General features: G+C 40.0%; 2 protein-coding genes across 5 annotated transcripts; one reads left to right on the top strand and one right to left on the bottom strand.

The window, feature by feature from the left end:
• Positions 1 to 2,131: 2,131 nt before the first annotated feature.
• LOC101482931 (chymotrypsin-like elastase family member 3B) lies at positions 2,132 to 10,816 on the bottom strand. 4 transcript variants are annotated; one of them, XM_076880456.1, is made up of 9 exons: positions 10,677 to 10,816; positions 4,940 to 5,191; positions 4,744 to 4,832; positions 4,564 to 4,661; positions 4,283 to 4,411; positions 3,990 to 4,126; positions 2,757 to 2,899; positions 2,491 to 2,643; positions 2,132 to 2,342 (listed from the first exon to the last, which is right to left on the bottom strand). In XM_076880456.1, the coding sequence occupies exons 2-9, from the start codon at positions 4,980 to 4,982 to the stop codon at positions 2,325 to 2,327; spliced, it is 810 nt and encodes a 269-aa protein (XP_076736571.1). In that variant the 5' UTR covers positions 4,983 to 5,191; positions 10,677 to 10,816; the 3' UTR covers positions 2,132 to 2,324. The 4 variants fall into 4 exon arrangements, with proteins under 4 accessions (XP_076736571.1, XP_076736570.1, XP_076736572.1 ...); XM_076880455.1 differs by having other exon boundaries at positions 4,940 to 5,166; positions 10,677 to 10,811; XM_076880457.1 differs by having other exon boundaries at positions 4,940 to 5,163; positions 10,677 to 10,806.
• Positions 10,817 to 21,733: 10,917 nt separating this feature from the next.
• On the top strand, positions 21,734 to 55,733 carry LOC143414974 (uncharacterized). Its single transcript, XM_076880108.1, has 5 exons — positions 21,734 to 21,852; positions 32,444 to 32,537; positions 43,051 to 43,368; positions 43,547 to 43,696; positions 55,632 to 55,733. Exons 1-5 carry the CDS (start codon positions 21,734 to 21,736, stop codon positions 55,731 to 55,733), a joined length of 783 nt encoding a protein of 260 aa, XP_076736223.1.
• Positions 55,734 to 72,089: the final 16,356 nt, after the last annotated feature.

The raw sequence follows: 72,089 nt of genomic DNA, 5'->3' as shown, positions 1-72,089 counted from the left end.
TTCTGTCCCCAGGATGGAGCTTCTATGAAATGAAGTTCACACGTGTACCAGTAGATGGGGACATATAAATGCCAAAAGGTTGGCCTTGGTGTCATGGTTAAAAGCAAACCTGGAAGCCTTAATGTTTGGTCTCACACAGTTAACACAGTGTTTGTTTAAGGCTGAGCTCACTGTATGAATTTGAAGTGAGGGTTAATAAGTGTTTACTTGTTTTCTGCTCTGTGTGCACTCGATCAACAACAGTCCTGCGGTAGAAACACAAGTATGCGCTCTATAGAAGTGCACTTGTTTTGTGAAGAAGCTTATTTTTAGAGACACGTTTTATTCGTGTAACTTAAATACACACTATAAAAAATACAATCGGGAAATTAATTAAAACGTTTAATTTAATTAAAAGTTTATCATCTGCAGCATAACAGCTGAACTACACACGTTAGATGTACTTTTAAGTGTATTTAATATTAGTATTTAATATTTAGATGTGAATGCAGATGCTGAAACAGCTGAAGGTTGTTTTCGAGCTGTGAAGATAAACACTCTGTGGCATCTACTTCAGGTTTATCACAATTCATAAATGTCTGCGACAAGTTAAGAGTCACAAGAATCACAGAGGCTACATTACAAGATAATAGCTCCATAGAAGCCATGGAAACATGAGATCAAAGTGAGAAGGACAAGAAGTATCCTTTTCATGTGTTCTGTCAAACCTGGAGGAGGTGCTGTGAGGCCTGGGCAAAACTGGCTTAGTCTTAGCTGGATAATATTAAGAAATTTAGATAAAAAAGTTCTGTAACTGTTTTAACAGTTTGTTGTGTTTTGTAATTATGTTTTAATTATTCTTTTAACTATGTTGTCTTGCTGTTTTGTGATTTTGTTTTCCCCCAGTGTTTCCTAATTGTTTCACTGATTGTTGTGCTTAAATGTGCTCCATATAAATGAACTTGTGTATCTAGTTACCTGTGTGTTGCCCATATGCTTCCTTGCCTATTACTTTTAAGTTTTTGCCTTTTTTTTACTGCCTAAGTTTAAAAGATGTTTTTTCTCATGGTTGGTGTTACTCAGTGTGGTTTCGTGTCCCACTTTATGTTGCCTCCACCCTTTCTCGTTTCTCTGTCCCGTCTTAATTGTTTCCACCCGTGTCTCATTTCCTCTGTGTATATCTACTGGCCGTGTCTTTATAGATGTTTTTTTTATTCTCATGTGTGTTACTATGCTACCTGTCTTTGCCTTCCTGCATTAGCTTTTTTTTTTTTTTTTTTTTTAAATAATTAAGGATCAGTCTCTTTTCAATTAAGTCTTTTTTTTTTATCTGGGGCTGGCTCAATTTCTGGTTGAATCATTAGAAATCGCTTCACTCTCATTACTGGACCTTCATCCCACAACAAGGGTATGGCTCCAGTTGCACTGTGTGTGGGACCAAAGATTTTATCATTATCAAATAAGTTGGAAAACCTTATAAATAAGCCAGTTGCCAGATTTCAATCACACAGGGTACTTTAAATGCTGAAGACGATACTCTGAAGGCTTTACTTCTATAATATATATATTTTTTTATTTGTCAGTCTTGAAGCCATCAGCTCAACTAGATATTAAAAACATGCCCTTATCTTTAAAATGTATTTTTGCATACATGATAAAATACAAATGTGCACATAAATTCTTAAAGCCAGTGTCTACATTGTCTCAAAGTTGCATTTAGATGTCAAAGATGCCTAAACAAGTAGAAACACTAAATTTCACTCAAGCTATTATTGTTGTTGTGCTAAAAATAAGAAAGTCTGGTCTTATTAACTGGATGAATGTTTGTCAAAAGTGTCCCAAAACGCTCCTGTTATCTGATGCAGCAGACCACCAGCGCTGTGCATCAAAGTAACCGATTGCTGTTATTTATCTGATGTTAAGGCCTGCTTTCCAGCTCAGCTCCCATCAGCCAGTATATTCACTGGTGCCGAAACTTGGATGACCTTGGTAGTGATTGATAGGAAATGCTGATTCATAAGTCCTCCACACACACTGATGGGAATCCATTCCTCTTTCTTCTTATCACACAGCAGGAGAGGTGAAGTATTAAGTGTTGCTGCAGAGACAGTCGGTGATTTTGACAAGAATGCAGGAATGAAGAAAACAGCAATTTAAAGTATTTCATTTTTAAGAAAATTTTATTATGGAATGGTTTTTTTTATGTTTTGGATTTTTTTTTGGAGCTGTTACAAAATTCTGATTGTAATGTGTAACCTGTAAATGAGATCACCCCGTGTAGGGAGAAATATTGACTTGGGATCTCATTATTTTTTGGAGTTGATCAGCTGGTATCCAGCAGATCCTCAGTACTTCAGCATGACCTAAAGAAACAAGATCATTTATTGACAGATGAAATACTTTATTTATCAGTGGCACTGGCTGAAATGCATTTGTTTCTCAACAGACAGACTCATGCACGGAAGAGGAAACTCTATAGATTGAACAGAATGGAAAGCGGCATTAATTTACCTCGCTGAGCCACTCGGTGAAGGCAGAGGTACGGGTGAAGACTGTGGGCTTCTTCACTTCGTTGCAAACACGGGAGGAAACAAAGCTGGTTACACCCTGGACATACCACCTACCATCCTGACCCACACAGTTAAGAGGACCGCCAGAGTCTCCCTGAGAGACAAAGAGGCAGAGGAAGGATTGGTGCATGAAGTAGCTGACCTTGTTCACTGCAGGTAATTCAGTTCTGACAGGTACAAGCTGCTTTCTTTTGATGCTTCACACACATTGCATCCTGATACGATGTCTCCTCCTGCACAGATCATGGTGCTCTTGACGTTGATCCCCCACCAGTCGCTGCGGCTGCACACACTGTGCTCCACCACAGGCAGCAAGGCCTGCTGCAGTTTATCAGGCATGGGACCATGAGCTGACACACAGAGAGGATAGAGCTGCTCAGCAACGCGTAAATACAACACACTGTATACTGCATGCATCAGGCGGAATCAGACAAGTTGTTTGAAAGCCAGTGCTCATTACTGTTACTAGTACTACATGCAGTTAATTAGCTTTATTATTTATACTTGCACCAAAAGCAGTTACTTATTACCTTATTAGGCAGGTCCTTCAAATGTGTTATGAAACCTTTTCTAAACTAAAGTTACGTCTGCATGCAGGGCCATCCTTGGGCAATATTAGCAAGCTAGACATCATAAACACGTGGCTGCATGAGCCAAATGTGTTTTCTTGGTTTAACTGCATCCACTGCACATGTGCACTGCTGTTTTCTCCTACACTGTGTACAAAAGTTTGACATCACCCACTGGTTTGTGAATGCCTGATTCTGAGCTCTCAAGCTTTTTGCTGCCATCATCTTAGCTTTTTGAAATCAGACTTAAACTAGTAATTAAAACTCTAAACTCATGGGGATGGATCAGGTGAGAGGTTGCCTTCTCACTGACTTCTGTTGAGGTTTCTTACATGACATTGTGCACATTGCTCAGCAGTGGTCTGGCATCGATGTCATGAAAAATGTATATTCACCAACCATTTGGGAAACGGTTGCTCAAGGTTGCAAACTATTTATCTTAGGGATGGATACATTGATTGAAAAGAGTGTTCTGTACTAAAATCCTCCATGTGATTGTTTTCTTTACTGGCAGACTGCTGTAATCACCCACAGTGATTAAGGAAGAGGCTGTCTGCAAACACTTGCTAATTACTGTTGGCATTCCAGAGCCTACTGCCATCTATTGTATATAGTCTATGATTTGTAACTTCACTGAACACATTCTTCCCTGAAAACCTTTGCTAGCTAGCATGTCCCATTCCTTGCTAAACCATAATGTATGACCACTTGAAAGAGAGACTTCAGTTACATGGTTTTTACAAAAGGTATTACTACCCAAAATTAGCAGAAAATGCAGACTGCATATGCTAAAATTGAACCTTTTCACACAGATGGAACAAGACAATGACCTGCAGTTATTAACATGACATAAAAGAGACAGAGACAGTACTGTAAAGGTTTCCCCAGCCAGTGATGTAACACGGGGCTCCATGGGCGAGGATCTCTCCAGCCTGTGGAAGACAAGCAATGCCCACGCTGTCATTCATAATGGGGCTCTTATCCAGTTTCAGCAGGGCAAGATCATTCCTGGAAGAGAACCATCATAGATTTTTACTGATCGAGGAGGTGAAAGGAGGCATCTCTTAAACCAGCTAAAATGCTTCTTCGAGATTGTTTTATAGTCTTGTGTGAGAGCAGTTGCTTTTTGAAATGCATTTTCTTCAGCTTTCAGAATGTACTTACCCATCAGAGACATGGTTGATGTCCCAGTTAGGATGGACAACAATGCGCAGAATATCTATGATCTGTTCAGTTCCCTCCTGCTGGCTCATGTCATGTTCTCCCAATAACACACGGTACACATCTCCTGGCCTGTAAGACAGTTTTGACCATTTAGGATTTATCAGTTTTCTTCTCCTTATACTTTTGAATGCCAGAGTTCTTTTGGTGTGCTTTTTACACAGTCCCCGACTTCTGTCTTTATGCTCTAAACTCTCATCCCTTGATCAAGCTTAGCTAGTCACCAGATGCAGTGTCCAGCGGTCAGTACCCAGCGAGGTCCAACCAGAGTCCCTCCACAGGTGTGATGGTAACGACTGCCGTGCTTCACCTGCAGGGAAATCTGAGAAAAAGAAGCTGACAATTTAGTAATTCTAAACAAAACAATAGTTGAAGTACATTAAACATTAACAAACTGTAATTACCTGCCAAGGCCAGCTATGCGGATGGGCATCCTCTCCATTTACAACCCTACCAGTGTTGGGCTGGACAGCAGGTGTACCACAACTAAAAACTACAATTATATTCGATTATATAACTAAAATGTAATTTGTATCTGAATTTTGTCTTTTGTAAGAATTGAACTACTTTTCCCTTTTCTAACCAGACCAAACTACTTACCATATGCTGCTTGTAGCAGCATAAGGACCAGTGTCTGCAGCATGCTGTCGTTGTGAGAGGTAGTTCAGTTCGGGGAAGTTCTTTTATACCTGCTCAGTGTTTCTATCAACCCAAATGCAGATTACACTGAACTTGTGAAACTCTTTTATCAGTCTCACTGTTGATTGTAGCTGAGAAAAACCTTCCTGTTCCACAGATGCATTAGTTGGTCTTTGCTGACTTGCCTGCTGATGGGGACAAATGGGTGGTTTACTGTGAAAATAGTGCAACAGACTTTGAATTTGCTGGAACTCAAAACGCTTTTAGGCATTTTGAGATAATAATAATGATATTAAAGTGTAAAAAAATGAGTTCTATATTAAAAATAATGAAGTAATAATATGAAACATGTATCTAAAAAATATCATTTTAGGACCATAAGTATTCATTATGCAGATTGAGCGAACATTTTGAGTTAGTTTATGTAAAGCAAAGTCTTCACTATACTTTTTGACTGTTTAGTCAAATATAATGTATTATGATCCATCAAACCTACAGCCCACCCGACTGCCATCAGTCACTCATTTCCTCCTAGTATGACGACTAAACATATACAGTAATTCCAGCATAGCGCCGCAAAACCTGAAAAGCGGTTGACCCCAAAAGAAAAAAAATCTAAACAACTGTCTGGGTGGGTAAAGCATTTGATCCAAGTACAGCTGTCAAATAAAGGCAACAGAGGATAATTATAGCCTTGGACAGGGTCAACTACTAACCAGGCGCATGCACCAGTTTTGTTTTTTATTATTAAACACATTAAATATATTTGCAAAAACTTAAATACTCCTCTACTCTATTATAACTTTTCCAGTCCATATAATGACATATTGCACAGTAATTCTACAGTGCATAACTATATGACTTCTATTTTAATCCATACAATTTTTTGTGTTGAATTACTTCAACACTACACACACAGACACAAAAGAAACGGGAAGCACAATGGTAACATGCGTTTTCTTGAGCAATCTTAAAAGATTGCTCAAATTTGTCACTGTTGTGGAGCCTTTGAATGTAAAACATGACCACCTTCACCAGGTATTAAGGGGGTACACATTTTTCTTGACACCTCTAGATATTATTTAACATTTAAAATTACACATTGAAAGAGAAATAGTTTAACAGTTCCTTTACAACTGGGAGTCTGCTCGTATAATAACACTAAATGAACTTTTAGTCTAAAGTCTTAAAAGGTTTGCTGCAGGCAGACTGTTATGAAACCTGTTTTTCCCCTGTGCAGTTAGATAGCTAGTCTTAAGTGAAATCCATTAATATAAAAATAGAAAGACTTCACACATAGTTACGCATTTATATGGTGTTGCAATAATAGGAAAAGCAGTTTCTAACTGTTGGAAAAAATGTAGTTGCATAACTTGCCTAGGGTTAGGGTTGTCACTTCATACACAAAACCACAGTAAATATCTGGTTGATGTTAAATTTTTAATTAATTTTGTAAAGTTGAAAATTGTGTTTTCTTTTTTTTTTGCTGACATTAAAATCTGTAAATAATTTTAGGTTGTAACCAGCAGCTGATGTCCACATACAGGGAGTGCAGAATTATTAGGCAAATGAGTATTTTGTCCACATCATCCTCTTCATCCATGTTGTCTTACTCCAAGCTGTATAGGCTCGAAAGCCTACTACCAATTAAGCATATTAGGTGATGTGCATCTCTGTAATGAGAAGGGGTGTGGTCTAATGACATGAACACCCTATATCAGGTGTGCATAATTATTAGGCAACGTCCTTTCCTTTGGCAAAATGGGTCAAAAGAAGGACTTGACAGGCACAGAAAAGTCAAAAATAGTGAGATATCTTGCAGAGGGATGCCGCACTCTCAAAATTGCAAAGCTTCTGAAGCGTGATCATCGAACAATCAAGCGTTTCATTCAAAATAGTCAACAGGGTCGCAAGAAGCGTGTGGAAAAACCAAGGCGCAAAATAACTGCCCATGAACTGAGAAAAGTCAAGCGTGCAGCTGCCAAGATGCCACTTGCCACCAGTTTGGCCATATTTCAGAGCTGCAACATCACTGGAGTGCCCAAAAGCACAAGGTGTGCAATACTCAGAGACATGGCCAAGGTAAGAAAGGCTGAAAGACGACCACCACTGAACAAGACACACAAGCTGAAACGTCAAGACTGGGCCAAGAAATATCTCAAGACTGGTTTTTCTAAGGTTTTATGGACTGATGAAATGAGAGTGAGTCTTGATGGGCCAGATGGATGGGCCCGTGGCTGGATTGGTAAAGGGCAGAGAGTTCCAGTCCGACTCAGACGCCAGCAAGGTGGAGGTGGAGTACTGGTTTGGGCTGGTATCATCGAAGATGAGCTTGTGGGGCCTTTTCAGTTTGAGGATGGAGTCAAGCTCAACTCCCAGTCCTACTGCCAGTTTCTGGAAGACACCTTCTTCAAGCAGTGGTACAGGAAGAAGTCTGCATCCTTCAAGAAAAACATGATTTTCATGCAGGACAATGCTCCATCACACGCGTCCAAGTACTCCACAGCGTGGCTGGCAAGAAAGGGTATAAAAGAAGAAAAACTAATGACATGGCCACCTTGTTCACCTGATCTGAACCCCATTGAGAACCTGTGGTCCATCATCAAATGTGAGAGTTACAAGGAGGGAAAACAGTACACCTCTCTGAACAGTGTCTGGGAGGCTGTGGTTGCTGCTGCACGCAATGTTGATGGTGAACAGATCAAAACACTGACAGAATCCATGGATGGAAGGCTTTTGAGTGTCCTTGCAAAGAAAGGTGGCTATATTGGTCGCTGATTTGTTTTTGTTTTGTTTTTGAATGTCAGAAATGTATATTTGTGAATGTGGAGATGTTATATTGGTTTCACTGGTAAAAATAAATAATTGAAATCGGTATATATTTGTTTTTTGTTAAGTTGCCTAATAATTATGCACAGTAATAGTCACCTGCACACACAGATATCCCCCTAAAATAGCTAAAGCTAAAAACAAACTAAAAACTACTTCCAAAAACATTCAGCTTTGATATTAATGAGTGTTTTGGGTTCATTGAGAACATGGTTGTTGTTCAATAATAAAATTATTCCTCAAAAATACAACTTGCCTAATAATTCTGCACTCCCTGTACAGTCACAGTAATCATACTTTGTTCAACAGAGACACAACTTTTGTAATTTTGCAATTTTTGTAACTTTATAATTTTGAATTTTTATCAATTTTGAATCCGTTTTTAATTGTAAGTCCTTCCATTTTTAGAGGGTCAAACGCATCTGGACAGACCAACATCCTTTTAAACATAAGGAATGTTTTTAAAAGTCTAGAAACCGAGGCCATTATTAAATACTGCTTTTCCTGCCTTGCGATGTTACGCTAAGTCTTCACTGCAGCCACCTACTGGTGCTTCGTGTTTGCGGTTCTTTCTCCACTTTTGTCCACTTTGCAGTAATTGCAAAGCATGCTCTGTTGGGTTGAAATCAAGCCAGGTGACTTGACTTGGCCATTTGATAATATCCAATTTCTTTGCCTTGGAAACACTCTGATTACTTTTGCAATAGCATTGGATCATTATCTGTTTGCAGTGTGAAGCACCATCCAATAATTTTGCTGCATTTGACTGAATCTGAGCCGAGAGAATATCCTCATACACATCAGAATTCAGCCTGTTACTTCTATCAGCAGTCACATCATCAATAATCACTTGTTCCATTGGCAGCTATACAGACCCATGCCATAGCATTACTGCTATTGTATTTGACAGATAATGTGGTATGCTTTGGATCATCAGTAGTTTCTTTAGTTCTTCATCAATTTTTCTGGTACAAGTTAATCTTGTTTTGCTCTGTCCAGAGGTTTGGACAGGTTTGTATAGATGTTACCTGGTAAAGCATGCAGTGTTTTTCACTTTGTCATAAACCCTCTTATTTCCAAGCATTAGGTTGTCTTTTGATTATAGATCTTGACAATGGCATGCCTACCTCCTCAGAGGTGTTCTTAACTTGGTTCGATGGTGTGAAATTGTTTTCTTCTTTTTTGTTTCGGCTATCTCTCTGTTTGGCTTATTTTGTTTATTCAAATCCAAATCCAATTTATTTATATATCACATTTAAAAACAAAAAGTTGCCCAAAGTGCTGTACAGAAACAAAGGGGTAAAACACAAGATAAAAACCACTGACACCCACATAAACACATAATAATACACATAATAAGCATATCAACTCACACCAGTCTAAACGCTATCGAAAAAAGATGTGTTTTCAAAAGCGACTTAAAAACAGGAAACTAAGATGCCTGTCTAATATTTAAAGGCAGCGTATTCCAAAGTTTGGGAGCCATAATTGAAAAGGCTCGTTCTCCTCTATGTTTTAGCCGAGATTTTGGGACAACCAAAATCCTTAAGTTGTCCTCCCTGACTTGCATTCTCTTTTTGGGCTTCATAAAATATTTAAAATTGCAGTGAAAAGTTATAAAATAAAATAAAAAGGGTAATAGACAGGTATTTTTGTCTAGTTTCAGGAAACAAAAGATGTCACCTTTCAAATCAAGTCTGTTTAACATACCTTAACTTGTTCTGTTGTAAGATTTGGATATGCCAAATCAGTGGAAATTTGATATAAAGGGGTAGATGTGGACCAAAAGACTAAAAATTGTAGGTGACCTGAAAAGTCTTAAGAGAATAAAAAATGCTAAATATTTAAAATAGGTTTTAGAAAGATAAATTTCAACATTATAAAAGGTTTTTAAATAAAGTTTATAGATGCACCAAACAGTATTTAGCCATCTTTAAATATCTAATAAGAATCCAAATCCAAAGCCGTTTATTAGCTATGCATTTTTAAAATCTATTTTAACCATCCATCCATTTTCTTCCACTTATCCGGGGCCGGGTCGCGGGGGCAGCAGCCCAAGCAGAGAATCCCAGACCTCCCTCTCCCAAGCCACCTCCTCCAGCTTGTCTGGGGGAACACCAAGGCGTTCCCAGGCCAGCCGAGAGATATAATCTCTCCAGCATGTCCTGGGACATGCCGGGAAAACCTCACCCAGGAAGCACCCAGGAGGCATCGTTGTCAGATGGCCAAACCACCTAAACTGGCTCCTTTCGAAGTGGAAGAGCAGCGGTTCTACTCTGAGCCCCTCCCGAATGGCCGTATTTCTCACCCTATCTCTAAGGGGAAGGCCAGCCACTCTTCGGAGGAAGCCCATTTCTGCCGCTCGTATTTTAACCAATAAATAGTAAATATCATCACTCCACTGTTAACAGCAAATAACTGCTCCAAAAAGTTGAATTCTCAATGTTTCCCATTTACAGGGTTGGGAAGGTTACTTTTAAAATGTATTCCATTACAGAATACAGAATACATGCCCCAAAATGTATTCTGTAACGTATTCCGTTACGTTACTCAATGACAGTAACGTATTCTGAATACTTTGGATTACTTAATATATTATCATGCTTTTTACAACTACGTGAATGTACTATTGCTGTGTGATTTATTACTATTACTGAAGGTCCGCGACTCCAAACTGTAGTAAAGGGACCTCTGGCTAATACGGCGGGGTCCCTGTTGGCTCGTAGCCGAAAAAGATCTTTACTTTGTTGTGTGGGTCAACTTTTCTTGCGAGAGACAGAGAGAGGCGTTGAAAGGCTCCAACGGAACTTATTGTTTTCGGAGGAAAACACGAACACGGTGTACAGTCGAGTCTTAATAGCTTACTTACAACTGGGCTCGTCAGGCACTCTTCTCGGCTGCAGTGGTTATTATTATATTTACATGCTTCCAGCTCCCGTTTTTGCTCGATGACTGCTCGTACCTTTCCCACTCCCCTTTTTCTCCCTCCTCGCGCTCACAGACACATAACGTGTATGGCAGTCCATTCTCCCTGCAACACAGACTACACTACCCATGATGCTACATTCTTTAGAGCTATGCTTGTAGCATTCTGCCTGTTAGCTTAGCACAACAACAACAACAACAACGAAAAGGCCTCTCTCACCCAGGAAACACACAGTCGCAGAGAGAGAGAGAGAGAGAGAGAGAGCGTCGCCCTGTAACCATGGCAACCGTAACGCTGCCGCCTGGAACAACAGAACGTAGCTGTCAAACAAAACCCAAACAGTCCTGACCCGCGACAATATGAAACAGGAAAGTACCGCAGTGTAATCCATTTATTTCAACAAAGTAACTGTATTCTGAATACCACCTTTTTAACCGGTAACTGTAACGGAATACAGTTACTCATATTTTGTATTTTAAATACGTAACGGCGGTACATGTATTCCGTTACTCCCCAACGCTGCCCATTTATTAATGTTGTTTATTATAAAAGGCCTACTCAGCTTTGCAAATAACTGCATTGAAAAATTCAGCTAAACAGGAAAAAAAACCAAAACCCTTCTGCTCAGACAATCTGTTCCCAGAGTAAATTTGTGGGCTCTGTGAAAACGAGAATGGATGTAGCTGCGAAAGCAGCTCAGGGTGAGTGAAGAAGAAAAGCAGGCAGAAACTGAGACAAGGGTTTTAGTGTCGTCAGCTGTCCCGGAGCTTAGTGTACTGCGAGAAGTACATTTTCTTCCAGCAACCACAGAATTGGATAGCTTTGGGTTACCTTCAAGAGAAACAGTCCTGTAACAACTTTCTCTCCTTTAATAACATGTAATACATTCACGAAGGGGCCCACGCTGCTGAATCTGGACCCAATTCTTCACGCCTCACTCAGACAGTATCCTTTTCTCCTGAGGGAAACTAATATCACTCTCTGGAGAAGACTCCTCGCATCCATAAATTTCCCCCTTTTAGAGAGCAAATCAAATCGATATTGCCCCAAACAGCTAAATGGTTTCACTTATTTTCTTGCTCTGTTAAGATCATTCCTTATAGATACGGTATAACGATTTATGAATCAGGCATGTGCTGTATGTTTGCATAACACAGCAGTGACATAGGGAGCTGTGAATAATTCTGATTATGGACTGAGAAACTCACAGCTCTCACTGAATTTACCACTTATGCTGTTTACTGGAGGTGACTCAGGAGGGAGTTAGCATGTAATATGGATGAATGCGAGGGAACAATAAATTCTATGAAACTAAACTGTGAAAAGGAATCACTGACACTTTTAAATCATTTTTATGTTGGTGATGTACTGTTATTTAAGATGCAGCAAGACTTTCAATCACAAAGCAACAATGAGTCGTTTTATTAATAAACTTTGACTTTTAATATTTACAGATGTTTTTTGTTACAAGCACAGGTCAACATGCCAACATACCTTTGCAGTCTCTTTTTTATCACTGTGAAAAAGGAGATCTGAATATTATATTAAAATTACATTAAACACGCCGGCAAAATAATCGATCATAACTTCAAAGTAACACTGCTGGGAGAAAAAAATCAGCTGAAAAACGTGTTCACATCTTCATTTTAACAAGCGCCAACATACCACACAATCCTTTACATTTTCCTTTTCACCATTGTTATATAAAGGAGATCAATGTAGAATAAAAAAAATACTTAAAATTAAAAATATATCAGCAGAAGCACTCAGCATGATTTTAAAATTTCAAAGCTAGAAACATCAACTGATAAAAATCTTTAAATCTTAATTTTAAGGTGAGTATTGTAGTGGGCAGTGAAGTCTAACAGAAACCATCATTAAAAACAAACTGGAAAAACAAACTCCCATTTTACATGTCAAACAGCATTCTGTCCCATAAAATCCATCCTATGAATTAACATCATCTTACTGTAAGGGTGCATTAAATATGCATTATTTAGATATATTATAGAATATAATAGCCCTTTATTGTCATTCTACATGTACGATGAAATTATGAGTGCTCCACGCCAGCTGTGCAGGAGTAAAAAATATGAAATATAAATCGTAAAGACATCGGGAATAAATAGCAAACAGAACAAGAACAATACAAAACAAGAGTAGTGCATCTAACATGCACTGAAAGCCTACAAAAAGATGCAATATGACATGGCAATGGAACATTTTTCTGTAGAATGAGTATTTTCACTTTTGATGCTTAAAATCTGATTTGCTAACAACACACAGCAATGAGGTGTTCTTCTTGGCTTGGCTTTGTGTAAATGAGCGGGTCACATCATACCACTGGCCATAGCTTTGCTAATAACTTTGTCAGGCAGTCACAGCAATGCTATATTAGTTATAACTATCCCCAAACATGCAAAATAAATAACTTTCAAACCAGCTGCTGTCAGATTCCAAAGAAAATCTGGATAAATGGAAACAGTTTTATAGAACATTTGCAGGCATCTGGTCATGAACTTGTAAAAGAAATCATACCCTGGCCCTGGATGCTGGGGCATCAATATCTGCAATGAACTCCAGTTTCTGAAACATTTGTGATAGACCAACAATGACATCCATGGAGCCACACTGAAAAAACAAGTCCAGTCATTTCCAACATTAACAAAAAAAATATCGTGGTATCGTGTTACATAACATTTTATAGCATAATATATTTAGATTATAATAAAATCGATGGAAAAATATAGTTTGGTGTAAAATTATATGAGCTGTTTCGAAGTTGCCTACAGCTATAACCTTTTTATTGTTTTTTCTTCCTAAATGTAGAAAAAAAAATTCCATCGAGGCATTGTTCTGCTGAACTATGTAAATCGATATTTCCGAAGAGAAATACAGCCACAGAAGCAGGTCTGCTCTTTATTCAGTGGTAGCTCAAGACAGAGATAAATTATCTGAGAGCAGCCAGCACAGTTTAAGGCCAAGTATATATCTCCCAAGGTTTTTAGATATATCAAAAATGTGAGTGGAGCAGCCTGGAGACTGAGAAAATGCTGCCAATTAGAGCTCTGAAGCATAAATCACACTTTACTGCTCTGTCACATCAAGTGGCCAATATTCAGTTTCCAGCCACTGACAGTCATTAATAGAAGGCATAAAATAGGTTGAATGAATGCACAGTATACAATATCATCTTTCACCAGAAGAGAGGAAAAATGTGATGCATGAACATTTTTTTTCAAAGCCATTCAGTAGATCTTCCAATGAATACATTTTCCAAAAGAGCAGAATAGGCAGTATTCATTTTTACTTATCAATATTTTTTATTTTTTATTTTTTGTTTAAATAAAAGAAAAAGTACTAATTGGTACATTTTAGAGGTGCTGAAGGGCATTTTCTTATCTTTGGATGGAACCAGAGGCTTGTGCTGGGAAGCAAGTTTAACATCGCCAAGTTATCTTTTCCTTATCTGGCCGATAAGGCGGATGAAGAGGTCACACGAAACTTAAAAAGTCAAACAAGGGCATGAGATGGCATTAACAGCATATAACCAGCCACAACCACGGACAGGTCTACTGTCAGCAGACTGAGATATTTTATGAAGACGATCAATCTGTAACACTAGGAAAAATACAATGGCACTTCAGTCATATGAGCAGAGCATTCAGTGTGTGTTTGTGTGTGTGAAATTTAATCCCGGAAAAGCATTATATAAATAACTCATTTGAAGACAGAAAGGAAAACTGGCATGTTAATATGCTTATTAGCATCGCATCTTTAAGATGTGGGAAGATCCAACATGTAATTACAGTCATGCATTTTGTTAAATTAACAGGCAAAAATGTGCTAAACAGTCTTCCAGCAGCTTGTAATGTTAAACGATCTGAGAGCAATTAAAGGAGAAATATAAAAAGGACATAGGCTTAAGTGCTCCGTTTTAGGATTGTAATAGTATAATGAGTTTATAGGCCAATATATTGCTGTAGAATCGTCTGCAGTCAACACAAAAAAGATTAAGGAATGTAAGAAAAGTGCTCACAGGAAGCTACATCTCATGCTGATAAACATAAAGGGAAAGACAAAGATGGAAACCCTGTCCCCTCACAATAAAGTCTGAGGGATCTTCCAGGATTGTGTTCCTAATGTCCAGAAAACTGACTGGTCACTTGTTGATCTCTTATCAAGACTTTTGAACTGCTGAACTTTAGTGTCTTTTTGGCTTGTCACGTATGAGCGGGTCAATTTTCTTACCACTATGTCAGTGATGTATTACTGCAGGACCTTAGAGATGACAGAGAGAGAAATAAAATACTTGCGAGAGATGAGATCATCTCTAGGAAAAGTTGACTAAACTCTGATATTGCTATTATTGCTATTGCTAGTTATTTTTTCTATTGATTCTATTAATCGCTCAACAACGATAGCTTGCCAAGATTGCAAGGCACTGTTGAGCTTGCGTTTTCACCCATTGATAGGCTGTCCTTCACCATGACTGACAAGTGCTTGGGAGCACAAGAAAGAAAAGAAAATACTCTGTTGGATACACAGTCTTTCTCTTCTCACGTTCCCATCTCGAGGGGCAAAGTTCTATTACCAAATGGGACAGGCTCTGCTTGTATGTGTTATGTAGACGGTGGTTAAATAATGTCACAGCTTTTCATCTCAGTTTGTTTTGATTTAAACTGATTTATAAACTCATGATCGTATCCATTCAACCTCTGAACAAGCTACAGCAAGTAACCTGTTAGCTTGTGCAAAAATACTGACAACAGAGGACATCAATGACGGAGTAGACAGTTCCGACAGATCCATGATTCACAGGTTATTGCCTATAAAACAACAAACGTGACACTTAATTGACCATTATTTGAATTAAGACCTATTTATATGATCATTGTTTGTAAGTTGAATCAAATTCTGACCAATCCTGTTGGAGTAGTGACTCTTGTTAACTGTGAACAAACATAGGAATGGCGATCGTGGCTCAAGAGTTGGGCATTTGTCTTGTAATTGGAAGGTTGCCGGTTCGAGCCCCGGCTCTGACAGTCTTGGTCGTTGTGTCCTTGGGCAAGACACTTCACCCATTGCCTACTGGTGGTGGTCAGAGGGCCCGGTGGCGCCAGTGTCCAGCAGCCTCGCCTCTGTCAGTGCGCCCCAGGGTGGCTGTGGCTACAATGTAGCTTGCCATCACCAGTGTGTGAATGGGTGCATGATTGTGCATAGTGGAAAGTGCTTTGGGGTCCTTAGGACCAAGTAAAGCGCTATACAAATACAGACCATTTAATGTCGTGTGTGTGTGGAGTTTATTCGTCCTTTGGTTGTTTATGTAACTAAAAAACAAAACAAAGAAATAGTTTGTTTAGTAACATTACTGGAATACCTAAAATGAGGCAATAATCTTCTATTCTATTTTTAAAAAAAAAGTATTCCTCATAAAGGATATGGTTTATAGTCCATAGATTTGCATTTGAATTCAAAGATTTCAATTTTTAAATAATAAAATCTGTGTTTCCTCTGACTGCCCACGAGCTGTTTGGGTACCATCCCACTTCTCCTGCTTTTTCAGGTTCCTGAAGCTTGAGAAGCAGAATGAAATTTGCCTGAAGGCTGAAGTCAGAGATGATTGTGTCTGCTTGTAGCTCGGCATAAATTTTAGCCTTCGGGTTGCCGTTTCGACATGTAACCCTGTTCTTTAGCTGCTGAGCCTCTCTGCTCTGTTCCTGCTGCTGTTCCTTCTCTCAGTCAGGATGGATGGGATGGGCTTTATCTAATTATTGCAGCAGATGTTGGTTCTGAGTACTTTTTAAAACATTTACTCAGCCATGAAGAGTTGAGCGAGAGTCATTTTTTTTAAGCAATGCCTTATTTCACACTTTGCTGCACAGTCTTTCTCTGCAGGAGCTTTTTTGACTGGAGATTATGTGCTGTGTTTCATGGGACTTTACCGAACGAGGGGTTTCTGATTTCAGTTTCATTTCTTATACTTTACAAAAAGAATCTGAAGAATGTTAAATCACACTGCTGTTACCTCTCTGCTATATATTTTAGATGTCGCTTTACATTTGCTCCAATTTGGCCACAGTGCTCAGGTTGAGGTCATCTCTGGATCACCCCAGGATGTTAACAAAGCAAAGTCAGGGAAATACAATCAAAGCCAAATTTGTTTTACCCTCAAATGTCTTGTTCTGATTTTGAGGTCACTGTCAAGAGGAAGAACAACTACAAAGCAAAGCCTTTGTTGCCTGTCATGGACCCTCAAGCCGACACAACAAAGAAAAGGAGAGTTATTCACAACAAGGCAATTAGACTCCTTTCTAATAATTGGTAATGAAAGATGAAGGAAACTTAAACCAAATAAACAAAGACCTCCCCCTTTTGGGGCAGGCAAGAGAATCCTCGTCATGTCTGACAGTCCAACCTTAACATCTCGGACCCCCGCTGGCCAGGTCAGCAACAGTTACGTTTTGCTTATAATCAGCTCCATTTGAGAACGTCAAGGCACCTTTCATTTGGATTCATTGCTGCCCCATTTTACTTCCTCTCGCTCCCTCCTTCCCTTTAGTTCTGTCTAACTAAAACCTCACTGGTCAAATTAAAAACAGTTTAGCCCCCTGCACTGGTTTCCATCACAAGCACGTAAACACAAAGTGCTTTGGTCGTGTCAGACAGAGGCACCGTGATTATCTCTGCTCCTTTAACCGACTGATCAAATGCGGGTTCACCCACTGGTTCTGCAGTGATATAAGCATTTGAGTGAAAAGGAGACGCCTGCTGTTTTTGTGGAGCGCAGTTCTACCACACTGACGGAGCACGCCCGCACATCTGGCTGTGAGCGACTTTGACTCTGACGATGAAACACAATCTTGCACAACAGCGACCAAAACTGTAGCACTGGAGTAACACTTTTTGGCACTAACCTTTCAGAGGTGCCACCTGGTTATTGTGAAATTGAATTGAAGTGAACAGATCTGTAATTCAGGGCCCACGACATCAAAAGGAAAACAACATAATAAGGTTTAATCGTCAACTTTCTGATGGCTAATGACCCCAAAATTAACTGTCGGGTTTGATTAGAGAGCTCGGTGCTTAACACTAACCTACCCGAGCTGAAATGAAATATGCTACTGAATATTACTTTCAAAGGGAGATTTGAGTGAAACTCTAAGATGCCAGCAGGGGGATCATGACAGAGCAACACCAGACAGGGAAAGCTCCTTTTTAGTCTCGTCTCCGAGAAGCTTAAGTTTCTTGGCTGTGACTGACGGACAATAACAAAGAAGCCCTCCCTACATATTAGCCCTCCGTATTCCATAGTCAGTGTGTGCTTTTTCATCATGGTGTTTTTGTTATAAGATGTTGAATGCTGGTATTAAACTTCAAATGAAATGGAAAAACCACTTGCACTTAAGTTTCAAACACCCTCAGAGTCTCAACATGATCATTTTAACTTTCTTAACATTTCTATCTCTGTGATGATGACGCTCGGTCGTTTTACCACTTTGGTCCAGACTGAAATATCGTAACAACTGTTTGGACAGTCGCTGAAATGCCATTTGTGGTTCCAAGAGGATGAATTCCAATAATCCCCTGATACGTTTGTTTAGCATCACCGTGGGATTTATGGCAAATTGTGATTTTTATTTAAGATTTTCTGCTTGATGCTTTATAATTATGACTAACACACTGATTTGAAACCTGTTCTAAATTGCGGGGAAAGTCAATGATGTCAATCACATCCAAAACAAAACCCTTTTGTTTCATTTGTACACTTAGTAATGGAAGAAAACATGAAGTTCTTTCCTTTGTCAGGCACCCTCAATATCACCTAGACCCTATTTTTATGATAACTGTGAAACCAAAATATTTCTTAAGACAAAGATTTATTATTTGAGAAGTATGACCTTTTCGTCAAGAGTTAGAAAAGAGCTCTTAACGTGACTGCTAAATGGACTAGTATTTCTTTGGTACCTTAACTCTTACTGAGCACCCTAAGCACTTTTTAAAATCACATTAATACTTCTCTTTATTCTATGCACTTTAGGCACTTTATCCACTGCGCATATCCAAGTGAGGCTTCAGTATTTTGCCCAAGGAAACCTCCACATGTTCACTAGAGGAGCACAGGATTGCATTTTTGGTCTGGCCTGTAGTGGTATTTATACATCTAGATTATTTTGGTTAGAGCTGACCCAATTTGGAGACGTGGGCTACAGAGATATCAGCCTTCTTTTAAAAACAACGATAATGGAATAATGAAACCCAGTTACCTTGTGCTTGCTTAAGCAAGAAAACTCGACATTAGTGTCTCTTCCACGAGTCATTACCTGGCTACACACACAATAACCAAATCCACAAAGGTTTTTCATGTAGGAACTATTGTCTCCTTTGTTAAACTGCACCTAACTGAGATGAAAGGCTCATGCTAGTGACAGCGTGACAGGATGTAAACATTAATGGCTACAGAAAACAGACAGGCGTTGGCAGACGTCGATAGCACGCAGAAATAGTTTCTACATGACAAGGTTTTTCTTTTTTCATTTTGTTTTTATTTTCCTGTTTTGTTTTTAGTAAACTAGGTCATGATTTCTGGAAGAGACTTGTGCTCCAGCTTGCTCAGTAGGTATTATTAGGTTCCTTCTATAATAGTATAATGTTAAACATCTTACAATGTAAAAAGCCCTGAAGTGATTGTTGCTGTAATATAATAACAGTATCTTAAATACATTTTTAGGAAAAGAGCAGAACAAGTACTACCTGCACCATCTTCAGTCTCAGACAACAGATGTGAACAGGGCTATCTGGTTATGAGAGACTAACTTTCAAGTTAAAATACTAATAATACATATAATTAGCACATTTAAGTAACACAGAATGTTTTGCTGAATTCCCCTTAGGAACTTGCCAACCTTCCCATTTCTCGACTCTGCTGTGGGTTTGTTTGCAGAATTTAGCTCAAAGCTCTGCGATGCATTAGTAACAATCTCTAACAGCCGCTAATGATGCAGCATATTCTTTGCCTTTTTCTCTTCAAAGCTGGATATGTACAAAGACTTTTTCTGTTGTTATGTGTTGTTTTCTGGAGTTACATTTTCAAGAAAATGCAATAACTGCAACTTTGCAGGCATCTGCGGCTTTGTGAGTTTGTACCTGTAGGGTAATGCTGATGAAAACGTTGGTTGAAGTTGAGGCTAAATGTGTTTCTTTTCCCCAGAAGTGTACAAAAAGTGTGTGTTGAATGGCTGTATGCATAAACACAGACTAGGTAGTTTAATCAAATTAGAAGCTTAGGATTTTTTTTTACTTCTCTGAATGTGTCGGGTTCATAATGGGGCCATTGACCAGCTTTAGCGCACCTCACACATCCACTGACACCTGCAACACCTCTGTAAATTGGCAGGCAGCAGTGGTTTAATATACTGAACTGTGAAGAGTTCATAAATCTCTTGCAACGTGGCTAACGGTGCAGTTTTGAGACCGCTGAGGAGAGAAGGCCACTCCAGCTGCACACTCACAAAAATAATATATTTATTGTGGGCCCTGTATTTCAAAACAAATATGGTAATACAATGAAGAATACAAAATGATGAAAAAGAGGCAGATTTGCAGAATGATTCCAAGAAATAGTTAAGTGACAGAGGTGCAAATGAAAACTGCTCAAAAATAAAACACCAAAAAAACTGACATGATATACATGAGCAATTTAGAAAGCGTCAAGCTCTCAAATATACAGTTATCCAGTATATATTTTCTAGTGCATTAAAATCAAAGCGCTATGGTAACCACAAAGTGAAAGGGCGTGTAACTCTAGATGACCTTGCAGTCACATGGCCAGCGGCATCGATGTGTTAATGAAAATGACGCATAGTCAGCTCAACCTGAAACCCAAGGCTTAAACAAACACATACAAATCACAGCCCTAATGTGTCCAACACCACCTCCACAGTGCCTGGCCTCAAAGACGACGTGGCAAGAAGGGCCCCCCCCTTCCCTGTCCGTGCAGGTAAACACACCTGTATATTTATAATTTTATGCAAACATTATATAAATATTGTTGAAAAGTCGTTGACGTAAAGTTAGTGCTTTCTGGCTGCCGGTGCCTCCTGAAGTTTAGGTCCAAACACAAAGAGCTCTCTGTGTAATATGTATGCATTCACACATATGCACCCAGAACCCAGCAACACACAATATATTAGGATCTTGCAGACATATTCACAATATATACAAGACTTTTGATTTCTCCTGTAAATATTTAAATATGTCCTAAATCATCTCATGTTTCCCAGGTGGATTTATTTTTATTATTTTAAAAGTATAGTGGAGGTCAGGACTGTGGTGTTGAGCATACCATTTTTCCAAACGTAAGTGGAGTGTGTACGTGTGTGTGTGTGTGTGTGTGTTATGACCCATGTGCTAGTGATTTTACCACTCCTCTGTGTATGCTGAGATGACAGCGGCTGAGGTCTAGGTGGCTGGGTGCCGGCACCACCACTATCAACAGGGACCTGGAGCAGTTGATGATTGGCTGGTTAGTCATGCAAAGGTCCAACCATGAACTAGTGTCATTCCTTCCTAAGCTTCAGAAAAGGTTATGCAGAGGACAGCTATGCAACAGCAGCATGAATCAATATATGTCTTAAAGGAAATGTTTGTCCAGTTTGGGGAAAAGGATTTTATTTTTTGTCAGTAGGTTAGACAAAAATATTGATGCCGATCTCACTTTTTTCTGTTCAGTGTGGTTATCAGAGATGGGCAGTAACGCGTTACTTGTAGCACGTTACAAGTAATGTGCAACAGCTGTGTGCAACAATGGATAATATAACGAGTGCGGGAGAGAGTATGAGCGTGCAGCATTTAAAGCGTGGAAGTACTGACCTTACTTTGAGTTTGATTCCGTAAAAAGTGACAAAAACATTAGCGACCGCTGTTCACTGCGTGAGAAGAAAACTTTTTACAGCGAAAAAAAACCTCTAAACTTCCGCGCATGCACCGAGTATGTTGCCATGGGAATGTCACATGTCACACATGCCACAGAGAAACTCCCGGATTCTTCCACTGGCATGGCAGCTGCGACACACCTGCACCAGGGCAAACTTCCGCCTGCCCCACTCCTGCTATACAGGTGAAAATAGAGCAACAGGACCACTGAGTCTTTGATTTTATTTATTTTCTGCTGTATTTTACCTGCATCTTACTTGCAGTGAGTGTAAACACAAAAAACTATTTTATTTTATGTGCTGGAATGTGCAGAAAATAGGTTTAAATGTTCAACAAATTTCTTCCAGTCAGAATGTTGCATATAATTAAATTTTTTGCTTGATACTTAGAGTTTAAAGATAACAACTAATAAAACAACTTTTAAAAAGAGACTTTTTCATTTGATTACATTTTATATGATGGATTAGGCAGAAAAAGAATTGGGCTGAAAGATCTATCGCTTTATTACCTATTCAGGTTGTAAATCATATTTTTAAAAAGTAACTAAGTAACTAAGTAACCAGTAATCAGTAAAGTAATGGGATTACTTTGGGGGGGAAGTAATCAGTACTTAGTTACTGATTACTTTTTTCAAGTAACTTGACCAACACTGGTGGCTATACAGTGAAGAGTGGTTAGCTTAGCATAAAAGCTTAGCATAAAAGTGGGAAAAGGTCAAAACAAACAAACAAACAAAAACAACCTTTGTCACACAATAATAATACGGATCTACGTTTAAGAATATGAGCAATGTGTTTGCTGAGGTCTAATTTTGCATGTACTGGTCCAAGAAGACACATCAAGATCGTATTATTATGCAGTGTGACTGTGGGTTGAGAAGTTTTGGAAAAGTCTGAGGGTCTTTCAAACTTGCAGTAGATACAAACAAGCTACATGCCAGAGGTGAGAGAAAATGTAGAACGTGGCAATCTTGACACAGCTTTATGATTTTACTTTTAACAATTGAGATAAAGACAATGCTATCAATACTACTCTGATAGTTTCTCTTGGCTTTGTAGGTGTAGTTGGAGCTATCTGCATTAAAATAACTTCACTTTGGCATGCACAAGTGCAAAATCTGTTTTGTATGCATGCACTTCTGTGTGCTGTGCAGCGAGGTGAGCTGAGCGAAGGAAGACATTGCTATTGGCACAAACTGGAATTAAACAAATAAGAGATTTGTGTTATCTTTGGGCAGAGAGAGGCCGGCTGTTTGCCCTCATATTTACTGATAATATGGTGAATATGTATTAAATTATTGCCTCAAAGACAAATGACTTTAGCACTGGCTTAAAATTCAGCGCACGATTATGTTCTGAATCCAGGGTAAATCAGCTGTTTGTTTACATCTTAGGCCTTCATCTAATTTATATCATCGTAGCAGCCTCATTCATTGACAGTTCTCTCTCTCCCCCCTCGTTCTTTTAATAAACGGCTAATAAGAGCAGGTGCGGACTCTTTCTTGGATCTCTGGAGTCCGGGATGTTGCTGTCTGTCTAAAGGCGTCCGTGACGTTTGTGTGGTTCAACCAGACCAAATTCATATAATACCTTTTGTGGCCCATTTGTCTCCCCATGAATCCCTTCATGCAAATTCTTCTGGGCTTATGTAAGTCTTTGGGTGTGATGAAAGCAGACTGGGAATGTCTTCAAATCCCAATGGATGTGCTCGGAGTCATCTGATTAGGGAATGACATGCTGTTGGTTTGAGGAATGTTATGACAGGATCCACATCCTCTTTAGCGCATAGCAGATGTTTCAAATTAAAGTGTGAGCTGTATTAATCTTTTCTATAAGCAGAGAGGGAAAAGGTGTGAACAGCAACTTCCACTGAAACACTGGATTTATTATGATAGCTCCAGCTATTCATTTCCTAATAGCTGTTTTTATTCACAGCATTTGCCACCCACAGACGTGCACCTGTTTTACAGTAAGTGACACTACACGCTGTTCACATACATGTGCACATGAACATACAGTGTTTGTGTGGCCTATACTGACTTGAAGGCCTTGGATGAGCTCTCTGAGTTGATCCAGAGGGGGGCACTGTCTAAAAAGGCATGAGAATTTACAACATTGCCATCTGGCACCAAGAGCTGTTACCCTTTTTAAAGATGAAGCAGAATATTCCACTAAGGTCTTGTACATTAGTAGTGTCCGTATAACAATTGTTCCTATAATGCTGCTAATTTATTACATGGCAATTATCTCTAACATGTGAGGGCAGCTTAGTTATTCAGCTACACAGCAAGCATAGGCCTTAATTTGTGAATCCGTAGGGAAAACTTGAGCTGTGATTCAAATAGTCCTTTTTTATTAGACCTGAGAAATTACATTTTTTGTTTAGTTTTTCATTTTAAAGGCATTGGCAACAAGAGAATGTCCAGAGAAACCTGACCTCATCAGAGCAAGCAGCTCCTGTGTTCATGTGGCTCACACTTGCTGCTTTATTCTTGGTTTTTGGCTAATCCTGCTTCCCACTCACACAAGTGTTCTGAGATCATACTTGGACAACGGAGTAACAATCCTCCCGAGCAGCATGTTGAGAATTTAATTGGGAGTTTTTGCTGTCACGTCAGCTGGATTTCCTCAGTTTCTGCTGCGTTTTTAGGGCTATAATTTCTTGTTTAGTGCTGATTGTGGTTCCAACACTTGAAACCCAAGAAGGTCATCCTTCTTTAATGCAGTCATGAGTGCAGGTGGCTGTGACATAGCAAATCAGTGTCCAGTAGATGGTAGTAGTAGGTAACTACAAATGAGGTTTTTGACTGCTGATTGCATTTGGAATTGTTTTTATTTGTTAGTCAAAGTAGTTGAACACTTGAATTACTGATTCATTATTACACATTACAGTTTTTTACAGACACTAGGACACATTTCCCAATACTTAGGTCACTTTTGCAAAACACTTCACACAATCCTCCTAACTGACCTTCAGCTTGGCAAAGCAGTTCATTTCACATTCAAAATGCACTACAACTACCAAAACACTGTATTCAGGTCTCAAATAAACTCATTCTTCCAGAACACTAGCAAAGGTTGGCAGCCGACAAACACACTTTGTCACCCACAAAACAATGACCTAAAAAACACTAACAACATGTAGCATTACACAGTGTTTTCTTGTGTAAAACAAGGACACATCTCTGTTTATAATTTCAATATATGTTACTGGAATGAATCAGACATCATGCAGAATTTGTTAATATTTGTTTATGTATTTTTATTTTTTTGCACTAAGTAATCCCAAAATACAAGAATTCGTATACACACCATCCACTGATACACATACAATAGTAATGCTAATCTACTCGGTCTTCTCCATTTGGCCACAGGTTCTCATCCACATCACATCTTATGTCATCTAGGGCAACACACCTAGGAAAGAATCTTCTGGCATGCCAGAATTGAAGGAGTTGAAAAATTGAAGGAGTAACACCTGTGTAGATGTTCATCCACAATGAGAATCAGCTATGGCTGGTTAAACTGCATTTTTAGATCTAAAATATGTTTCAGTAAAATATTGCTGTTGCATTTTGCTGTCTTTTCAAGTTTTGCATTGTGTTATTGTTTTGGCCATAAGTTTAACAGTTTTGAAAACAGTATGTAAGCACATGCAAAATGTCCTGTCCGTACAAAGCTTTTTGGCAGTTGTTGTGTCTGAGTGAGAAGATGATTCATGTAATTTGAGAGATGTAGTCATTGAATGCATTTTGTGCCAAAACAATGATAACTGGTCCTCAGTTTAGCCCACATAGACTTCTGTTGTGCTCACTGTGTGAGGAGTTTTGCAAACGTGACCTAAGTATTGAGAAATGTGTCCTAGCGTCTGTAAAAAACTGTAATGATTATATTCACTTGAACCCATTTAAGAGAAAAGCACTTTTGAAAATCTTATTTTAAATCAGCAAAGTCTTTTGCATACATCTTTTAAAACCAGATTTGATTGGTCATTTTTCTTATTACTATTATTATTATTATTTTACATACAGCTTTTGCTTTTTAACTCAAGGTTCATTTAAGTAAAGCCTATTTAAGCACAGCAGGGTTCAGTCTTGCCAGGTTGCAAGGTTTGATTTTAGAAGAACGGCAACTTTGGTTTCAGTTATGTAGTTTGCTTCTAATGAGCATTTTCAATCTCAGCAGTCAGAAAGTTGTAAAGTCTAACTGTTAAAAAAAACCCAAGAAACATCAAAAAAACATCAGGAGGAGCAAATACTGCAAATACTGCAAATACTGCATTGATTGGAACAGCTACAGGAACAAGGAACAAGGAAGCTGATTGCCAATATTTAATTTTGTCTGTTTAAATCTTTCTGTCCACGAGTGTTGCATAATTTTATTAATGTGGTTTTGAATTATACCAATTAACTTGTCACTGCAGACGGCGATTTGTTTTATTTGTACAGGCTGTGACAAACCTGTCAACCCTCTTATTGTGCCAACATCAATAGCGTTACCGGTAAGTACGCGGATGTTAAAAATGAAAATTGTTACTACTGATGAGAACATAAACACACCACTTAGATATGATTAAATAAGGATACGTCTGACAGGCTGTTGGCAGGCATCTTTCTGCTTCTCAGTGCAAGATTAATATTATTTAGTTGAACTCTAGTACTAGGCTTAGTCTCCCTAGTTTTTGCCTTGCCCCCACAAGTGCCCAAGAGTCCTGATGGTCAGCTGTGTTTCAACTTTGTTTCAACTTTGTTTTATGCAGATAGTGAGCAGTGGCTTTGCTATGTCTGGACAGTAAGCTGAAAGGCTTTAAAAAGGCCCTGCCAAGGAACATAAAAGGTGCTCTAATTTTTTCTACCATGAAGCATCATATTTCTGGGTGTTGTTTTTTTGGGGGTTTGTTTTTGTACACTGGGTGGACTTTTAGCATCAAGAATATTTAATGTGAAATATCTGGAAAATCTGTGCTTCACAACTTTGATAATCAACAAAAGAAAACTGGTCTCCTGCTGAGTTCACAAAAGTGTATCACCTGTAAATGTCAAGTTGAACTTTTGCTAAGGAGCAAAATGGTTTTATAAGTTAAAGATTTCCTCTGTGAACAAAAACACACACACAGGAAAGGGGAATTCTTCATACCTGTTAGCACCGTGCCTCTCAAAGCTTTACTCTTTTTCAGGCTCATGTTCTTCCAATTTTCTTTAAGGGCAGCAGATCCAATTGATACTGTTTCTAACTAAGATAAAAGAGCCGGTTGTTTTGATGATGTCATCTGTAACAGTAATGAAACTGTCTCAGCATGGGGGGGGGGAGATCTGGCACATGTTTAACATGGTTGAAATTTACTGATATATCTGGGTGCACCGATGTTGGTTTAAGAATTTATTGCACAGATGGCAACCATGAAAGACAGGCTTTAATAGGTAAGATGTTTCAACATACTCCTGCCAGATGATTTTTGAACTCTTTGATGAAGTTTTTTAAATGCCAGTCACAGGATATATAAGGAAACGGTACTGAAAATCATCTTGTTCATAACTAATTTGGTCTTTTACCTACTTTCATTTTAGTCCATTTGAATACTGTTTGGACATTGGCTCTGAATAAGAGAGTGTGTGTGTGTGTGTGTGTGTGTGTGTGTGTGTGTGTGTGTGTGTGTGTGTGTGCCTAAATTGTCGACAGGATTGTTTCCAGGAGTTCATAATGAAACACAGATCATTTCATCGCGCTGTAAACTAATAAGGAAGGACAAACAACAGCTCACGAACATAATCAAACCTGACGACAAGTGACAGGAGAGCATTAGCTGTATTTCACAAAATTAACTTTTAACTCTGTGCCAGGGCTAAAAGTCACATTTGGATGGGCCCTGAGTAGTCTATGGAAGCGATTATGTGGCTGGCCTGTAGCCCTGTGAAGACCCTAAGAGAAACAACAGGTCAGAGGTCGCGCACACCATTAGCAGCCTCATTACGGGGGTTCACATTTAAATGGTGCAGACAGAACAGAACCAGAGCAAAAACTAGACCCGTCAAAGCAAGTCAGAAACACTCTGCAGTGATATTTGTACGTATGCAAGGGTGTTTCTTTAAGAGCATTAGTCACACGCCAACTTTTCCCCTCACTTCATTAAAGATCTATCTCTACCGAGAGCAAGCTTTATGTGGCAGCTGAACACACCCCAGTCTGAAATTCATCATAATCCAGTTGATCTCTGAGATGTTTGCCAAGCTTTAGTGAGCTCGATTTCACTGATAACCCAGTTTGTGGAGGCTTAGATGTGCGATAGAAAGTGTCAGAAAGTAATCTTGGCAAAGAACGGTATGCAACTCTTGGTTTAAAGTTTTAAGGGTAGAGTTACTCCTATCAGCAGGATGTGATCATTTGATCCTTCTGATCTTCTGATAAATTTGACCAAAATGAGAAATGTGTTTCTGGTGTCCTTTTCTGGTGGCATTGGGGGTACTGGGGGTGGGGTACGGTGTGAGGCTTTTTACCCACCTCACTTGCTCCTTGGGTATTGTCACACTTAGGAGCATGCACAAATCGTGCACATAGGCACGCAAACTCATGCACACAAAGCCTGTAGAATGGTTTGGGACTCTAATAGGCCTTCCTTTGGGGGGCACTTTTAATTGTTTGGTCATCGTCTCCATGCTCAGTGTGTCACAGTCAATAAAGCCACATTAGAGGAGACAAGAGGTGAGGGGTGAGGGGGCCGACACAGGGGGGTTAGGACCTCAGCGTGGAGAGAATATAAAGTGACTAAACCCTCCCTGAGTGGCATTCTCCTGTTATCAGGGCTCTGCGGAGGACGGGCTGTCACTGTGGCCCATTGTGAGGCCAATGACTCATTCTTGCTCGACGAACAACTTTAAAAAAGTCCCAGGGATTTCAAAAAGTGGGGACAAATGTCTTGGATCTGCTTCAGCGGATGTGTATGTGTGCATTTGCATGCATGCACTCGAATTTGAAATTTAAATCTGCTAAAGTGTGACCAAAGTTTGGTCAAACATCACATAATTTTTGATCAGATATCAATTTTCTCTTGCAAGCCGTGTCATTTTGGTAACCTTTGCTAGCGCATAAAAAAACCGAAATAACAGAGCCTTTCAGGCAGAAAATAAACCAAGCAGCGGTTTAATTTAGCTCATATGTTGCTGCAAAGGGCTTTTACACGCATGGCCGGAGCGCTTTATTTGATGTAACCTGCTTTAAAGCCGCTGTCAGTGATAGCCATAACATGTCACCAGAACCTGGGAAGTGTGCGATGGTGACTGCGATAACCTTGGCGCGTTCGCTGAGCCTCAGAGATCCCAGGTCTTAACTGTCACTCTCTGCATCTGCAGACCACCAACCTAGTCCCGCTGACCTCCCTGTGACCTGCTCCACCTAACTGTCATGAACCCTGCTCACCACTCACCCACCTATCTGAGTCAGGCCTGTCCATTGTTCTACTGCACATGTCATGCTTTTAGTTTTATGTCCATTCATATTTTTGTAATTGTTAATTTCTTAACATCTGATTGAATTTTGTGTGGTGACTGAGACCAGGTGTATATGTGTAGCTGATCACTCGCATATGAAGTCAAATGACTTGCAGATTATCATAATTTTACAACTACAAAAAGAAGCATCACATCATCTATTTACCTAACAGGCAATGATGTCACACACTGATGTTCGCTGGAGCTGAAATGAAGGCTACAGACTGGCTTCAGACATGAACATAGGCTTTATTTAATCCCACACTGGGGGAATTCACTTGGTACAGGAGCAGGGAGACAAACTGAATCAGCGATATATTAGAAAAAAACGCTAGAAAAAATAAACAAGACAAAGGGTGTACAAAAAAATGACAAAATACTATAAGCTAAAGGAGGTGGCTGGGGAGTAGGAGGTAAGGTTTCTCTCTGCAGACTGCTGTTTCTGTGACCCATAGATGGTTTGGGAAAAAATGTTGTTTTGTTTTTTGTTTTGAATCTAGATTTCATTTGTTTAGCTTGTTTAAGCATATTCCCTCAGCCGGCTGAGAAACTACACCTCATCAACGTATCCTGGGAGGTTTCCAGGAGGCATCCAACTCAGATGCTGGATTACCTTGTCTGGCTCCTTTTAGTGTTGAGGACCAATGGCTTTACTTTTTTGTGAGCTTGCCTTCAATCAAAATTGAGATGTTTATGTAAAAGTAGGGATTTGGGATATTCCAACTACTTTGGAAGCCAGATGGGGCCACCGTTTCCAACAGCTAATACATTTCTGCACATTCTTAGATTATTTAGGTTTTCTTCTGTGAATAACTTACGCACTGAGACTGATGGTTTTAATTCAATTCACTTCACTTCAACTCAATTCAATTCGATTTTATTTATACAGCTCCAAATCACAACAAAAGTTGCCTCAAGTCGCTTTTTATAGCGTAAGGTAGACCCTACAATAATACATTCAGAGAAAAAAACCTCAACAATCATATGACCCCTATGAGCAAGCACTTTGGTGACAGTGGGAAGGAAAAATTACCTTTTACAGTTTTTTCTGAATGCTTAAACCCTAACTGTGATTCCTGTAGCACAATCTCTAAAACTATTCAGACTTATAGCAAAACCACTCACTGAGTTTGCAAAACTAAAAGCACAAAAACTGCTTTGCACTCAGTTTGCAATTTTGTAACACACACTTTGCAAAACTGTAGGCACAATTCACTGCACAACACTCAATTACCAAATTTCCAACACACTCCTAGAAAAAGTATACACATGTATGGCTATCATTAACACTAATTTGCCAACTGTCTGGCACACTTTCACATGTGAAAACTTTTTTAGATAATTAGTTCACTTTGCAATCAGCCTAAGCACTATAATCCAGGTAAGCTGTGTGTGCGGAGTACAATGGAGGGAGCAGAAAGAGTGAGAAGTAGAGGAGGCCGAGGAAGAGGACGTGGAGGTGAAGAAGTAGGATGAAGAGGACGACAAGGACAAGGAGGAGCAAGAGGAAGACGAGGAGGGGGGAGAGGAAGGGTAGGAAGAGTAAGAAATAGAATTGCTGATGACATCAGAGCTACAATAGTGGACCATGTAATCAACCGTGGAATGACCCTGAGGGTAGCTGGCCAACGGGTCCAGCCTAACTCGAGCCGCTACACTGTAGCAAGCATCATAAGGACATCTTGAAATGAGAATCGTTGAGTACAGTCACTTCGCACAAAGACTTGTAGCACTGCCATATGCCAATGAGAAACACACCAATACCATTGATGTAAAAATACTGAAATTGTTACTTTACAGAATTGCTAGATGTCCAGATGCTGGGGCAGAGGAAGCATGTTCACTGCAGACCAAGTAACCCATATAGTCATTATGGCGATTGCAAATAATCCTATACTTGGAAATAAACACTTGTGTTTGTTTTGATGTGTGTGAATAAACACCAGTACTTGAAGTTTGGATCCCTCTATGCTTATGGATCTATGACAGAAGTATGAGCTCAAACTGACATAGCCTACCTTGTGCACAGAGAAAGCAAAAGCCAGATGTGTTTTGTATTCATACCATCAGTGTGCAGTTGGCGCATTGTGTGCTTAGTAGATGATGGCCTGTGTGTACTGTTTGATACGGAAACACCATTTTTACGAAGGTGTGAAGAGTTAATCTAGCTGTGTTTGCTTTTGCAAGAGAACTACAATGTTTTGATTATTGGGTGACAGGTTTTCTTATTTGTGTGAAGAGTTTTGCAAAATTAGCCAATAGTTACAAAAAATGTGCTTAAGCAATCAGAAAAAACTGTAACAGGAAGAAACCTCCAGCAGTACCAGGCTCAGGGAGGGGCGGGGCCATCCGCTGTGACCGGTTGGGGTGGGAGAAGGAAGACAGGATGAAAGACAAACGTAGTTTAAAGTAGATTCCACCAAGTTTTGTTGGAAAGACTCCATGACAACAGTTAATCATCACTGATATTAAATATTCATTATGGTTAACTTCTTAATTGAAAGTTAATCATTTGCTTTATTTGATTATTACCATTAAATATTATCCCAGCATGTGCTTGAAACAGTCTAATCTTCACACTTTACCACATACTTTCCACAGAACAAGACAGATGAAGGTGAGCCATGATGTTTACACAAATACTGTATATTGAATTGCACACATGTTCCATTATCAGTAAAAAGAAGATACTTAGCATATCAGGTTTTGCGTTAACACTACAAAATGTATGTTCTTTTCACGTCATCTCTTTATTCAGGTTCAGGTTTTTTGTGAACCTTTGTACACACAGATTTCATTGTTGTGAGTTTCTATTGTTAGTCAGTGATTAATAATTATTTAAATTGTAGCTTCTTGCCTATTGCCACCAGGAGGCCCTGCCTGAGAACTGAATAAGCTAAACGCAGAGCAGATTATTGAATTTCATTAGTGCTCCTCCCTGGTCTGTGTCTAAGGACAAGTCTCTGTAGGACACATAACTCAGAAGTGGTTCTTGGACAAACTGTTCACTCCATATAAATCCTGCTCATTTTATGAGCCCCTGGTTTTCTAAAGCTGCCCCTTCTGTCTCTCTTTTTCACACACGCACTCAGACAGACAGACACACACACATACATGCACGCACGCACACACATTTTCACTCGAGAATAAAGCTGCATTTACGTGCTTTGTGTCACAAATGTATCTTATGTTTTTAAAAACGAACAAAAGTGACTCATTGCACACACCTGGGTTTTCTTTTAATTACTGTAAGTGTCCATCCATCCATTCGCTTCCGCTTATCCTTTTTCAGGGTTGCGGGGGGCGCTGGAGCCTATCCCAGCTGTCATAGGGCGAGAGGCGGGGTACACCCTGTTCAGGTCGCCAGTCCATCGCAGGGCCTTACTGTAAGTGTACCTCAGTTATTTCATTTGCAAACTCTCATTTGAGTCTTCCAGCAGCATTCAGCCCTCAACATCTGAAGTGAACTGTTTTGCACCATGGTTGAAAGTTAGAAGCCGTAATCTCAGTTTGGGTCCTTGTCTTGTGTGGCCCTCAGTTTCAAGACTAATTTATGATCCTGTTTAGAGAAACAGTGCCCGGGCTCTTGAAGGCTGAATTTCTGGCCCCAGCGCTGCTACAGTATTTCACGATTATCAGGCTATCCCTGGCGGTATCATAAAACACCTCATATTACCACACTTCCCTGTCTGTCTCTGCCTCAGCCTTTTTTACACCCTCTCTGTGGTGGGTCACAATTTAAGGCAGCTAGGAGGAGGTCATATTTTCTTCCAAAACCCAAAATTGGTGCAAGATTGTTGGATGCACTGGTCATTAAAACAGGGTGTTGGCCATATTCTCTGCTGTCATTGTTTGTGTATTCTGTGACAATAGTTCAGATTGGAGGCATTTTTTTACTGACAGTAATGTTAATGCAGAGAGGAGGAAATCGCAAAGGGACTGCTCACAACAGTCTTTCTCGACGACGTGTTTTACTAGCAGGTCTTTCAGTAAAGCGTATAATACTGGTGTTGATTTTAGCTGGCTGTAGACGAACTGCAGTTAGCCCAGTCAATGGCACCGTTCAAGGCCTCTCCATCATTCTCTGAGAGCAGAGCTGCAACTAGCTCGTAAAGCTGCCCATAAACTGACACTAACAGAGCGGCGCAGCCCAGATACATAAAAGCATTCAAAGCTACACAAAAATGCATTAACTGCATTATATAGACAACAATTTAGCGTGCCAGTGGTTCTTTGCACCTGAATAGGACCATCATAGTGCACGTGATTAAAGAGGGTTTAAACTGATATATGTTTCGACCTGACTGCATTAAAACTTTATATCAAATTGCCTTCTTAAAGTTTGAACTTAATGACATCGCTTTAAAAGATGACCCATGAATCACCCAAAAGTAGTTTAACTGAGTGAAGTGCCAGAGAAAGAGTGAGTAGAGGGCTGAATTATAACATTAAGTTTAAAACCTCTTTTGTAAAATGAAATATTATAATCTTGCAGAGTGCAGAGAGATTGACCTGTCAAGCCTGCACTGTATTAGCCCAAATAATGGCCCATTCTCAATTAGTTAATCCTGCTATTATCTGAAATAGGAATAACTCTGTGCTAGGTTGGGAATCTGATTTGTGTCTTTGCTTACAGTTTGAATTGTGACAAGCTGAGAAGAGAAAGCAGAAAGACTCTGATCTATTATGCCGATGTCACTTGGGCAAACATTCCCATCGGAACGTCACAGCTAAAAGAGGTCTTTAGGTGCAGATTCCCACCAGAATGGCACACAAACCCAGCCAGGAAAGCCAAAGGCAGGTCTAAAGAGAAACGACCTCATTTAACTGGAAAATTGTTAAATTGAGAAATCTATGAAGCCCAAAGATAGCAATCAAATGGAGCAACAAATGAAGGAGACAAAAGGGGTCAAAGGTTTTTGTTTTTTGCTGTTAATGGAAGCACAGTGACCGAGGAACGAAGACAGAGCAGCATTTAAGGGCCCACAAAGCTGTGCATTTAAATAAACACGGTTACGTCGTTCTCCTTTGGGCCTAATGAAGTCCATCAAAGAACATGGTAATGCCTCACTGAATGGACGCAAGGACTCCCAAACCCCTGCCTTTTCACTTCGTGCGAAAGAATGTGACATAATAAACACAACACCCTCGCGCCATGAGAAACGGACATAAACGCAGCTTTAAACATTTTTTGCCCTGGTTACAACTTTAAATCATTACTTGGGTTGGCATGTGGGCCATTTTGCAGCACCCAGATGTCACTATTTGTTGGAAGTTAATAAGTAATGTTGTGCCCTCAAGTAGTAAAACCAATAACGCAGGAATCAGTGATTATTGTTGCAGGGCAAGGGCACTTCCAACAGCAGTGGAAAATATGACAGCTGTGTTGTAGCCAATAAAGTTGTATCTTTTTGGCTTCGAGGATATTTACTGTGTACTGTCTGAGTGGCTCTTAATAAGATTTCATTGTATCATAACAGAACATGAAGTATACACTGAATTGAACTATATGAACATCTATTAAATTAGTTTTTTGGCCATATGAGGTCTGTTAGAAAAATGGTATCAGATCACTGACAAATTGTCACCTGAGCATTGGCTTGTCTTTGGAGTCATGTGACTGGCCATCTAGTGGCAAATGTAAGTCCAATATTTACTTTTCTTTAGCTTTGTCTTCCCCTTTACCACAACAGGGAAACAGCTAGCTCTTAATCTGCTAAATGCTCCATTGTACCTGGTAGCTAAGTTTTTCTGCCAGCTGTTTGGTTAGTGTGTGTGTGTGTGTGTGTGTGTGTGTGTGTGTGTGTGTGTGTGTGTGTGTGTGTGTGTGTGTGTGTGTGTGTGTGTGTGTGTGTTTCTTTGTGTTTTATCTTATGTTATCTTGTGCCACTAAGAAATGAGATTAACGGTTTAGTGAGCTATGTTGAGCTTAAAATCAGAGTTTTCTGTGTCACAAAAGTGGCTGATTTTTCACCTGGCTAAATCACCATGGTAACTTGTGCTCTCAGCACAACCTGTTTGAGAGCAGAGTTTTGGTTTAAGGTCGGCTCAAAACCCCACATTTTCAGGGATTGTTTTATTGATATCAAATTTTAAAGAGTTGGGAGTTCGCCTTGTAATCGGAAGGTTGCCGGTTCGAGCACCAGCTCCGACAGTCTCGGTCGTTGTGTCCTTGGGCAAGACACTTCACCCGTTGCCTACTGGTGGTGGTCAGAGGGCCCGGTGGCGCCAGTGTCCGGCAGCCTCGCCTCTGTCAGTGCGCCCCAGGGTGGCTGTGGCTACGACGTAGCTAGCCATCACCAGTGTGTGAATGTGTGGACGACTGGTTGTGTAAAGCGCTTTGGGGTCCTTAGGGACTAGTAAAGCGCTATACAAATACAGGCCATTTACCATTTAAAGTGACAGTGATTTTATAATACAATAATTTCCCCCCCCAACTTGTTTTATTTATATATCCAAAAACTGTATCAGAAAGCACAAACAACTGCCTTTGAGACAGCACTTCGCAAAAGTGGGAACAAAAAACTCCCTTTTAACAGGAAGAAACCTCCGGCAGAACCAGCTCAGGGAGAATGATATTAACCAATGATTAAATGGAGAGTTGTGTGTGGTGTGGTGTGATGTGGAACTTGTTAAGCCATACCTTACAAATTGCGTTGCCTTGTCACAGGAATGTACTTGTATTAATTGGGCGATTCAGAAAATGCAGACATGCTCTGATACCTGATTCTAAAATCCTGATATTCCAGCTACTACATCATAAACAAACACGGGGAATTACTGTTCAGTCAATAAAACTACTTTCAGTTTGACCTGCTGGAAAACTAAAGAGCCATCTCCTTTATCACACTGTGGCACAGTAAGTATGTATGTTTATATGTTTCAGTTTAAAGTTTCATATCTTAAACACGTAGTTGTGACCTCAGAAATAAACAGCAGCACATGGACACACAGATTAAGTAATTAACTTGAATTAAAATGTTTGTTTTATCTGCAGCATAATTCTCATCTTATTTGCAACTGTGTTGGATCACCATAACCTGATAACATCTCTGATTAGAGTAGGTGGCTCAGAGACTGAAGCAGAAAGGTTGGCTTAACAGGGAAAGTTGACAAACACTGTCGTGACCTGTTATCTCTAACGCGGAGGTAATGCAAATAAAGCCTCTGGATTTATGAGTGATGGTACTGAACCAAATAAATGAGCCAAAATACACAAAGACAAACTACAAAGTGGAGTCTTATAATTCTCTGTGGCTTTATCTCAATGAGCCATCACTTATTTTTCTTCCATTGTATAATTATTTGTTGTAGAATAGAATAATTATAATAATTAAAACAGAGCTTTAGCACATGAGGAGCATTAAGTCAAGCTCAGCCACAGACTAGTTGATCTCAACACTAGCCCATATCAGAATATTTCAGCTGTTAACCTTGTGTATCCATATGGTAAATGCATGCTGTGCCTGACTAAATCAATATAACGTCTGTTGTCACTGAGATCTTGTTTCATCTGTACGTGGGAGTCCCATAACAGATTATATTGTCCCTAACTCAATTTTAAAAATGAGCAATTCTGGAGCATTATAATTTTTTTTCAATATGAAAACAGACAACAAAAGCAACAAATATATAAAAATATAAAGTATAAATATTCGCATTATGCATGTTAGCAAAAGTTACAGATGAAATAATGCATACTGTACCAGCTAGTTGTACGCACTGAGCTGAATATTGTGGATCTTATGTACAGTGTTATAAACCTTTTAAACATAGTTATTTAAAAATCTTAAGTATACGCGACTTCCTTCCATTAGTGCCGAAAAGTCATTGCACTAAAAATGAAACATCACTCGCACTGAAAAACATTTCTTGATCCTACACTCCAATCTGATCCAAAAATCAGGAACAAGCGAAGCTTTTATGAGCCTGAACAGATGTGGGTTTTTTGTGTGTGTGTATTAATTTATCTGTTTATGTGAGCACATGTGTGCACACACACACACACAACTGCACACAGAACATTTTGTTTACGATGTAGGCTCAGAGATTGCAGGACAGTCCAGTCAAGAGACAGGTGTTCTCCGCCAGCCTGGTCCCAGCTGAGCTGCTGCATAGATGCAGCTCTTTCCCTCTGCTAAGCGTTCACATTCCAATTACTTTTAATTTTACAAGAGCCCAGGGACCACTAGACCCACTCTGGCCCTAGATCTATGGTGTCTGGGCCTGGATTCTCTCCTTGGACACAAGCCTTACACACATACATTATCGTGTATAAAAACTGCAGACCATGCCCAGCTAAGGCCAAATTGGGTGGCAGCATATTACTTCTAGTCAGAAATCTGTTCATTTAAAAGTTAGTTTCCATCATGCCTTCATTTGGCTGGCCACTTTAAGGTAAAGGGTAAGGTATTTCACAATGCAGTTTGCAAGTTAGCTAAACATTGCATTTGTTTCAGATAGATGAGAAGGTCCTAACTCTTTGTATGTTAAGTGTCTATGTGCAGACTATGCAGCCATAAACAGGGTGTGGCTAAATGATCACTCTGCAAATGAGTATGTAGCATTTTTCTCTCTTCTTGTGCTTTTTTCTTCTTTCTGCAGACACAGTATCTGATGCCGCGATCCCTCTCTTCCTCTGTATAAATGATTAAAATCCTCATTAGCGTTAGGTGATAGGGCTGCAGTGGAAAAGGTCTTGGAGGTGGGCCCAAGTGGGGACAGGGTTGGAAAAGAAGACAAATAGCAGGGAGGAAAAAACAGAGTAGAAGGGAGGGGTGGAAAAAAGAATGGGTGGCAGGAAGCAAGAGGGCGGGGTGACTAGGACATCGAAACAGCAAAGGGAAAGACATGATGGATGAACTAAACAGATTTGAAATCTAACATGGATGGGAAAAGATGAGGACGCTTCAAATGAGAAGACATCTGGGTTTCATTCAGAAATATAGCATTTCCACAGGAGGATTTGACTATTTGTATCACGTCCAGTGCAAGTATTCAAAAGATTTGTTTGCGGATCTGAAGGAAAAAAGGAGGCTTGACCTGTGCATAAGAGTCTTATTACTAAATCATCTGTAATCCTCTTCTGTTAGGCTTTCGTCATGAGTGCAACTACTCCTTGAAAGGCTCAGATTTAAGAGCTGGCACCTTCTGCACAGGTTCATTCATCATTTAGGGAGGTCCAGTTTGGGTGAACCAACTGAGGTTTATTTGCTTGATGTCTAAAATATCCACAGAATTCACTTCTCTAAATATAACCTTGTAAACTTTGCCTTCCGTGGGTATGACTCCTGCATGAGTGCGTGTCACCTCCAGTAAAATCAAATGTTACAGTACTGTACAGCAATAAATACTGTACAACTCCAGCTTATTCATTTAATCAATGATTTACAGAAAAGTACTTTAAGCCAATGACACAGCTGACTTGCAGAAGCTTGGCTTCTGCCATCACCTGTTATCTTTGGCTCTGATAACATATGGTATTTATATACTTTTGGCCAGAAACACCTGAGTCTTAAACAAGGTTCCAAGTCCCAGGAGAGATAAGATTTAAAAAAAAAAGAAGTAAATGAAGCCAAAAATGACGTCAAACGTTTAAGATATTAAGACCCAGTAGAATGCTACTGAGAATAATCTACATTAGACTGTGTACCTCATCATTCTCGACACATTGTATTGATAAATTTGTGAAAACTGAGACTCTTTGTCATGGTATGAGGATCGAGACCCAAAATTAAAGGTGCAGAGGTAGAGGGAGGTTTAACTGTGGGGAATCCCTTTAATAAGCTGATATGTAATAATATATATAGTAGGTGATTAGGGGAAATGGAGACACATGGGAACACAGCAGGAGCAAATCATAGATAGCGAGCCAAGGGACGTAACACTCAAAACAATACACACTAAGAGACTATCACAATAAAATAGGAAACACAACTAATACTAAAACAGCCACTAAATCATACAGACTTGACAGGGAGACAGCAGATACATATAGGGACAAACACAAAGACCACACAGCTACAAGGGTCTGACTGGGGGAACAGAGATCATGAAAGATAATAAGCAAATATTGAGAGCCTAACAAAACATACAAGATTTCCAAAACTGATGGGAACAGAAAACCCAAATACTTATAAAGAAGTTACAAACACCAAGCCATGGGCCCACAACCAAGGGATCCTAACACCCTTGGTCCCTATGATCATATACATTGGATCCATTATAATGTAGGAGGGCATTCTGCTCATGGCAAAAGATACTAATATATGTAATAGACACACCAGTCCACCGTGTCTATTTCACGCTTTTCCTCTCCCAATCGTCAAACAGACACACGTGTAGAATTTGCAGTAATCTGCATTAACAGCAGAGGGAGATATTTTATTTCAAGCCAACATGAACATAATCACTGGAAAGTGTTTAAAGCGACATTATTAACACATGTATGTATTATTGTAGGGTCTACCTTACAATATAAAGCACCTTGAGGCGGCTGTTGTTGCAATTTGGTGCTGTATAAATAAAATTGAATTGAATTTACATACACGTAAATACATATGAGCCACCTAGCTTAATCGTTTCTGGAGATTAAGGACCCTGGAATGTACTTCATGCATGTTTTGCTCACTACTCACTTCGTGGCTTGGATATGTTATCTCCCCCCACTGGTAATGCAATTTCTGCATGCAGTAATGCAACTTCTGAATGCGTGTCCATTTTGCTCTTTTGAGACGAAAAGCGTGAAATGGATACAGTGGACCGGCGTGTCTATTGCACATTTTGCTATCGTATCGGGTTGTTCTGCTGGGATAATTTTGGTCAGATGGTCCCTTTTTATGTGCAAGAGCTGTGTAAATCAATACAAAGTGCTGTCCCATTATAAGACACTGATGGGAGTGGTGCCTTCAAGGGTGTCAGTGTCCCCATCCACAGGGGGGTCATTAAGTAGTTTGACGAGTACGAAAATAGTGTCAACATTATGGCCTCCACACTCATCAGGTCTCAATTCATGAACATCTGTGGAAGATTTTGGCCTGACAGATAAAGTCAGTCCAGTTCTAAAAACTTGTCAAATCAATGCCAAGACGGTCTGTTCTGGTAGCACACAATGGCCCAAAGCTTTACTATAATGTGTTTTTCTCGTGTTTCTTTTAATCTTTCACCCAACTTTAGCTTTAGGTATACTAATAATGACTTTATGGAGCAATTCATGTCCATTCTACTGAAATATCTCAAACTTGTTGGATTGTGTCATGGCTGCGGTGGCAGATGTGTGGTGTGTGTGAGAGAGGACCCAAACGCTGGCACTGGCTTGGATGCGAGCGAGCTTTATTTAAACGTTGGTAGCACAAACAGAAACTCGGCAAGCAAAAACAGAACCTGAAGATAACCTAAACTGGGAATGACTAACAAAACAAACCTGAACTGGCAACTCTGGGAGAAAACACAGGGCAGAAAGACAGACAGACTAGCGACGAACACGAGAGAACACACACTATAAATACACAGATGGGAACGATGAAACGACACACAGGAGGGAGGCACAGCTGATTCTGATTGACAAGACGAGACAGGGGAAATGCAAACTGAACACACTGGCATAGGACACATCCTTCACAATAAAACAGGAAACACAGAACACAAGGACGCCACATAACAAACCCTAAAACTAGAACTCAAGAAACACTAAAAAAAAACTAAGGAACTTGACACCATGAGAAGAAACCAAAAACCAAAAGTACAAAACTCAAAAAACACTGGGTCACCGACCCAGGACCATAACAGATTGCCATTAACAGACGTTCATGGTTCCTGTTTGGCGTTTACACAATAAGGATGATATTTTCATTTTCGTGTGCAAATATTCATGCTTACATCAGGATGATATCTTTAGCAATCCCTTTCACCTAGTTCCATTATCAAGGTACAAGGTGCCAGCTTGACAAATATCTTTCAAGACACCGTTTTTTTGTTGTTGTTGTTGTTGTTTTTAAATTTCCAACATGTTGAAGGACAAAAACCTTCATGAGTTCTTTGCAGTTTCTTTTTGAACTTGTTTTTGACTTTTGTGATGCTGTTTTGTTGCAGTAAAACTGTGTAGTTAGGTTTAGGGATAAATTAAATTAAAAAAGCCAACTTCTCCAATCTGCAGTGAGGTTCTTGAAAGTTTCATTGGCTACAACAGTCGATTTTGCAGATGCACAGCTGCCAAGAAAGACTTTATATAGAATTCTCTCGCCCCAAGCAGTCACAGCAGATGGCTCTGCCCCTCCCTGAGCCTGGTTCTGCCAGAGGTTTCTTCCTGTTAAAAGAGTTTTTCATTCCCACTGTCGCCAAAGTGCTTGATCATAGGGGGTCATATGATTGTTCGTTTTTTTCTCTGTATGTATTATTGTAGGGTTTACCTTACAATATAAAGCACCATGAGGCGACTGTTGTTGTGATTTGGTGCTATATAAATAAATTGAATTGAACTGAATTGAACTGAACTGAAATGAAGTTAACAGAGCACTATGTCATAGTATTTACTGGAGGAAAGAGCAAAGGTCAAACAAAGCAACTAGATTATTTTCTGTAAGATAAAAAATATATATCAACCCTCTTTCTCAGCACTCTCTTAATTGATAAGCTGATACTGATAATACACCCTGTATGAGGTATGACTCAGCTGTGACAGATATGAACATCCATAAGACAGTTAACTACTGTAATATCATTATGTAAGGCTAAAAACACACATTGAACATACCTTGAGTGGGGACATCTCAGTGTAGAGGTCACACCTCTCCCTCCATGCTTCTTACAGCAGAGTCCCTGACCTTGATACAGGGCAGGAATGTCTCGTTTGAGTTTTAACCCTCAGCTTCCAATTTCACAAAAATACCTTTTATGTGTAGTAGGCGTTGGTTATTCCTGTCTGTGCACAGTTACTCGTGGTGGTGTCGCACATTTTTGTTCCAAAGAAGTAATGGTAATGTGCTGCATGTGCAGCAAAGCTAATGACAGAAAGAGAGTCAAAAGGAGTTAACGTCATCTCAAATGTGCAGAGTGAGCAATTTCTCATCTCTTTATTTTTTGACAAAGAAAAGCAATTAAGAAGTGAGGATGCTTATGCTTCTACAGACCTTTGACAACCTTAGCATGGCACCATAAAAAAGGACAAATTATGCTGGGATGAAAGAGGACAAGCAATAAATGTGAAGTTCAGCTATAGCATGTAGCAATTTTAGATCCATCTATGGAGCTACTACAATGTAAATTAACTTTTCTGTCAGGCCTTATATGGAAACACATGCATAACATATTGCAATCCAGCACAATGTCAATCCAGTAAAACATACTTGTGCATCTTACCACATGACTATGCTTTCTCAGGACCAGCCTAGCATTTTAACACACTTTCTACCCTTTAGCATAATCTTGTGACATGCAGGTTGGTCGAGCTGGGTTCAGTAGGGGTCCTTTAACATCTAAAATAAACTCAATGAGTCTAGAGGCAAATGTTAAGTCTGTTCGAGTAGATTTAGGGTCTAAGCCTAAATACATACCCTCAATACCAAAATCTAAAAATCAACAGAAAAGCCTTAGTTAAACAATAAAATATGAGCCATCTACACTGCAAAGCCTCTGTGTGGATAAATACAACCACAGACAGTCATGGATGAGTAACCTGTGACATACCTGGGTTTGATTTAAAGATTTGTCCTGCTTTAACTGTTTTGCTTTAAGTGTGTTTTGCTTTAAGTGTGTTTTGAGTGTGCAACACTGACCTTGTATCTCTACAAAGGAGGTATTCATGCCATAGACTGTATATAAAAGATGGACAGAGGGCTCATCATTAAATCTACTAATTTGTGAAGATGTTGTAATGTTGTAAAAGCATGTGCGGTCTTTCAGCGGCTCCGGCCGATCTGGTCGACCCCAAAGATCGATCTGGCGACGAAGATTCGCCTGCTCAACTCCATCATTATACCTACCGCGATCTACGCTTCTGAGACGTGGAAAACATCAGCCAGAATCGCCAGAAGACTCAATGTGGCCCAGCAGCGATGGCTAAGACAGATCCTGGGGGTCTCCTACCGGGACCATGTCACCAACGAAGAAGTACACCGTCGAACTGCCACCCGTCCCCTCCAGGACATTGTGTCTGAGCGGCGTGTGCGCTTTGGACACACCGCTACTACTGCTGCTGCTACTACTGCACATTCACCCTATGTATATATGTATATATGTGTATATATATATATATATATATATATATATATATATATATTGCACATGTCGAGGAGCGTGTCAGGCTACATTTCACTGTGTGTTATACTTGTATAACTATGCATGCGACAAATAAAAAGCCTTGAACCTTGAAGGTCATGTTCTACGTCAACCCCCACAGCGACTGCCCAAGATCGCCATCACATGGAACCCACCCCATGGAAAACGCAAACCTGGCTGCCCCCGTACAACATGGCGGAGGACATTCATCGATAACTTGCGTGCCATAGACATTGCATGGGATGAGGCCGAAGCAGCCGCAGCCGATCGAGTATGTTGGTTGACTAGGAACTGCATCTGACAGCAAGATGTGGAGAGTGTGGACTTCTTGGACTTAGCAACAGGCAATATTATTAAGATAATTCAGTTAAAATACTCCAAACCCACCAACATCATAAACATGATATAGAATTTCTAGTTTCTATTACTTGAATTAGCGATGGTGACCTGAAGATGGCATTTACAGCCATGTCAGTATGTGACACTGAAATAAAGTGGCAATGCCCCTAACTTTAATCTTTAATAAAGCTTAAAAGGGTGAATAATAACAAACTCATCCCCTGTATACTTAGTATGAGGGCCAATTAGTTAGAGTGACCAAATGCACTTTTTGTAGCAGGCTGTAAATACATTTATTGTTGATGTTAGCTTTAGCAATACTGCTAGGTGTTCAGTGCCCAAACCGCAATCACTGTAGTTTATCATAGAAAATACAGAAAAATAGACTTAAAGAGTGAAAGCTATGCCTAAGGTCACAATGGAATTGGCAGTGTAGGTGATGAAATATCTGCGGGTAAAAAGCAGCAAGCTGCTGGTTCACCACTGACCCCTGTTTGAACAGCTGCCTCAGCTATTGTCCCACAAACAGCAATAATAATGAGCCCAGAGGAATCTCACACACACCCTCACCTCTGATTATACACAGAAAAAAAGAGAAAAGAAAGTAGTTAGAGAAAAAAAAGGTCTCATCTCAGCACAAAGATGTAGTGAAACAGCAGAAAGAGGACCCAAATCCAGGACTCCAGATGAAACCATAATAATAGAAAAATAATGTTTAATTTGGGTTTAAGGTCCAAAACTAAGAGAGAAAACTCTAAAGTAGCAAAAGTCCAAAAAGAAGCACAGACATATTAAACAACGGGACAATAAATAGGAGCTTAGACAAAGACTGAAGGAAGATAAAGGGTATAAATACACAAAGTGACCAAAACACACCTGGGGCCCGTTCTTCGTACGTCGCTTACTACATCCAAGATCAAATGACACATCCAAGATCAAATCATCGCGCTAACCGTGAGCTCGCTAATCCGGTTCCCCGAACACACCTGCTGTTGACGATTACTACAGCTGGACGCAGGAATGTGACATCACTGGGTGTCGTAAAAGGGGCTACGCATCGATAGTAGAAACATTGATCGGCAACCCGCTGATTGGTCGGCGAAAATGTCGAAGGGGCGTGCTCGGTATTTTCCGGCAGCAGAGCAAGAACTCATGAGTGAGGGATTTCAGGAGTTTCAGAGTTTAACGCAAGAGAACACTGCAAAGGCTGCAAAAGCAAGGAGAGAGGGCTGGCAGAAAGTTGCTGACAAATCAAACTCGTAGGTAATTTAATAATAATAATAATAATGGATTGGATTTATATAGCGCTTTCCAAGGCACCCAAAGCGCTTTACGATACCACTATTCATTCACTCCCACATTCACACACTGGTGGAGGCAGCTACGGTTGTAGCCAGGCTGCCATATCGCACCATCGGCCCCTCTGGCCAACACCAGTAGGCGGTAGGGTAGATCTATCATATGACACTATATTGTCCAATATCATATGGCATTATATTATATTATAATATGTTATATTATATCCCCTTTCACATTAGAGCCACAACAGGACCCACAAGAAAATGGGAACAAGTAAAAGTGGAATACAGGAGTATTCTACAGAATGGTAATATTTATCTCTTAGATTGCTTTGCGTCTCTTGGCAAGGTAATACTGGCCTGTAATACTCTGTTAGTTTGTTCATAACAGCAACCAAGAAAAGGGCAGAGGAAAAAAAGACAGGTGGTGGTCCTGCACCCCCTCGTCAACAAGTTGGTTAAGTAAATAATACCCTCACGGGAATATCGATATCTCTCTATGAGCACACTGTCGCGCTGAGGTAAAGGATCCTGTCTGTCCCGCAATATACGCTGAATTCTGAGGACTCTCCTTATCAATCTTGCACCTTCCGCAATGGGTTGGTCGCGTATACGGACAGGACATGGCTGCGACAGGCTTCCCAAATCCACCTTCACTTTTATAGCCGTGGTCTCTCATCTTGATTACACGAAGTAATTTACAATTACTACTCTGAAATATGAATTACATCTGTAATAATCACATACATGTAATAGAATGTTAATAGTTCATTTCCCTTTTTTAGGAAATGACCTGTATGTATCTGTGTGACATCAATAAAAGGATCAAGTGCTGCATTACCTTTAGTTACATTGATAATATTTATTTATGGTGAAACAGTGGAAAAATATCGCTGTTGCTTTCGTATAAATGAAGCGGACATACCTGCGTGGCCGCGATCTAATCCTGTTTACATAAAGTAAACCTGCTCCCGAGCAGGTTTACGCTTACGGCTCTGTTGCTATGACAGCAAGTCCCGGATGAGCTTCGGGGAACCGACTGATCCAGGATCACGCGAAATCGTCAACAATCTAATCCGGCTAACCTACTTAGCGAGGTACGAAGAACGGGCCCCTGAACATAATCAAGTTAATGAGACAGGAAACAAAACTAAAGACAAACCACAAGGGACACATTACTGTGAAATAGATCATGAAGCAATTCATAAATATGGAGGTTGGACACATAGCTACATACACATAACAACAAAATTAAAGAAGAAATCATAAAAAATAAAAGCATGAAAATAGCTGACATGCTGTGTTCAGAAACTCCCAGAACACAAAAACCCTAGGATCATGGCCCAAGGTGGAAAAGTTCATTCTAGGAGTCATCCAAAATCGAGGCTGTATCCCAAAAAACAATCCTTGCAATTACATTTCAGTGATTCCTATTAGGACACGCCCGTGTGTACCTGTTTTTGTGTCAGTTAAACTAAAAATATCTAGTTTAAGCATATTTTTTTGTGGTGCATATCGCTTTAAGCTCAGCGACAATCACAGCATCGGTCATGGATAGCAGAGTACAGCTTTTAATCCCTAAAAAGTGAGAAAATGAGCAGTTAGCTCGCTCCTGATTATAACCTCATTGCCTGAGGTTTTCACCTTTCCTGACTCCCTCCAGGGCTTCTTGGACTCCTGTCAAACTTCATAAACAGAATCCAAAGTTCTTTCCAGAGGTCTCTCCAAACTCCAGCTCATCCATCACCGTGATCTCTATTATGGAGCGAGCTCCCTGCTGTGGTCAAGGACCGTGATAACAAGGCAGCCTAGAAACAGATGTGTTTAAAGGTGAACCAAGTGCGTGCTGATAATGGAAAAGGTGAGCAAACACCTTTATTCATTAGCAAGGTTTTCAAGAGAAGAAAAGAAAAGGCATGGCGATCCCTGATCACAATGAACACTGTGTACTCCTCCTGAACTTATATTACAAACAGTCTCCCTTCTGCTACTCCAGATCTGATTTGTAACGCATACAACATTTAATCACAGAGTAATGACCCTTGAATTGTGTGTCATCTTTGGTTTGGCACAGTGTTGTTTTTCAGGCCAGTACACAGTTGGAAATTCCTGGCTTACCTCCTATATCTCTGCTTAATTTATGGGTATCCTTGGAGAATACAGGACATTTTTCACTCCATGTAATGAAGAAAGACTCGTGCTGACACTTTTCAAAAAGTACCTAGAGAGGTCCACCAGGGATAAAACAACCATTCATACTCACGTTGTGTGACTCTTTTGTCTCCCTTGTGTTTTCACTATCACACTTCCCTCTTGCCACCAGGAGGGAAGTGTTACAGTCCCCCCTCTTTTCTTTGCCTGTTTCTATGTTTGACTGTCTCCAGTGAAGGCTTGTTGGACTCTTCCTGCTGTAGGGAGACACTGGGCAGACAGGCGATTGTTTTACTCGAGGTTACAGGAAGGTCAGATACAAAATCAATGAGGAAACTGCTCTGCTGCTCTAAACTCTATATCAGAAACCCCAAATGGGAGGATCATTAACATGACAGATAGAGGGAAGAGGAGAGACGAGAGGAAGAAGAAGGGGAAAGCAGAGCTGTTACTTGTGTGAAATGTGAAACGCACAGGTGTAATGGAAACACAGTGTTTTCTTAAAGACATTTTTGGTGCTAAGCAGAATTTTATCCTTCTAGATTTATTCCGGGTAACAGATTAAACTTAACTGAAGCCGAAAAACCCTTAAACTTTTACGTGGTAACGTGGTTACCAGTATCTGGAAAAATAAACAGCAGGAGACAAATAATAAAAACATTTTTAATTTGTATTCATGTGGGAATTTTAAAGGAACGGGCTGCAGTTTGTTTTAGAAAATATAAGTGGTTCATGCAGAAAGCACTATACAATGCAATAATGCCTAAAGTGTCTTTGTGCCTCCTAGGAAACCTCGGGGGATTGCTTTAATGTTTCCTTTCCTCTCCTCCTCCTTGGAGCAGAGCGGATATTACAAATTGAAGGCATATATTGAGTTTATAAAATCCCACACTGAGTATGAGCAGTGAGTTGGCTTTCAAGTTGTTTTGTTCAGTGACGCTGAACCGAAATGTTTTCAGTTGGGTACAAAGCGTTGAAATTTGGATGTGGTTTGACTGGCTCCCAAATAATAAGTGCCTATTACCAAAGGTCAAAAATGACATTTAAATCCGCAGTTAATTTATATGCCTTTAAATCAAAAGTTTGACGTTTTTATATGTATATTTAATCTGGTTCTTGCAGAAAGTTACACAGCCAAATGTTTTTGGCATAAACACTAAACTATAATCCATAGTGTGCCAAAAGAATGTAGCCAAAGAGGTTAACCATAGAGGAAGTCGTATCATTTGTTATTTAATTGTATTTTGCACAAATAAAAGGCCAAATAAGCACAACAAAGAGGTTCAGTGACTTATGTTAGCTCCATACCCACCTGTCTTTAAATTAGCTGCTCCCCTAATGACTCGTAAATGTAATTTTTAATACCTTCTAACAGTTCTGGGTCAAGGAATGTTTTTTAAAGGAATCCTGTGTGAAACAGGGCAAAATGTTTTTGTGTGATTTTCAGAAACTGTAGAAAGGAAGACACTGTCACGATACTCTCAGCATCACAAACTAATCTGAAACCGGAACTATTGTGGGATTCTAGCTGAGCTAAAACAGTAGCACCAACCTAATTACAAACAATTAGAAGTGATAATTAGCTATTTAGACATTGTTTATCTGAATTCCAGATAGGGTAGGGGCCACTCTCACTCTCCTTCTGGTTGTTGATCTATGAAAAACTATTTGTTACCACACATTGTGTTGTTCTTGTTTCTGTGTTACAGGAGGGTTTTGCCAGCGTTGGGACTCACCTCTGATTCCCAGTGTGGTCTTCCCTAAATAGCAGCCTCTGTCATAGCTTATTGATTTGTTTGTCATTCACACTGGGGATTGGGGTTCTTGTAAATGAAAGCTCTGTCAACTGCATTACTTTTATATCTATAGTCACTGTCACGGTACTGGGTCTGTGATGTGGTGTTTTGTGTGTGTTTAAGTTATATTCCTTGATTATTGTTATTCATGATTTTGGTTTGCTTTAGTTCTCAGTGATCTTTGTTCTGCCTGCCATTAGCGTTGAGTCTCTGGTCCCACTTCCACTCCATGCGTTTCCCGTGTCTCACGTTTCTTATCACCCTTGTTGCTATGCTCCCTATGTCGTTCCAGTCACTGTGTTAAGTTTGCGTGTCTTGAGTCTGAGTTTCGGTCTGTGTTTCCTGTTTTGTTTTGATAGTCCTTGTCCTGTGTGCAGTGTATCTAGTCTTGCTTCTCTTTGCCTCGTTAGGTCTAATTTGGCCCAGCTGTGTTCCCACCTATTCCCCAGCGTCTCGTTGTCCTGCTGGTGTATTTAAGCCCTGTGTTTTTCTCTGTCAATTGTTGTGTTGTGTCCTCATAATGCTGTGTTTTTCTTGTCTGTGTTCATAGCAAGTTCCTAGTCTCCAGTCCCTGGTTTGTTTTCTACTTGGACTTACTTGTTCCCAGTTTCTAGTTTTGTTTTGTATTTGAAGTTGTTTACAGCCAAAATAAAGCTGCCTCTTTTAGTTTACTCTTTCGATTCACGAGTCCTGCATTTGGGTCCTATCCTGCCTGCCACACAGCAAACCTTGACAGTCACAGGACTCTTTATTAGGTACACTTGGGTAGCACAGCATCCCGTCCCCCATCCCCCTTTAGAAATTATACTATGTATGTAGGAAATTATACTGACTTATTGAGCGAACACTTGAAAGCAAGAGCACTGAAGTTAAAAGCAGAGAGCCTCACTTTTATTCATGTGCATGTCAAGATGCAGTAGACTGGTGTCAGTCTGAAGCTTCCAACGACTGGCAGGTTCAGATTTCCCTAGTAGGTGCTCTGTAGGTCTGCACTGCTTACCTGTATACTGGCTGCATCTCTCTGGTGATCCCTATAACTGCTCCTGGAGGAAACTGGTGAAACTCCTGAAAAAGGTCCCTGATGTTGGTCCTGTACTTCAGAAAGAAAGAGAAAAAGAAAAGGAGAAAAAAAATTACACTATGTATAGCAGCAGTGTTGGTCAAGTTAATTGAAAAAAGTAATCAGTAACTAATTACTGATTACTTTCCCCAAAAAGTAACCCCGTTACGTTGCTGCTTACTTATTTTTAAAAGTAATTAGTTACTTAGTTACTTTTTAAAAACATGATTTACAACCTGAATAGGTGATAAAGCGATAGATCTTTCAGCCCAATTCCACGTTTTCTGTCTAATCCATCATATAAAATGTAATCAAATGAAAAAGTATCTTTTTAAAACGTGTTTTATTAGTTTTAATCTTTAAACTTTATGCATCAAGAAAAAATTTAATTATATGCAACATTCTCTGACTGGAGGAAATTTGTTTAACATTTAAACCTATTTTCTGCACATTCCAGCACATAAAATAAAATAGTTTTTTGTATTTACACTCACTCTTTCAAATAGATGCAAGTAAAACACAGCAGAAAATAAAATCTAAGACTCAGCGGTCCCGTTGCTCTGTTTTCACCTGTTTAGCAGGAGTGGGACAGGCGGAGGTTTGCCCTGGTGCAGGTGTGTCGCAGCCGCCGTTGTGTCAGTGGGTGGAAGGATACGGCAGTTTCTCTGTGAATTTCACATTCCCGTGGCAGCGTACTTGGTGCATGCGCAGAAGTTTAGGGGTTTTTTTTCCGCTGTAAAAAGAAGTTTTCTTCCCAGGCAGTGAACAGCGGAAGCTAATGTTTTTGTCACTTTTTACGGAATCAAACTCAAAGTAAGGTCAGTACTTCCAGCTTTAAACGCTGCACGCTAATACTCTCTCCCGCACACGTTATATTATCCATGCTAATCTGCACACAGCTGTTGCCGCAAACCTTGCACTGGCTTATGTTATTGTCATGAGACACTGGCAAAAAAATCACGGTTTTAGTAACGCAGCGTTCTCACGGGAAAGTAACAGTAATCTAATTACCTTTTTTGCAATAGTAATCCCTCACTTTATTCGTTACTTGAAAAAAGTAATCGGATTAAGGTAACGCGTTACTGCCCATCTCTGTATAGCAGTGTTTCCCAACCACTGTGCCGCAGCACATACCTGTGCCGTGAGAAATGATCAGGTGTGACCTGTGTCCTGGAGAAAATTCAGATCCAGATGAAGGCCCTAGCATTAGTAGTGGTCAGAAGAAAGCAAAAAAGGTATACTGGTGGACAAACAGAGCCAATTCCACTATGCCTGGTGGTGGGGAAATTGGCATTTGGCATTTTTGTTTGGTGGTGTGAAATATGTGCCGGAAACGATGTGTATATGGTGTATTTTCTGAGCTTTTAAATGAAAAGCTAATTGTTGTCATCATATCTGCTGCTTTAAGAGTTGTTGCTTCAGTGAATACAGTTCATCTTCACCTAGTTTTATGAATACAGAGCTATAAATACATGCATCAGCATGACCCCAGCTAAAGGTTTGCCCCTCCCTTCCTATTTTCTGAGACTTTTATTGTCCTTATAGTTGTAGTGAAGGTGAGTTTGACCCATCAGGCAAAAAATAAAGAGAAGGATGTGAGCTGACAAGCATTTATTGCATGAACCCCAGTCATAAATGTCAGTTATCATCAGAGGATTTCTACAGTGAGCTACTAGCCCTGCCTGTGAATCTGTATTTTATCACATTATGAAGGATGTGCTTATAAAAAAAGAAGAAAAAATGAAAAGAAAAAAAAAAACTAGCTGTAATTGACAAGTGAAATACAGAGTGAACCTGTAGTAGCTGAAGATTTAAACAAGGTCGTATTATAATGATATGACAGGAGTTCAACTCTAAGCTACTGCACCCTTTCACTGTGGCTGTAATAGAAAGTTGGAAAGTGTGACTTTAGTTCTTAAACTCTGAGCATTAATGTGAACCAGGAGAATTGTTGGGGCACAGTTTTCAGACTTTAAAAAGTTATGAAATGCTCTTAAGAGTGAAGAAAAGTTTTTTTGTTTTGTTTTTTGTTTTTGTTTTTCTCTTTAAACCTCTCATGGTGTCTGGGAATAAAATTATAATACCAGATCTAACATAGTACATGGATGTTATAATGCAACATATCTAAACTACAGTACATTTGCACATTTTGCATCTAGCACATGTCTTTGTCATGTCTCGTCTATAATATCCTGACAATAACTTAAACCTGGTATTCAATACCACTGCACAATCCACTTTGTATTGTCTCTGTCCTGTCTTTGTTTATCGCACAGTTAGTATTGTATAGTTATCATTATAGTATTGTATAGTTAGTAATTAGTACCTGTTTTTCCTTTAATTTTACAGACATTTAGCACATTATTTATTTCTAGTTTTATATCTCTTGGAGATATATCTTTTGTATACTTGTAAATGCACCATTTGGGGCTTGGGGTGAAACAGAATTTCGGCACACTGTATACTGTTGTACTGACAATAAAGCTATTGAATCTTGAACTGAAACTGCATTGTTAATCAGACAAAATATGTAGGTACTGTAGGTATTAGCATTTTCTGTACCTTTAAACCTTATCTCATCACCCTTCACTGGATATAATAAGTGGAGTTGCTGTGTTTCTGTTAAGATCTCTGGTGGTCAAAAAAAAAACCAGCTTTGTGAACTAAATACATAATAATCACTCAGTTTTAGTTTCTCTGGAGTTTTGATCGGGCACTTTGGCTTTAGTATAGGGTTAACCTACTTAAAGTTGCTACATATCTGCAAGCTGCTTTGCAACCCAAACACATCCATCCTTCTACTAGGAAGTTCTGAAAAGAAAATTAAAACATAGCCGTAAAATATACGTTATTGCAGACAGAAGTAACATTTTCTTTTAATTATAGTGCTCCTAACTGAAATATGTATGAATGCATATATATATATATATATATATATATATATATATATATATATATATTTTATAGCTGTAACAAACTTTTTTGCTTTGAAATTTTGCAGTCGCATCGTGAAGCAAATATGTTGGGAATAAAGCCATCCCAAGTGTTTGAAGTTTCTTTGTGGGAATCCAGACAGCGTGCAGACGATTCGTTGAATTTATCCTGTGGTGCTGAGACTGCTCTCGAAAAAACATCAATTACAGTTGATTTGTTCTGGTGGCATTTCAGGGGTTTGGCTGAACCAGAAAAGCAAAGGCTGTGTGATACGTGTTTAGTGAATTCAGACTCAGTCCAATCTCAGCTGATTCTTCCCTATTGAATAAGCACACGTTGGAGACAAGAAGATTGATGGTTCTCCCACTGAACTCTGGGATAGCCCTGTCCTTAGCTGGGCAAGAATTCGGGGTTTGTGGGTAATAGGGGGAAACCACTTCCCTTGCTTGTTAAACAAGACCATTAAAAGACATTATGAGCCGACCTCTGGAAAATGTTTTGCATGCCATTGCTTCCATTTGTTGTTTATGGTTCTCTAGTTTTTGGGGTTTTTTTCTGATGATCCTCAAATATAATAATTATTTTCTGTGTTTAGAACTTTAAACGAGACACAGTAGAGGGGATATACAAAATAAGATGAAATATCATTTTGTTTTGATAATGCACATAACCTAAAATCTGAACCATCCAGACTCACACACAAATATACTCACATTCTCCAGGTTGCACTTGTGCTATTAAGGTTCAAGTGTTGAGGAGGGCTTTGGTGAAGTCCTCCAGATTCAATAGCATACTGTATTTGTTTTGTTTATGTAATAATTCCTTAGTTACCAAGAGTAAATACCGGTACGGTGAACATGTTCAAACATGTCAAGAATGCTGTTTCTTTGGGGGTTTTTTTTATTATATATATAAAAAAAAGAAATCTCAAAACTATAATGAAAGATCTCCATCAACAGAAGCATGTTGTTGTTGGTTTTTTTTGTTGTTTTTTTTTTTTTAACTTTAATTTCTGGAACCCTAATTACGACCTAATTACACACTAATCAATCAAGTGTAAGTGATTCTTAGCTCTAGTTTTGCTGTATGGTTTGAAAATGATGAACTAGCATCTTCTAAAACACTTGAGTTATGACAAGGCTTAGCTCCAAAGATAAACATCTGGTGCAACTGACTGGAACAGAATAGTGGAAAAGATTCATGTGCAGCCACTGCTGTGACATTTTACATTGTTTCTGTGTATTTCTGTGAATGGAAAGGACTGATACGAATCCAGTTCTGCTCTCCAGTTACTTTACTGGGGACAACAGTAGCCTAGATAGCCAAAACAATGGATTGTGCACAATTTAGTGACTGCAAATTCATATGGCTGTGGATTTACCTGCATATTAATTCAGAACATAAACTTTATGCTAGATTTTACTCGTGATTGTCAGTTTACGTTGGAAGTCTTTCTTCACTGTTGTTATTTCTTCCTGTCCATGAAAAAAGTCTTTCACAACAGATTTTCACTGACACACTGTGGTCTGTGAACTTGGCTGTGTAGCAGGGCTTGAATTCCTGTACGACCTCTGCTTGGGCTTTGCCCGACGCAGTGGAGCCCAAGAACCAAGTTCAAGCTGCAGGTTTGGCACTCGTTTGGAAAAAAGGGGGTTAATGTGATTAAATTCATGTCTGAATAGAGACTTCCCAGTTAGACCTCTGAAGGAGGAGGATTAGATTTGTCATATGCGCAGAGGAGCCTTGACTGTGGTTGTGCACACTTCACTGCTCGGGAGGAATCCGTGAAGCGAGTGTCCGTGCTGTTTGGGATGTTCGTTGGACAAAGTAATATGAGGGCAGTGTCAGCTGGAGAGGTACTGGGCTCAGTTCCCAGAAGTAACACACTTGTGCACATGGATTTTAGAAGAATGCTTGTGTAAGTGTATGAAGGCTCAAAACACAGAGGATGTAATATAATCTGTGTTGTGTAGTTAGATTCCAGTGTGTGAGGGTCATTAAGTACGCATGTTAACATGACAGTAGTATTGCTTTCTCTCTCCCTCTCTCTTCCAATATAACATGATTCCAGTGGCAGTGGATGTCCCTCTTATTAGGTCAGATGAAAGTGGAAAATTAGCACAATTCCCCCAGGCTGGGATTTATCCCACATCTCTTCCAATTAGCTTCCTGAGCTTCTGGAGATAATTGCAGTGTACAGTGCAGAGACAGCAGCTCACACAACTTTGCTGCTGCTGCATTCCCATCTATATTCTACTGTCACTTATGCACTTCCAGATAGAAAGACTGAAAAAAGAAACTTGGGGAACTGAGAGAGTAACTATAGGATCAACATCCCATCTCTAATCCAGCTTGTAGGCGGCCCCATCCCTTGAGCCTGTTTCTGTTAAGTACTTACATACGCTACCAAGAGTTTGGAGTTGGGAGAAGTTTCGCATGTGTTGTCATTTATAGCGCTATCATCTTTAATAACGGGGAGGGATTAGCGCCATTGCCTTTTGATCCTATAATCCGCACTGCTCAAAATCCCAAACTTTATCGGCTTGCCTCACTGCTGGACCCGCTGATCTGCCGGGAAAGACAGAAATTGACCTCAAATGAGGCGCTGTCCTGTGAAATTTCCGACAGGTGACAGCAGTAATTCACGGTGGCGAGGAGAACCGTTGGCCTAATGTGGCCATGCTAGATGAGCCTTTTGGCTCGTATGAGACTGTTGTCAAGGGAGATTAAAGAACTTCATAAATATGCCTTTCCATTTTGCTGTGCTGTATATCATGAGGCTGCATTAATCAGTGCTGCCCATCCATAGCACAGTAATTGCATCTGAAAATGAAAGCTGAGCAACTTCCATCTTCCTACCTGTACCATTCGTTGCCTCACCAATTTTTCTTATCTGATTTCTGTCAAATATGGAAACAACCATATGTCTTCCTTCCAGCACAGATATTTTTAGAAATGTTACATTAAAAATCTATACAGCAGAAGAGTTGGCAGAAAGAATAATTAATTCAGGAAGTCAGCATACCCACAGTCAGGACCACTGTTACGACTGGCTTCCGTTGCTCTCTTTATTAACATGACATGGACTTTCTCCCATCGGGTCCTCAGGATTGATGTTCCACTTTCATTTATGGCCCTCCCTTCTCCACCACCAAGCTTCAGATTGAGAATGGGCTGGTTTCATCGTTTAAGAGCAGTGGCTCGTGACTGCACACTGGAACTAATTAACAGGCTAGGCCTCCATTTATGTTAAGCAACGTTTTCAGAGCGGAGAACGACAGGAACTTAATTACATGGTGCTGGAGACGAGAATAGCCGCTAAAGGTTTCAATGGCAAAAGTGTGTGGCGTTGTAGGGGCTTGTGGCTCACGCTTGCATGCGCCGTCACTGAGGGGATATTAAAGTCGGGTGTCACATTGTTTCTCTAGAAGATTTGTGAGTTGCTTTGTTTTTTTGTTTTTTTTTTGTCTTTTTTTGCTTGTTTTCTATTCTTCTCTCAACAGGTGATCCAGGAGATTTTTATTTTTTTTTCTCCCCCCCTTTCTCACTGTCCCTCTCCCCTTCTGTTTTTCCTTTCCTTCCTCTTTCTTTCTCCCTTTCCTATCTCTCACTCATGTCTGTCCCGTCTGTAACATCTGAAAATAAAATATAATAAATAATAAAAACAAAGATCGACCAAATCGACCAATACGGCAATGCCACGATGATCCATTTGGCAAAGTAAATCCATTGGGTATCCTTGTTGGTCTTCAGACAACAATTCTGATGGCTAAAGAACCAAATGGGACAGGCGGCAAAAAAAAAAAAAAGAAGATTTGTGAGTATCGTATTTCTGCCGGGACATGGATCAGATGAAGCGCATACAGTAGATTTATTCAGCGCTTTTTCTTTTTCAAACTGCATCACTAATGAGCTTCCCCACTGCAGGGGTGCTTACACTTGGCTTAGAAATAACTTAAGGTTAGAATTAGGAGGTCTATTCTTCAGTACAGAAACTGACTTTGTGTGCTGACTGTTTACTGGTTGTATTAATGTGTATTCAATGCTCTGTGTCCATGCTGCATTGATACAAACAAATGTCCCATCCTAGTTCAGCTAATTCAGTACAGCTACCCGTCGCAATAATGCTGTTAATTTTGCTGATCATATTACTAGATTTGTTGAGGACAGCTTTTCCTTCCATCAGTATTGGGTAGTGTTGTATTGCAGCCTTTTTGCCCAGTCACATCAAAGGCAAGGGCACTTTTAACTGCTGCATGTTAAAGAGGATGTAATATAATCTACACACACACAAACTATTATTTTTGACAGTTGATTTGTAGGATCTAGACCTAACATGGCAAAATATGTTTTTTCCAAGAGGTGTAAGACTACATTGTGCACAAATGAATCCTTACTTCCAAATTTACTTTCATGGCCTGATCAGACACATCACATCAAACACTGCTGAAAGTTGAAGTTGGTCAATCCTCTCTCCAAAGCAGGGGTGGGCAACTCCAGGCCTAGAGGGCCGTTGTCCTGCAGGTTTTAGATGTGTCATTGATCCAACACAGCTGATTCAAGTGGCTAAAATACCTCCTCATCATGTATTGTAGTTCTCCAGAGGCCTGGTAATTAACTAATCATTTGATTCAGGTGTGCTGACCCAGGGTGATATCTAAAACCGGCAGGACACTGGCACTCAAGACCTGAAGTTGCCCACCCCTGCTCCAAAGGAACGTTTGTTTCAAGTGCCTCTTTAGCTAGCCATGGCAGGGCTTGCAAAATTTCAAAATCCCTGGTAGCCCTTCGGGCAGGCACTGTTCAGTTTTTGGTAGCCCAAAATAAATTGAAGTAGCCTGAATAAAAAAAATAAATAAAAAAAAGAGGACAATTTTTTTGATTGATGTTTTGTTTCCTTTACAATATTATACATTAATCTAAAAATATTTAAAACACAAATTACAACAACAAATTACAATCATCAACTCAAATATTTGGTTCTAATTGAACAGAAACAGACATTATGTTATTTAGCTCGTCATATTCCAGCCACATAAATTCTTTTGTCCATGAAACCATAAAGCTGCGCTTTCCTTTTGCCTCATAGTCTGATTTGTAATAACTTTTCCGTTTTGTGGTAGGCTTTTCTTTGCTGTCCCTTCTTCACCCTGACCTGTCTTGTTTGGCTCTGCAGAACTAAAATACCTGCGTAAATCCATCTGCTTTTACACACATACTTACATAACGATCAGCAATTCTCTGCGCAATCAACCTCTATCACATGTTTAAGCTTGCTGCAGGAGATTTCACTTGTCATGTTTGATAGTAAGCTAACGATTGATAAGACGATGTCAGAGGAATTGGTGCGCAATTAATCTGTGACTCACCAATCAGTGCTGCCGCTCTCTATACACACTTCGCGCGATCGCAGAGTGAAAGTGAAAGCAAAAAACAAGCGCAAATTCAAACGCGATTTCAATGTGTCACATATTGACAGTGGCTCATCGATGCCGATGACATAATTACTCAGCTACATTTGCGAAAGAATGCAAAAGCAGTGACATATCGTTCCTTCCTATGATAGCCCAACGGGCAGGGCTGAAATGGATTTTGGTAGCCCGACTGGAAAAATCGCTAGCCCCAGGATGTCCGGCTAGCGAGTTTGCGAGCCCTGCATGGGCTAATGTTCAGCTAGCTGTTGGTCGCAGTGTTGGGGAGTAACGGAATACATGTACCGCCGTTACGTATTTAAAATACAAAATATGAGTAACTGTATTCCATTACAGTTACCATTTTAAAAGGTGGTATTTAGAATATAGTTACTTTGTTGAAATAAATGGATTACACGGCGGTATTTTCCTGTTTCATATTGTCGCGGGTCAGGACCATTGACTGTTTTCTACAGTCAATGGTCAGGACTGTTTGAGTTTTCTTTGACAGCTATGTTCCAGGCGGCAGCGTTACGGTTGCCATGGTTACAGTGTGACGCTCTCTGCGACTGTGTGTTTCCTGGGTGAGAGAGCGCCTTTTTGTTGTTGTTGTTGTGCTAAGCTACAGAATGCTACAGGCATAGCCCTAAAGAATGTAGCATCATGGGCAGTGTAGTCCATGCTGCAGGGAGAATGGACCGCCATACCCGTTATGTGTCTTTGAGCGCGAGGAGGGAGAAAAAGGAAGTAGAAAAGTACGAGCAGTCATCGAGCAGAAACGGGAGCTGGAAGCATGTAAATATAATAATAACCACTGCAGCCAAGAAGAGTGCCTGACGAACCCAGTTGTAAGTAAGCTATTAAGACTCAATTGTACACTGTGTTCGTGTTTTCCTCCGAAACAATAAGTTCCATTGGAGCAGCCTTTCAACGCCTCTCTCTGGCTAGCAAAGTTGACCGAGACAACAAAGTAAAGCTAGTTTCCAGCTACGAGCCCGACAGGGAACCCGACGTATTAGCCAGAGGTCCCTTTACTATGGTTCGGAGCCGCGGACCTTCAGTAATAGTAATAAATCACACAGCAATAGTACATTCATGCAGTTGTAAAAAGCATGATACTATGTTAAGTAATCCAAAGTATTCAGAATACGTTACTCTCATTGAGTAACGTAACGGAATACGTTACAAAATACATTTTGGGGCATGTATTCTGTAATCTGTAGTGGAATACATTTTAAAAGTAACCTTCCCAACACTGGTTGGTCGGTAGCGTTAACATAAACCGTTTCATTAACACTGGTGTATACGCTGTTTTTAGGAGTCTTTCCTTTGGGTTATTAAAGTTTAAAGAGGGTTTTAAAGCAATACCTTCATAATTCATGACGATAATGTCTGTAGTAAACACCTGATTAATAAATTAGGTAAACCATTAGTGAATTTCTTGTAGTGGACCCCTCCCATAGCCACTGATATCAGTAGTTCTGATTGAGGACTAGCACTTTTTTTAGTACTTGTCTTTTATTCAGTCACTGGTCTCCTATATTAGGTTTTAGTACACTACACAGAATACTGCCTATTCTTCTACATCTATCCTCTGTTAGTAAATATGTAATGGGTATTTGCTGACCTATGTCTTAAGTTGCCTGACACTGTGATGTGGTAATGTTGTGTGAGAGTGTTTGGTCCACCATGTGTGCAACAGGACCCCCACCCAGCCTCTACCTCTTGGGTTATAAGGAATGTCTGCTAACCTAAAGACGGGCATGGAAAGGTTGACAGGAAGTGAGGATGGGGTTAGTTTGGGGAGCCTTCCAGAAAATGTAGCAGCCATAAAACAACACAGGCTTTTGAAATATTTAACTGATAGATTTATAAAGTTCAGGCTGAGGAAAAGTAAACTTGGTTTATTTGAAATGTTTTTTCATCTGTAATGACAAGAACCTCTCTCCATAAGATCCCCTCTCCTGTTGGACTCATGAAAAATAACCGTAAGACTGTTCCCACCACAAACACATGACCCTATACTGTGTTCTCTGGATCTGTTCCATTTTTGCACTGATCATCACCTGCATTTATGTATATAAGATAAGATAAAACTTTATTAATCCCTCGGGTGGGTTCCTCTGGGAAATTCGGTATATATCTATATGTTTAGCACTTTTAATTTTAATTTTGAGCTTGTAAAGGAGGAAACTATTAACAGAGGTTCATGTGATGAACTGTGAGGATGGCTTAAAGCCCTTTCTGGCTTTTATCGTTTTACACTTGAGCCACAATCATTTACCTAAAGCCTTACATTAAAATGCATGACACTCTCTGCACCTTTAGTTCTGTGTGTTACTGCTGTTGAAGTAAAATCTGCAACTGTTCTCATAAATTCACAGTAACAGTGATTTATAAGAGTTTCCACATTTTCTGTCGAACACTTACAGTAAAAAGTGGTTTCAGTGAGACCAGCAATTATAAGTGATTTATAATACAAAAAGATATCAAATGTTTTAGATAAATATTTTCTATCCTTTCCTCTAATGTAAGGAAAGTTGGTCTCACTTTTAACATGAGACTACGATACTCAGAACACACCAGACTCTCGGAGTGAATGCTGACAGTTTAATCTACTTATGGAAACATTTTTGTAACTTTAATCCAGTGAAACCAATGAAAACCATATACTCACATATGCTTTATTTTGAAGATGTTTACATGGGTGATATACTATGTATAGTAAAGCAGTGTGCCATTACCGGGGTTTATGTTTGGCAGTAAAACCTAGACCTGTTCTGGGGCGAATATGGAATCGGTTTATGTGGAGGAATGTGGAAAACTCCAGTTGGTCACATGGTCTTGTTAGTCAGACACGTTTAAACAGTTTGTTATTTATGATGTTGGATTCCAGAGTTTTAGCACTCGCCATCCTCACCTGCTGTCTGGGTTCAACAGGAACCCTCAGACCATACCGGCTTTCCTCCAGCCATGTGTAATGGCAGGAGGAAAGAAGGATCATACGAGTTTCATATGAATCCACTATGTAGGCGCTGAGCTGAGGCCTGTAAATACTGAGAAACTGAGAGAAAAGAGCACTGTGCTATGGCTCTGGAAGATTGGTCTGCCTTTATTCCTGCTTGTTTTCCAACTAAGTGGCTGCTTTTATAGCCGCATATAGAATAAACACCGCACCATCACTGAATTACTGCATTTGCTGTAGTCAGGTGACCTGGACATTCAGGCGTTGATAGTCATTGTCTGTGGTCTACATGCTCTCTGGTTGGTTAACGTCCTTATCTATTATCGGACACCCTTTTACCTTACCACTGCATCACCATCACGAAACAGTGAGCTGCTTTGTCTAGCATTATGTGATCCATGTCCACTTACAGCTGTCAACAGAAAACCGCATGGAATTCCCCCGTGCTTTGCTAAATGTCACATGTGAAAAAAGGAAAAAAGCTCAGAGGCATGACTTTTTCCTCTCCTGCAATGCTACTGTGTGAGCTGGTTGTTGTGTCATTATAGTTGTGGCTCTCTGGTCCACAGCGCACAGGATGTGATTTGTATTTTTGTCAACCAGTGATCAGCAACCAGCCTAATTACATACTAATCAATCAAATGTAATGAGTCTGAGCCTGGCCGGGTGTGGCCCCGCTCCACCCCTAATCCACTGCATCTGTCTCGGGGTAATTCCACAACCACACTTGTTTAACTTCACATGCTACTTTTTTTCCATACATTTCTAGGACACAGGTCCTTAGCTTTGGCTGCAAGAAAAGTCTGGGTTTTACCCAGTGTTACACAAATACTGACAAATATGTAATATATGACAAATATTTAAGATTATATTAGCCATGTGACACAAAGCAAACAGAAAAAAGCAATTTTTTTTTAAGTTTTATGAAGTAAGGCTGTGCTTTTGGCTCCGTAATTTTCACTTCTGATTAAATGGAGTCTTTCATTTTTTTGTCTAGTTGGTGGTAAACTTTTTAGCTTCAATCTGGATCTATAAGAGAAACCTAACAGGTTTTATAGCCAAATAAAGATGGTAGCCTGTTAAACTAAGACTACATATCAGAACTGCTATGAGCAGGACTGATATGTTGCTGCCTACTGCTTTACTGAGCTCTCAAACTTCCTCCTAAATTTTTGTTCAGTGTTGTAAACATGTTGTTTTCCTGCCAGTCTGCAGCAGTCATATGTAAGTAAAATGTATTTATCTAGCACCTTTCTCAATAAGGATCACAAAGTAGCTTGTAATTTGCTATCCATTAACCAGTGTGAAGTGTTGTCAGCTGGAGGAGGCAAAGCTGACACTTTTGATATCAATACTGTGCAAATAGGCAATCCAGTAGAAATCTTTAGCATTGATTATGTATGTGACAGTTTTTTGAGGGCCTAATCGAAGATCCATTGACTTGAATTAGCTGGTTTTCCAGGTGATGTACCTGACTAGTGAACGGTAAATCACATTCTGTGAAAGGTGTTGGTCAGTTAATAAAGTTGTTCCTCTTTACCTTTAAGTGTTGCTGGAGTTCCTACGTTGTCAGTTTCTCATCCTCTCCATGCACCTTGGAAGAAGGTCGAGTTGTGCCAGAAATTTTTCTTGCAACATTTATTAGTTCAAAGTCTGACAATTGTCTCATAGTGTAAAAGATGTATGTAGTTGCTGTCTTGTGAAGTGCATTTGTGAAGCCTTAAACTGAGCATTTTCACTAGCTGCCACACTAAATCAAACAAGCGAGGGGTGGATCAGTGAAAACACATGCTCACAGGCTACTGACTTGTCAATCACTAGTCATTATCCTTTGACTGTCTGAATGACCATAATTAAGAAATTGATTTCACTTATGTTCCTGAAGTTGATCCTAAATTGAGATTGACCCCATAGTTCAGGTTTATCTTCCAAGCTGGGAGTCCACTGGCAACCACAGGTATCACCTCCTGGTGGACGTTACATACAATGCAGACACTTCCACATTCTCTTTACTTTTCAGACCCAGTAGCTATGTCCATCTTTTATACTGTCTATGGTCGCTTAGCATTGAAGTACTAGAAGAAGCTGAACACAGCATAGCAAATTCACTGTTTAACACTGACAACAGCTGAAGTGCAGTTTATTTTCTATTGGATTTTAGGTGTAAGGGTACATTCAACTATTTCGCAAGGAGCTGCTACAGTAGATGAATCTGCCTGTTTGATTTGGCACAGACTTTTTACACCAGATGCAGTCCTAACATTACCCAGGTATGTGTCCAGTACTGTCGTTAGACTAGTCTGTGACCCCTGATTGACTACCAGTCAGTTATATTTCAGAAAATAATCAAAAGATCCTAATTAGTGGTCATATTTTTTTTTGAAAGAGGAAAGCAGAATTGTCCAAGAAAAATTCTAACTGGTGCAGCTCTAGAAAAATGCATACTGTTCTGTTTTTAAGCTCAAAGTACAGAAAAGAATAAATGAATCTAAAAAAATGTCCCCGATTGGGGTCATTCAGAATAGAAAAGAGAGGCATTTTCTCCATTTCCAGTCATAAATCCCAAATCCTTTCCAACGTTCTACAAATCTACATGAGACAGCCTCTACAAGGTTCTCTTTTATTTTCCCTTTCTTTCAGCTCCACAGTTCTAGTGTGGTTCTTTCATGACATTTCAGTAATTAAAGCCAAATGGCATATCCCCCGATTAGCCCCGCAGCTGGTTGCATTTAATTTCATACAATCAAAGTGTCCCGTTGAGCTGCTCGCTGTCACAGCTACCAAAGCTATTTGTCACAATGGAGATAAAAGAAACCGTTATGACCGGAAAAGATATTGTGTTGTTTTAAGGCGCTAAGGCTTATTCAAGAAAAGAAAAGAAAGAAAGCTGTACAACATTTTGAAAACAGCGGTAGTTTCAGATATTGTTTTTCTACCCGCAGAAGCCACTTTTCACATGCATTTCTACGGAGAGTCACAAAGTGAGGTGTTTGTTAAAGTCAAACACAAGCCTGTTGGGAACCTTAGAAATGAAACCCTGTCAGACGTGCAAGAGCGTTTCCAAAGTTGACACTTGTGGAAAAAATACAACCCAAGTGTTACCTGATATTCTGCACCCCTGTGTCATAGGTTCCTCCAGATGGGCTTTTTTCCTCAAAACCCTGTGACCTTTAAAGAGCGGCAGTGGTGTGATCCCTTGAACACCCCCAAATGTCAGTGCACAAGCTTGTTTTTGTTTTTGGACCCGTTTCCTTATGTTTTGACTGGGTTGAATATGTGCCAACTATGAAGTGAGCTCATGCTTTTACATAAATGAACTCATCAGCAAAGCTTATTAGTGCAAGAAGAAATGCCCTACTTCTCAACCAGGGTCTCCTTTTTTCTGCTGCCTTCACATGTGCTGGTATAGAACTACACGTTCAGCTTTAACGGGGATTGCACGTAATCATAAGAACTTTCTTTTGTTGTTTTTTCTTAACCTCCTGCCTTGGTTACATCTGAGAAATACTAGAATACAGGGGTTATAGGATAGAAAAGCATATCACAGGAGGGAGGGTTGTCTCTCAGAATGAAATACATTTGTTTTAATAAAAACAGCAGTCACATAAAACTTTCCAGCCTCTTAAAACTGTCTCGTCTTTTCTTAACTGCAGGCAGTTATATTCCACCGGGTAAGATTAATTCATTTCTTGGATTGAAATTGTGCCAAAATGATCCTATTTGTGGAGGACAATCTTTCAGTTGCTCATTTTGACATTTTTTTGGGGGGAAAAAGATGCACTGAAAATAATGTAGTTCTTACTGATTATTATTTCCACTAGTGAAGACACAGAGCGATTGCCAGTCCATTGTATCGGATCCAGTAAGGAAACTTTCCCTCTTCAACACCAGGCCTGCCTAGTATCCTGGAGACAAGAGGCCTAAACACTTCAGCTTGAATTTAGTGCAATCGTTAAACTATTCTGAAGTAATTATGAGCCATTAAATGAAGAGTGGGATTGCACTGTCGCCGGTGGAGCAAAAAGTCACTCCACATGAAGGTGATTTCAGGAGACGCATGGGCCTGCGCGCCCTGGCTGCAGGCCGACGGGGTCTCAAAGCGGGCAGACCTCACACACAGACGCACACGCTGGAGCTGTGAGGGCTAATGACATGAATGTTCACCAAGGCTGCTTAACATTCAGGCATGGCTACATGTACAGGCAAGTAAGTATGCGCACCGCGATATGATTGCACATCTCCCAGGATATTATCTTAGAAATTGTGAAGCATGATGATTTAGTTCAGTGTCACATTAAGGCAACTCGCTCATCCTTTGCAGCCTGAATGAGGGTACAAGGCAGCAGCTGGAATGCACCACAGCAGGCTTTTAACGTTCACGCACCTACGACTGTAAAAATGTTTGAAATGTTTTCAAAAGGTTTGAACAGAAATAACAGAGATCAACTCATACAAATAAGAAGTTATAAATACTATTTTATCTTTCTCATGCTACTGGAGAAATATGACTTGGCAATGGATTAGTCGCAAGGTTCAAATTATAGGATTAAAATGCAGAGTAAAAATCATGATAATAACAAGAACGACTACAGAGAAGGCTGGGAAAAAGAAAGCCACCAGGGTAGATCCACTCACCACACCACCACACATCATTCCCGTGGTCCTGCCCTTTAACAAGCGCACATTTGCTGCACAAAGCAGTGCTGTTGAGCGGTAGAGTAAAGCATGCTGAAAATGGTACAGCCACTAACCCCACGACCAGTTTTGACCGGGGAGATGACGTCGGGAGTTTCAACCATGTTTGCTGGGTTTTTCAGTTTTCCCTGGTGATATTTTTACTGCTTGTTTTTTCTTTTGCTGTTTGTTTAGGTGAACACAACAAGATTCAAAGCTCTTCTGAGTTCATAGGATAAAAGGTGGATGTAGTCACTCTCATTGGCTCAGGTTTTAAAACAGGGCCTTTGGCAATTGGAAGGGTGATGGATTCATCCCTGGCTGATCTGTCCAAGTGTCAAAGTAGTTATGTTATTATAATTATTCACCTAACTGTGACTCTTAGGTGTAATTAAGAAGGAGGAAACTATCCATAGAGGCCAAAAAACATTTTTGGTACCCAGCTGAAAACTCCCTGTTTAATGCTGCAAAACTACACACTCTAACATAAGAGTCTACAGAAACCAATTTTTTTTCTTTCATTGTGTCGCCTTCATTTTCAGCTCTGGAGCATTTCTGCTTGGCTTGGTGTAATGAAAATACAGGAAAAGGTATCCGTGTTAGCCGTGGGAACAGGATATAGTTTCAGATCTACAGAACCTGAAAGAATTTGTTAATCTCTTGTTTTGGTTTTCCTGGTCTGCAGTGTTATTGTTTTGGTCCCCACTCAGCACTTGAGTGACATTTGTAGCTGCAGCAGATGCAGTGCTGTGAAAAAGGGCTCCTCAGGCTACATCACTGGCCCGGATAAATTTGAAAACGCCCTTTTCGTCTGAAAACGCTCCACGTCCACATTATCGTTTTCACAGAGTTGTTCATCCACATTGAAACGGCCGAAAACGCTTACAGTCCAGCGCATGCGCGAAACGCAAGAAGATTCGGCCTGCTTCATTTCTGTCTGTCGTTTATTTACTTTCCGGCTCTTTAAAATGTCGCGACAAAATGTTGAGGAAAAGCACCGAGTTTTTTAAATGGACTAACAATGAGGTGGTAACACAAAAGTACAAAGTTGCAAAAGCGAGTGAGAATTAAAGAGAGAAAAAAAAACTGCTGTATAATGCCCTCCGCTATCTTAGTTTAATTGGTCACATGACTGCATCACATGACTAAAATGCGTCATCGTTTTCGAAAAGGCTCCGGGTTCGCCGTCCACACTGTGACACGAAAATGGCGTTTTCAAATGTATCCGTTTTCAAAAGAGCTCAGTTTTCCTTGCAAAATGGAGAGAAAAGGATGTTTTCAAACAAAAACTTATTAGTGTATTCCTTAGTTTTTTGTCACACGTAATTTTTTTTTAAATAATAATGTATACTTTATTGATCCCCTTGGAGAAATTCCTCTCTGCATTTAATCCATTCATTCGGTGAAGCAGTGGGCAGCCATTGGGTGCCCGGGGAGCAGTGTGTAGGGATGGTAGCTTGCTCAGGGGTACCTCAGGATAGCCGTTCAGTGGATTCAAACTCCCGACCTTCTGATGACGGGGCCACCACTCTACCTACTGAGCTATCAAACTAATTTTAATATTAGACAAAAATAACTAATGGACTAATGGTAACTAATGGTTGTACAGTTATTTTATTTTCAACTTTAATTTATATATTTTATCTTATTCTTTCCCAGTTAAATTTACCCTTCATTCTAATTTGTGTTGTACAGTTATTTCATTTTTAACCTTAATTTATATTTTATTCCTTCCTAGTTAAATTTACCCTTTTTAATTTTTCATATTTATTTCCTATCTTATTCATAGCCTTTTCCTTTTTTGTTCTCTTTAGGTCACGAGCAGTTGTCCAAGCATTTCACTACATATCGTACTGTGTATGACTGTGTACGTGACAAATAAAATTTGAATTTGAATTTGACTAAATACAAAACACAGTTTTTAAATGATTATTTAATTTATTAAGCAAAATAAAATATTCAATCCTTCCTGACCCTTGTTAAATCATGAACTTTCAAGGACATTTTTTGGAAAGTTGAGTCCAATTTCACTGTCACACCAGGCCTGATTACTGCCAGACCTGCTGAATGAAGAATTAAGATAAACCTGTATGACAAAGCTCAAGCACACTAGTTTTGCCTCCTCATGCTTAGAAGAGAAAAGTAACTATAGACAAATTGTAAATGATGGTGGACAATTAAAACTGTCCATCATCGCCATTGTCTTTGCTTCTCATCCATGCTTCTTTTTATCTTTCATGACTATTTTTTGCACTTTTTTCTTGAAGCATTTAACTTACATATATTGTCAGTCTGCATGATCAGCTCATGGAGGACTGAACTGTACTGCAGCCAACAGTCTCAGCTAATTGAATTCCCACTGCCGTTTTAAAGCAAGGGTCAGCTGGTTTATCAAGACGTGATCTAACAATGACGTCACGTTTTTAGAGTGAAAAAGCAGTCCGACCCACAAAAAAGGTTTGGACTGACTGCAAGTTAAAATTCATGCTGCCATTATGAAGCGGAGATATGAAAACTCATAACCTGACCCCATCTCATGCTTCATGAAGAACAGCAGGCCTTCGAATTAAAGCGTCAGAGTCGCTCAGCCTCAGTGTCAACTTATCTGACTTCCTGATCGCCTTCAGTGTTAGACACAAAGAAGGATAAACACTTCACTCATTCTGCCTCGCACCTCAGAAATACACCCTTCTTCCCCCTGTGGAGACGGGGGTCGGGTGCAGAAGCTGCAAGTGTGATCATCGTGTCCCCATGCTGACACGGCATTGATCACAGAGACGCTGATCCAGGCTCTTGGACACATCCAGTCTTCATTGCATGCAAAGGCAGCATTTCACAGTAACATTAAGAGCAGAGCCAGCAACACCAGAGAACCTGCACTCAGCAGTGCTGTCTTACAATGCGCTCTACTCAGCATGCATTAAAAAAAAAAACTCAGCAGTGTTTCTGCTTTAGAAATGGTCATTTTGATACTTTAGCAATATGAAGGTCAAAAGTCAGAAGAGAGAAGTAACATTTTCTTTCTTTCTTTTTTTACGTGCAGAATGATTGTAGGGATGCAAATGACAGTATTGGAAAGCTATTGGATAGATCACCATAAAATTTTGTGTAGACTGAAATCAGAAGATCCCATTAACTTCTAGCAGCACTGCTCGGACTTCTTCAGTCAGTTTTGTATCCAATAAAATTAATTGTGTCTCTCAGTTGCTATATTTGACGGAATGAGAGTCCATCACCCACTCATTCACTAAGTAACAAAATAACAAAATATTGGAAAAATAAATTATATTTCAGGATGAAATTGTGAAATCGTATCTGTAACTGTTTGTATTCTAATCCACAAACCAATGCTGGGTTTAGACTACACAATATTTTTGCCTCATCTGTGTGTCATAAATTCTTTCTCAGTTCTGTGATAGATTACAATTTTTTTGTTCATAAATCACACGTTGCTGTCTTTCACAACGTTGTGATGTTATGATAAAGACGGTGACCAAGTAGTATAATCATGAATGTAACTAAAGTGATTTTAGCCAGTCAGCCTCACACACACCTCACAATTTAGACATGAATTTATAAATAAAATTTCCATCGCGTAATCTGCATTGATTGTAAACTCTGCATGATCCCTCGCGCCTCATTGCTCTGTTCTGTTCTCCAGAGAAAGGGGTTGACTCACATATGTGTGGATGCTTTGGCTGAACAAGAGCTGACCTGCAGCGCTCTGATGTGGTCCAGGGAAGTGACCCACCCTCCCACATGCACGCCTCCCCTGCTGGTCGCTCATGAATATGGCTCTAATTGAATTCACCGCAGACAAACGAGTGTTAATTGGGAGGATAACGATGACCGTGGCCAACTATTCGGTGGACTGGTCTTTAGAAAGCGGTAGACCTCCTACCCACCACAGTCCTGTTCTTCCCAGCAGGAGCGGGGAGGGGTTGTGGGGATGGGGGCTGCGGAGAGGTCGGGAGGGGATAGCTTCACAGTCTCTTGTGCTCCTTTACTTTGGGAGGAAGCAATAAAGCAATAAAAAGCCTGGGTAGTTGAGTCTTCTGTGCTCTTACTCCCCCTCTGAACGCCAGTGTGAAAGAGAAGGGTGGGGGTGTCCTATGACAGATCATAACTGCTAACAACTAGCCTGTGTGTGTGTGTGTGTGTGTGTGTGTGTGTGTGTGTGTGTGTGTGTGTGTGTGTGTGTGTGTGAAGTACTGATTGACTCATTCAAATTCAAATTCAAATTCAAATTTTATTTGTCACGTACACAGTCATACACAGTACGATATGTAGTGAAATGCTTGGACAACTGCTCGTGACCTAAAGAAAACAAAAAAGGAAAGGCTATGAATAAGATAGAAAATAAATATGAAAAATTAAAAAGGGTAAATTTAACTAGGAAGGAATAAAATATAAATTAAGGTTAAAAATGAAATAACTGTACAACACAAATTAGAATGAAGGGTAAATTTAACTGGGAAAGAATAAGATAAAATATATAAATTAAAGTTGAAAATAAAATAACTGTACAACAAAATACACAATATAGAACTATATAAGAATGTATGAAGAAATCTAAATATAAATAAATATATACACAATAACAGCAGCTGTACAATTAACTGGAAATGAAGAATATAGTGACCAGTGTTGAGCAAAACCAATGTCCAGAAAGTCCAGTGTGTGTGTAAGAACCATATGTGTGGGTCAGTACTGTGTGGTGGTGTGATTGAGAGACCGTATCGCCTGCGGGAAGAAGCTCCTCCTCAGTCTCTCTGTGTTGGTCTTCAGGGAGCGGAATCGCTTTCCTGACCTCAACAGAGAGAACAGTCTGTTGTTGGGATGGCTGAGGTCCTTCACGATCTTCCTGGCCTTGGTCCAGCACCGCCTGCTGTAGATTGAGTGCAGGTCAGGGAGCTCGGAGCTGATGGTGCACTCAGCTGACCGCACAACCCTCTGTAGAGCTCGTCTGTCCTGCATGGTGCTGTTCCCGAACCAGGTTAAGATGTTTCCCGCCAGGATGCTCTCTATGGTGCACGAGTAAAAGTTCCTGAGCACCTTGGAGGGCAGTTGGAAGTCTCTCAAGCGTCTGAGGTGGTAGAGACGCTGTCGGGCCTTTTTCACCACGGTGTTGATGTGACAGAACCATGACAGGTCCTGCGTGATGTGAACTCCGAGGTATTTGAAGCTGTCCACTCTCTCCACTGGGCACTCGTTGATGACGGGGGTCTGGTAGTTCCTCTCCTGCTTAGTGCTGAAGTCCACTATCAGCTCCTTTGTCTTACTGACGTTTAGAAGGAGGTTGTTCCTCTGGCACCAGTTCTCCAGATTCCTAATCTCCTTCAGGTAGGCCGTCTCATTGTTATCAGAGATCAGGCCCACCACGACGGTGTCGTCAGCAAACTTGATGATGGTGGTGGAGCTGGTAGTGGCCACACAGTCATATGTGTACAAGGAGTACAGCAGGGGGCTCAGAACACACCCCTGGGGGGCTCCAGTGCTGAGAGTGGTGGAGGCTGAGACATGTCCGCCCATCCTTACTGCCTGTGGTCTGCCAGTTAGGAAGTTGGAGATCCACTGACACATAGATGAGCTGAGTCCCAGATGCTCCAGCTTGGTGGTGAGTGTGGAGGGAATTATGGTGTTAAATGCAGAGCTGTAGTCTATGAAGAGCATTTTAACATAATTCCCCCTTCTAGTGTCCAAGTGAGTGAGTGATGTGTGGAGGAGATGAGAGATGGCATCGTCTGTGGAACGATTTGGACGGTAAGCGAACTGTAGTGGGTCCAGTGTGTCTGGTAGTGAAGAAATGATGAAGTCTCTGACCAGGCGTTCAAAGCACTTCATCACTACTGAGGTGAGGGCTACAGGGCGATAGTCATTGAGAGAAGCAGGGTGGGGTTTCTTTGGGACAGGAACAATGATGGACTCTTTGAAGCATGTGGGGATCACTGACTGAGATAAAGAGATGTTGAATATCTCAGTGAACACAGGAGCTAGCTGGTATGCGCAGTCTCTTAGGATACGACCTGGGATGCC

The sequence above is a fragment of the Maylandia zebra genome, linkage group LG23 (assembly GCF_041146795.1).
Source record: "Maylandia zebra isolate NMK-2024a linkage group LG23, Mzebra_GT3a, whole genome shotgun sequence".
Lineage (NCBI taxonomy): Eukaryota > Metazoa > Chordata > Actinopteri > Cichliformes > Cichlidae > Maylandia > Maylandia zebra.
The sequence above is the reverse complement of the archived record's forward strand: the minus strand, read 5'-3'. Positions and strand labels throughout refer to the sequence as shown.

Bases quoted from the DNA above. Each gene is read 5' to 3' on its own strand.
- LOC101482931 (XM_076880456.1), bottom strand. From the start codon at position 4,982: ATGCTGCAGACACTGGTCCTTATGCTGCTACAAGCAGCATATG. The intron at 4,412-4,563 runs GTGACTAGCTAA...ACTGTCTTACAG, and splicing joins ACCGCTGGACACTGCATCTG to GCCAGGAGATGTGTACCGTG. The intron at 4,127-4,282 runs GTAAGTACATTC...GTTCTCTTCCAG, and splicing joins ATCAACCATGTCTCTGATGG to GAATGATCTTGCCCTGCTGA.
- LOC143414974 (XM_076880108.1), top strand. From the start codon at position 21,734: ATGGGAATGTCACATGTCACACATGCCACAGAGAAACTCCCGGATTCT. The intron at 21,853-32,443 runs GTGAAAATAGAG...ATCCTTTTTCAG, and splicing joins GCCCCACTCCTGCTATACAG to GGTTGCGGGGGGCGCTGGAG. The intron at 43,369-43,546 runs GTATATATGTAT...CAACCCCCACAG, and splicing joins CTACTGCACATTCACCCTAT to CGACTGCCCAAGATCGCCAT.